Consider the following 72089-nt stretch of genomic DNA (forward strand, 5'->3'; position numbering starts at 1 on the left):
GATCTCGTGCAAAGTCGTGGGGAAGAAGGTGCGGCTCAGATTGCGCCACGTGTCACTCGCTTTTGACTACAAAAACTAATTATCTTCTAAAATTCGTAACTTTCGCATACAAACTCCGTTTTTTACGTTCTTTATATCCACGTGTAGGTATCGACGGGATCTACAATTTTCGTTTAGCCTCCGTCAACTAATTTTGACTAGAGGTGGCAATGGGTTGACCTGGGTTGGGTTCGGGTTCAACCCATTTAATAATTGGGTTGAAAATTTCAACCCAACCCAACATGTTTATTTAATTGGGTTGATATTTCCAACCCAACCCAACCTTTTAGATAAATGAGTTGTCACCAGGTTGATCTGTTTATGTAGTTCCCGACCCAACCTATTAAATAAATGAGTTAAACTTGGGTTAACCCATTTAAAATCAATTAAATAAATTATATAATTAAATATTATACCACTTAAATTATAAAACGTAAATATAACTTCATAATTATGACTAAAGCACAATCCTAATCATAAATACAAATAAATTGTTCAAATAACATTGAAAATGTTTGGTTTCACAGTGCTTTTGGAGAGTGATCAGTATTATCGGCGCTAAAAAAAGATGAAAATTAGGATTGGCTTTTATTAAACATAGATAATAATAATTCAACATTATAATTTACAAATTAATACTTTGACTAATACATGATAATATTTAAATAATTATTAAATTATATATATATATATATATATATATATATATATATATATATATATATATATATATATATATATATATATATATATATATATATATATATATATATATATAAAGTTAAATGGGTTGACGGGTTAAAAACGAGTTGATAATTTTTATCCAACCCAACCTATTTAATTAAATTGGTTAGACGGGTTGACCCATTTAAATTAAATGGGTTGAAAATATCAACCCAACCCGCTAGTTTTGGGTTGGGTTGGCGGGTTGGGTTGATTTTTGTCAGCTTTAATTTTGACTATATTTTTAAAATTATATTTTAACAGACTAAGACAGTTAAAGTCCGTTAAAAATTTATAACTTTGTCATTTGACGTCCGTTTTTAACTGTCTTTATATCGTTGAGCTCCTATTAAGGAGATCTTCAATTATCGTTTAGGTTGTGTCGGCTAATAATCGATTGGTCTAAAATTCTGGACTGTGTACTGTAATGCTAAATCTTAGAAAAATTATAACTTCCTCTAACGAATTCAGATTTAGACGTTCTTTTTATGTACGTTTTCGGTTTAACGTATACTACGACTTTTGTTTAGATTGCTAAGGCTAAAAAGTAGTTTATCAAAAAATCACTTTTTACGATACGCGACGTTGTGCCGATTTAGTCGCAAAACTTCGACAAGTCATAACTTATTCGTTATAAGTCGGATTTCAGCGTTCCTTATATCTCCGAAATCCATGTTACGACTACTTTAACTTTCTTCAAAGATATTGGGTCTAATTATTATTTTATTTTTGACGCATATTTTCATTATTATTTTATTATATCGTTATAAGCATATATGTTGCACATAAATCACATAAATCATATAATACTCAAATAATTTTTCTTCATTATTTCAAAATAGGTTACAATTATTGATCCTAACTATTACATCATCATAATAATGTTTAGCAGAAACGCGGGCGTTACACATAACATGGAAGGTTTTAAAATTGCTTATTTTGTTCAACTATTGAACAATTATATTTCACCACTTGCACCTTTAATTAATTCTAATTAATTTCAGATTAATTTTGATTAATAATTAATCAGTTCTAATTGATTTCTTATTAATTTATTAACCATATAAATTAACAAATCAATTATTTAACAATTGGTCTCATATTAATTTATTAACCACATAATAAATTAACAAATCAACTGTCTATTTTCATTTAATATATTAATCACATAATATATTAACAAATCATTGTTCCATAATTTCCAATTAGTTTATTAATCCTATAATAATTTAATAAATTATATTTCTCTCTCCTAATATCATTTCTAGCTATTCATGGTCATGAGGGCAATCCAAAAAGGACTTTGCTTCTAATTACAAGAATATACCAATTTAGTTACTAGCTTAGACCCTATTGCATTCTGCCTAAAAATCAGTAATACATAATTAGGGGTTATCAACATTCTTTGACATTTTTTACCCTTTTGTCCATTTTTGAACTTTTAACATCATGCAATAATGTTATCCAATCTTAAGTCAATATTTGTCTATTTCCTTACTTAGGTTCTAATTTGGCGAAGTATGTCCCTTCGTTCCCACGCACATCACCAACATTTTGCAGACATCTTTTCTTCATCAATTATAACATCGGTATTTGTAAGTGTTTTGCAAGAGATGATGAGTTAGTTATTCCTTTATAAAATCAAGCATGAGGTTAGCTCTTTGATGAAATTCTTGGAAATCACAGTCAAAAGACCCAACACAAAAGCCATTGGCAGAAAGAATTTTAAGATTTGAAGTGTTTTATAAAATATATATATTTTTCTATGTCACCATTATATTACACAAATGCTTATCCTATGTGAACACGATGATATAACATTACACTATATTTAACTAACTTGTCATGTGATGTCATTATAATTCAAATAAATAGGTTAACGTACATAGATTTTTTAAAAGTCAAATATTGGTGATGCCTCAATGCATTTCAGGTAGAACCAACAGGCAACAACTGATATTTTATAATCACATTTAATATGTTAATTATCTAAATAAAAAGAAAAGAACAGTAAAGTGATAGCAGGCTAACCCAATACCCAATCCAACTAGACGATTAATGATTAATCAACTTAAAAAATGTAATCTTTCAACAAATGAAGAGAAAGAAAAGCTAATCTAATGACTAATGCTCTCCACTCCTAAAAACGAAAAGATGAAACATAATTTTGGTAAAATTTTGAATCAAGCTCATGCATGTAAACTTACAGAAACGAAGGTAAGGTGTCTGCACAAATCACAATCGGTGATGTCTTTAATTAATTAGATACACGAACCTCTTCAATCATTTTAACAACTTCATCCATGGAGGGTCGGGAATCCGGGGTTTGCACAACACAAGCCATACCGATCTGCAACATCTGCACCATCTCTTCCTCGATGTTTTGAAATTTCATAAGCTCGACATCAAACACCTCAGCAGTCCATTCTTCCCTCACCACAGACTGGACCCACTTTGGGAGATCCACCATGTCTTCTCCTCCTACTCTTCCCGGAGATTGGAGTGGTTGTTTTCCAGTGAGTGTCTCGAGGAGGAGGACGCCGAAGCTGTAGACATCAGATTTATGGGAGTGTTTTCGGATTTCCAGGACTTCAGGAGCTTTGTAGCCGATGGTGTGGCGGGATGTGGTGGGTGGGTGTTGCTTTATGAGTGGGGATAAACCGGTGTCCGAGATGCAGCCTTCTCCGTCGGGGGTAATTAGGACATTTGACGATTTTATGTTTCCGTGAACGAATTTTGGGCCGCCGATAGCGTGGATATGTGCAAGGCCTCGTGCAGCTCCGAGTGTCACTTTTACTCTTGTTTCCCAGTCTATTGGAGTTCTACCGCCTCCTCTGTTTCCTGCCATGTCATTCAAATTTTTAAGTAGCATATAACAGGACTAGTCTTAAGGTAGTGTATGCTGGAATATAGACAACATTTTATCTAAACAGCAGTTAATGTAAGAAAAAGAAACATGAGATGAAAGTAGCATACCATGTAAGAGTGTCAACAGGCTACCACTTGAGAGATAATCATAGACAAGTAGCTTCTCATCCTTGGAGTAATAATAAGCACGAAGTGGGACAACATTCGGATGCGGTTCAACTCTCCCTATCATCTCCATTTGCTGTTCAAACTCTTTCTTCCCTGCCACCACATCTTTCAGCCTTTTCACAACCACGGTTACCGACTCCTCTAAAGTTGCCTTATATGTTGTTCCAAAACTACCCTTTCCAAGAACCTCAGCAGAAGCACACAATAAATCCTCAAGATCAAAATTACTAGAACAGCCTTCAAAGAAAACCATCTTGTTATTTTCAGCCTCTTGTACTTCACTACCAAATTCTTCCCTAGGCTTCTCACTCCTTCCACCAACAGAAGAAGACTTTGCTCTTCGTACACTGCTCACATTCCCATTCCCATTCCCATTCTCATTCATATTCCTTTTCTTTTTCTTGAAACAGCAGAAATATAAAATGATCATCAAAAGTATAACTGCAACACCTCCTCCAAACGCTATGGCAATAACAGCCCATAAAGGAAACTTCTTTGAGCTTTTTTCCTGACGACCGCCTGTAGGTGGTGGTGGTGTATGAGCAGGCGGAGGTGGCAGTGGAGGTGAACAGGGATTCAGAGGTAGTCCACACAGGAAAGAGTTCCCAATATATGATGAATTTGGGAAAGTCTTGAGGGATGATGGAATAGAACCATTGAGATGATTGTAGCTTATGTTGAGATTTTTGAGCTTTGAGAATGTGATATTGGGGATAGAACCAGAGAGGGAGTTATTTTGGAGGTTTAATTTGGTTAGGCGTGCCAAATTCTGGAGAGATTCCGGGATTTTTCCGGTGAAGGAATTGAAAGAGAGGTCTAATACATTCATGTGGGAAGGAAATGAAGCCGGAATGTTACCTGCGAAGTTGTTATGTTGAAGGAAGAGATGATGGAGGGAAGGAAGAGAGAGGACATCAGAAGGTATACTTCCAGTGAGGCTATTCAATCTGAGGCTGAGAACTTCCAAAGCTTCCAGTTTTCCAAGAGTGTTGGAAGGAATGGGGCCCGTGAGTCCAAGGCTAGGAAGTCGAAGAGCGGAAACACGGGTCCCATTGGAATCACAGGTGATGCCTATCCAAGAAGTGCAAATCTGAGTAGTGTTGCTCCAGTTGAGCTTTGGGGCATGGGGTACTGCTTCAGCAAATGCAAGAAGAGCTTGTTTATCTGAGTTTAAGTCAGCAAACAGTGGAGATACAAGGGAAAGTATGATGAGGATGGATTGAAGCAGGTGAGGAGAGCAGAGTTTCATGAGGAAATAAATGTTCACATATACGACTTTGATGGTTGATGATTTATGTTGGATGATTTCCCTGGTTCGAATAAACAACAGAAAAAAATTTAGAAGATCTGCATATCAAGCCTTACATATTAACTAAATTGAAAAACAAATACATTGTCAGAAAACAAATAAGGTAGCGCACAACAGAAAGCATCTCTAAACATACAATGCTAAGAGTGCCACATTCTTTTACTAGTTCAACTTACTTTGCGGACTCAATTAACCTTGTCAGTGGCCAATAAACACATACTCTCTATATCACCATAGCTACAATTTACCTGATTCTGTACAAGGAAAGATTCATAAATACTCAAGAACCAAAACCCCAACTACTACTTCTCCAACAATATTCCTCTTATAAGTGCAAGTTTACACAACCACTCACGCCATCGTGATTAATTGCTCTAACGTATGACTCCTTAACTTTCAGCTACGAACTTTCCCCTCTATTCAACTCGGTCCCAACTAGAACAGTAAATGAACACAACAAATACCAAATTTTAAGCTAAAAGCATCCAGATAGTAAGACAGATGTGCAGATTCAACTGGTGGATCATATCCTGTGTAGCCTCGCTACATCCAGAATTAGCCAGACCTAAACGTTGAGTCGCAAGCAATTGCTTTTAGGACGATAGATTCATATCATGTAATTATTTGCACTTCTATTTTGAAACCAATTGGCAATAAGACGAATCAACTTGGATATCTTAAACTGTCAATTTGCTTAGTTGTTACCCGATATAGCTAAAATATATTGCATATAAGTAAATGAATTTATCGTCAAACAAAATCACAAACTTGCTATAACTTAACATACCTAAATTGTAAATTGCATTCAGTAAATGAATATTTCACCTCATAAAATCGCCACATACCTTTCAACCTAACATATAAAATGCAAGAAGTAAATGAACTTCCATCGAAAAAAAACTACATTACCCGCACCTTCGTCCTTCGAAAACTACCACAACATTTTCCGTTGTAGCTTCGGCTGCGTCATCAACAGCTTCAAACTAATTAAAATTTTCTTCAAAATTCTCCGGCCGAATTTTCTTCACGAAGAAACGAAACAATAATAAATCTTAATCGGAGAGAAAAACGGAAATCACTCAGCTGAAAAGCTCTCGCCTTCAATCCGCTATCGTTTTTTCCTCTCTTTTCAGATGAATTTGTATGGACGAACAGGAATTCAATTTGAATTCTGAATTTCAGAAGAAATCGAGTGAAATTTTCGAGCGCAGCGAAGAACACACAGTTTTTATGTGATGTGTGTGTGAGAGAGAGTCACTCGACAGCTCCTAGTAATGAGTATGATCCCTTTTTGAGCGGGGTTTTTAACTATAATTAAGGCCAGGCCTTTGAAGGAGTAATGTTGTGATAGTTGTACAGATTTTGATGCAAAAGATACAACTTGTTGTTTAAATATTTTTCCACATATGATTTATCTAGCATTAAAGTTTAAACTTAAACCCATTTTGCGATTTCTTAGTTTTCAGATTGGACATTACTCGCTTATGTAATTACATTTCACCCTTTCGGAAAAAAAAAAGTGTGATATAGACCAAAACTAAAAAAAATTCTATTAGTTTGATTTGCTTAAGAGTAAATTATGTTGAGTTAAATAATAATTAATAATTGTTTAGTATAGCCATGTATTTTATTTTGCGAAATATCACCCCTAAATTTAGTTTTTTATTGGACGTGCAATTGTGTGCAATTTTCAATCATATTCTTATGTCTTATTAGTAAGTTTTGTGCTAAATAAATGGATAGTATTAAGTCAACTCATCACATCAGATTGAATCTTGAACATCATCATTGATTATAGACAAATATCACTGTCAGATTCCTTTTAAAGAATTTGACGTGGTTGATCATCATGATTTTTACGAATAAATGAACGAAACTCAAAATATCAATTTTATTCAAATAAAAAATAATAAATTACTACTAAGTTGATGTGGACTTAATTGTTGAGCAAACTAAATATGTTTTTTCATGAAAATATAAACTATCTTTGAACATCTTAATGGAGGTTCTCTTAATGGTCTGTAATATAAAATCAATTTTAGAACATCTATAAGAGGAGAGTTTTTCTTTAGTTTTTTATGAAAAAACTTAGAATAAAAAAAAAATTCAATGTATCCCAAGAAAAGCTTTTTCAATTTGATTATTTACGTTTTTTCGTATATTTACCTATTGGAAGTTGATTGAAAATCAATGGGATCCACCATATTATTGAAAAGCTCAAGAAAATACCTTCTTAATTAACAATATATTTGAAAAAACTTTACATTGAAAAAAAAACATCAAATACTTTTTCCATTTTTTAAAGAGATTTTTGGGATCACATCTTTTTATAGGGTATTCCCACTTAAAGTAGGCTCCCCCGGACATGTATACATAATTTTCAAATTATTGTTATGCCATCCTAACGATTGATTGTAAATTCTAAACTGTGCATGTCATCAATATAATGTAATATAATTATTTTCAATGATTTGTTTACATGATTCCATAAAACAAATTGATTTGATTATTACAAAACACTTACTACTATATATTGAGGAACTCAAATTTTCTTGCAGCTAAACAAAATATTTTTAGAAAATTGAGATCTCAAAACATGTTTTTTCATAACAATAAATATTTAAGAAATTGATCTTTATGTTAATTCTCATAGCAACTTGACATTTCGTCAAACAATTGGTGTGCAAGGCAACCTACAAGAACACGCTCAACTAAACTCTAAACAGTAAACAAACTCACCATCTCTTTGGTAAAAGGTAAGAGTAAACACGATCACAAATCATGATTAACGATTAAATGTTGGTTAAATTTAAATGTTGAGATTTTGTGGAATGGTGTCAGATCAGATGAATGAGAACTTACAGTACTGGAGCCAAGGGCGGAGCCACCCTAGAACCAGGGTAGGCCCAGGCCCACCCTCAAATTTTCAATTTTTTTTTTTGTATTTCAAAATAAAATAATATTTGGGTGTAAGTAATTCAGAAAACATATGTAGTTGAGTTGGCAAGGCACATAATATCAAATCCTTAAAGACTATGGGATCCATTCCATGGCTTTACATTTTGGCATGTTTTTTTTAAATAATTCATTTTTAAAGTTAGCTCCTCATATTTAGAAATTCAATTTCTATAATAAGTTAGTTTTTAAAATTTACATATTTCATACCTTAAATTTTATAAATTTGCACAATTCCATTCTTAGATAAGTTTATTTATTTTTTAGTTTTTCTTTTTCAGATTTAATTTACTTATATATAAAAAATTGTATTTAAGGGGTTATTTTACACCTTCAAAATCAACGCTCAAATGACCCCTTCTCACAATGAAAATGTATATAATCCTATTCCGGTCTGGTCCGGTATAAAATGAACTTACAATCATAGAATCGACTCGATCATCAGATTATAGATTATAAGTTCATAACCCAAGCCCATTAACATTTTGGGCCGGCCCTATATATATATATATATATATATATATATATATATATATATATATATATATATATATATATATATATATAACACCCTAAAAAAAAAATTTGACTCCGCCCCTGAGCCCCATGCCAATGGCAAAAACTGTCAGAACTTGTGCTATCTACTTATCTGTAATCCATTGAGAGTTGAGACTGGGGAGGAGGTGGGTACAGAAGAAGTAGTTGGCATTAAATCCAGTGGACGACTGTATTAATTTCTCCTTCAGTATCACGGATTTTGTGATTTAATTTCTGATTCAACAAGTACAAGTACATTTTTCAAACTCGGTTAGGTGTCGGAGGACTTGCAGGTGGTTCACAAGTTGAGTGCTAGTGCTATTATGCGAAGAAGCCTTTGATGTGACTTTTGACTTTTGTATTAGGTATTAACACTGACTAATTGCTAAACACTAATGGGCGAATAAAATGATACACATACTTGAATATGAGTTACGGATTCTCAAACAAACAGGTTAATGTTTTTGATTTTAGTTTCATCGAGCAGTTTAGTGTGATCATGATTAATTAGAGACATGTTGCACTCGGTTTATGCTATATTGTGTGAATTACACGCTGGCATAAGTTGATTTGATCTCAAGGACACGAGGGCCTGGTGTATCCATAGTTTACCGGGGATATCCGTTTGTGAAGATCAATTTTTCCCTTATGTTTTTTTTGCAAAAAAAAAATCTCTAAAAACATAGAACAAGTACCCTATGTTTGTCTCTTCTATTTTTGCCTGAATATCGAGAGTGGTTTCATGGATTATCCCAGTTTTAACCTCATGCAAAGTGTAAATATTTTTATCAAATCATACAACAAAATAGATTTTTTTTATTACTTTAAGCAACAATATCTTAATTTGTTACCAACATTTCATCTATGCATGCATATGCATAAGCTGGGAAAAACCAAATATGTTATAAACTGGTAAAATTTTGATAACGAATCAAAACATAAGTTATATGAAACCCATTTCATTACATAATTTAGTAAACATTTACAACTTGCTAGCAAAAATAAGAAATTAGCCTTTAGAACAATGTGAGAATCAATTGTGGCCCTCCCTTCACTTTGCTAAATTTGGAAGCGGCAACTAAATCTGACATGGTTGTGTTTCAGTAGACCAATTAATACAATACTTTTTTTAGCATCGTATTTGCATCTTATTCAGATAAAGAATTATTTTCAAGGAACTGTAGAAAAAAAAAAAAAAAAAGACATGTCTCTTTGAAAAGTTGATCGTTTTCACTTTCACCAAGTGCAACTTACCCACAGTTTTTAAGCTAATAGCTATATCTCCAATAGAAGGGAAAAAAACAAATACAAACTTCAAAATCAATAATTTTATTAAGTTGGGTTAAGTCGAATTGACCAGGAACTTTTGTCTAAATCTTTATTTTAAAATATAGAAGCAATTAATGGTAACGATGGGATGCTCTACAGGCTCTTGTGGTGCCGGTTACCCCCGTGGTTTTGGTCTGTATCTCGGGTTGGCGATTTTTCTAGTGGCTTATGTGCGTGACTATACGGATGAAAAGTGGTTACTTTTGAGTTGTTCTCCTGCTGGATGGATCCGGCTAGTCCCTATCAATGTTGATATTTTTGTTTGGTGTCAGGCTTTGGATAGATAGGGCTCCCAGCTAAAGCCAATCTTGATAGTCGTGGTATGGACGTTCCCTCTAATTTGTGCCCTCTTTGTGATGGGAGTGTCGGGAGGACACTGACGACTAGGCATTTGTTTTTCTATTGTCATATGGCTTCTGCGGTTTTAGTTCAAGTGGTGAGGTGGTAGCTTGACGATACCCACTCTCCTTTCATATGTTGATTGGTTGACATGGTTCTCTACTCAGCGTCAAAGTAGTGAAGAATTATTTTGAGGGTGTCATATTTGGATTTTCAAGAATATTCAGTTGTTTGATTTTAACAAACCGAAAGTTGCGGGCATCTTTTATAAGATTGTTACTCGGCCTTTTTTTATGGTGTAAATTGTAATGATATCAATAAAAAAAACTTTAAATTGAGTTAAGGCAGCTTCAAGACCCAAAACTTGGTATTTCTTGATTTGTTGGTTTTGGCTAGCTTTTTGCTAGTCCTTTTAATAAGAGTTTGTCGTTAAAAAAATGTACAATCGCAACAATAATCCACTTATTTAATAGAATAATTAGGAAAATATGTAGAAAGAGTACACTTCGGAATTTGTACCGTTACTATTTTCGACTTCCTTTTTAGCTACTTCTTTTTTATTTAAAACATTTGATATGTTTAACAGAAACATAAACCAAATCAATTTTTTCATAAATAAATGGGTCGAAATTGCAATATTTATACTTGATCTGTGTGTGTTAACCACCCCTTAGGCCCTTATATATTATTCACAAACCCAAAAAGAAAGAAGTTTGATATCTAATGGACTGTTTCTTTTCAATTTAACGGGTTAAACACTTAATCTAGACAGACAATTATACATTGATATTTTTTAATTAAATATGAACAAAATGAGTTATTAGGTTAAGCCAAAAATTATGGCTTAATTTATTGACAATAACCCTTGAGCTATTTGTCTTTCTTCTTTTTCTTCTCAGGTTATAATCGAGGTTATAATCGATGAATATTGTGAAATTTGTTTTGTTGCAATTTAAGGTAAAATGTTTATTTTAGTGTAGAAAAAATAAAAAATAAAAACAAAGCTTATATGTATATAACAATTCATTACCCATTCAGCCACTTGAACTCATAACAGATTTTCATGAAAGCAAAATATAAGGTAATTAGGTAACACAAACAATAAGAATATTGATTTGAAGCCAAATTAGAGATTCGTTGAACATGCATGAATAAGAAGCAGCAAAGGTAAAGGGGCAGTGACAGAAAGTATGGGATTACTTGTAGAAATCAAAGTCAGTGTCAGGCTTCTTTACATTGGTTCTGTAACCCTTCTCGAAGTCCTTGGGAAGAATAACATATCTGTTCTTGCGGACTGCATGCATCCCTGCTTCTTGACAAATAGCCGTAATCTGTACAAAACCAGGATGAGGATGAGAAGAGCATTTTTGCAGAATTAAAGAACAACTTATTGCTTATTACTAGTAGTGTTACCTCAGCAGCACTAATCTTGTCAGGGCGAGAAACATAATCTTCCAAGTCAACTTCATCACTCAAGTTCATTTTAGCCGTGCAAACCTACGTATTTATTACATTTTTTATTATCTCAAGTAAACAGACAAATAATGATAAATTAGAAAAAAAAAAAAAAAAACAAAGTGGGGGTGGGGTTAGACCTGAAAAACGAGGCGTTTTTGTCGCCTATCAGGCAAAGGAAACTCAATCTTGCGGTCAAGCCTACCAGGACGAAGAAGTGCAGGGTCTAATGTATCGGCTCTGTTAGTTGCCATAATAACCTTCACATTCACCGTTTGGTCAAACCCATCCATCTGCACCCACTCATAAATAAATCATTAATCATCTTTCCCTGGCCTTTAATATATATATTTATTATGTCCAAAATAAACAGTCATAGTCATAGGTTACCTGATTTAGAAGTTCCATGAGAATTCGCTGCACTTCTCTGTCGGCTCCAGTCTGAGCATCAAATCTGGCGGTAGCAATTGCGTCCACCTCATCGATAAATATGATAGCAGGGGCATTCTCTTTCGCAAGCCGAAACACATCACGAACCATTCTAGGACCCTACAACAACAACAACCATAACTAATTAATTAGTATACCACAACACAATCATAGCATATATTAACAAATCAAGGCTTAATAATAGTTGGTACTTAGTACTGGTGAATGAATGATAGAAAATGACAAAGTAAGGCTACAAGCATTGATTCTTAAAGGATAAGCTAAACTAGAAGCATGAGGTGTCATAGTCACTCACATCCCATGGTCATGGATACCATAAGAAACAAGGAAAGCAATGCAAACAAACTACCTATAAATACCAAGTGAATTTTAGTAGTTTTATTCTCCATTCCAAAGTCAAATTAAACACCCTCAAAAGATTACTAGCAAATCAAGAAGATTAAGAAGAAGCTTAGGAGTTCTACACCAAGGTGAGTATGTAATATGTTATGTGATTTACTTGGTACATCCCATGCCCATGATATATAAATGTTATATGCATGAAGATAAATTTATCATAAACAAATTGTCATGCTTCTTTGCACAAAATCACAATACAATCAAATAGCAAAGACATATGTTACGGCATTGGCATAATATGGTATTAGCATGTAGTCATTTACTTTACACATCACACATGCTATATGAAAGTTTTATACATGTCAAGTATGGCAATTTAAATATGCAACATACAGGACATGGACTGAAGGAACGTCTTGTAAGCACACCTTATGGGACAGAGACAGACTTATATGAATCCTAAGGTTGGCCTACTTATAAGTAGTTATGAGATTTCAAAAAAAAAAAAAATTGTGCATGGTGGATGTTTACAAAAAAGAAAGAATGCATTAGTTTTTATTCTTGCAATATATTTGATTTAAATGTTTATGCTACATCGTAGAACAACATGAATTATATACTAATCTAATCAACTATCAACATATTCTTCGTTGTGTTATAAATTATGGAGATAGAACTTTATGAATTTTAGTTTACAAAATTTTGTGGTATTAAACTATGATGTAATGAAAATAATTTGTTTTAGTTTGTATACGAACTGCCACATACTGGGAAAGATAGATGACGGCACCTGCAGAATCAAGGTATCACAGAGTGCAAGAAATAGCAACATACTATGATTATTTTTTATTTTTTATAGCACCCTACTTTTATTTCTTCCTATTACAACATTTTACTTCAAAAAATCTAACCAATATTAGCAATGTCATACATTACAAGGCGATCTTAACTGCAATAAGTTGGTAGATTTTTTAAAGTATAATGTCTTAATAAAAAAAGACTGGAAATACAATGTTATAATTGGGTAGATTTTCAAAGCACGGTGCCTAAACAAGAAAGGTGAAAGTACAATGTTGTAATAGAAAGAAGAAGAAGTAAGATGCTATAATACACAAACAAAAGAAAGTGTGTTGCTATTTCTTGAGTCCTTGAATTATTCCTATTAGGTATTACTTATGACAAAAAAAAAAAAACACCCATATATAGCCCTTTCATTTCATTTCTTCATTAAAACAAAAAGAAACACACGTAACTAGCTTACCAGGATTAGGTCAAGTCCTCATTAAGTCAAAAAGAAACAACATGTCTCTTATAAAAAAGAGGCAGACTAAAAGCATACCTCACCCAAATACTTCTGAACAAATTCTGAACCAACTACTCGAATAAAGGCTGCTGTGGTATGATTTGCAACAGCTTTGGCAAGCATGGTTTTACCAGTGCCAGGTGGACCATATAACAAAACACCACGAGGAGGATCTATGCCTATTTGCTTGTACAATTCATGATGAGTCAAAGGCAACTCCACAGCCTCACGTATTTCCTGCTTTTGAATGTCACAACCTCCAATATCCTAGCAATTTACGCAACCAAGGTAAAAATCAAATTATAGAACAAACTGATCTCCGTAATGCATATAGCATATGGTGAAAGAAAGACAATCTCTTTGTAATCAGAGTTGATAATAACAATAGCACAGATGCAAAACAAATAGCATGATTTACAGCTCTATAAAGAAAGGGTCCACAGTGTAATAGTAGAGACAAACTCTACGGATGTGAAATATTATATGATATGAATGATGCAGAAAGAAATTTGCTCATAAGCTAACTACCTCTAACTTTGCATCCTTCTTGTGAAGCAAACTACACCCACCCGGTTATAAAATCTAATAATCCATGACTTGCCAATCATCAACGGATAAACTTACAATCATGACTTTGAGCATATACAATTATAACTATAACATTCTATCTACTAACTACTATCATATTAGCATCCAACTTATGACAGCAATATACTAAAACATGATTAATACAAATGGATTTTGGACTTTAAGATGCTAGCATAATTAATTCATCAAAACCCTATTAGCACACTTCAAAAATCAAGACTTCTATGACAATATACTCACACTATAGGTGACGTCAGGTTTCTCCGACTGGCTAAGCAGAGATATACTAGAGTCAGCCTCAGGTGGCAACACGTCAACAAGCGCATTTGAGTGACGGTGCAAAGCAACGGACGCCGAGGGTTTCAATTGCTCGCGATTAATCGTACTAAGAATCCTAACATAGTAATTAGATCCTGTAGTTGACCCTACGATACCGTTATTTTGATCGATCATCTCCATGAACTGACCAATCACAAGCGGAACCGATTGGATCCGCTTCACTTCTTCTTGAGACCTAAGGAGTTCGCGCTTGAGATTCTTTTGTTCGTCTTTGACGTACTCTTCTTGGATTTCAATAAACTCGATTTGACGCTCTAATGACTTTAAGCGAGTGTAGAGGTCGTCTTCGTTGTCGAAGAGGGGCGAGTCCATGGTGGTGGAGGCATTGGGGCGAGTCGGTGGTGTTTTACATTCAATGAGCATGGTCGATTCCATTGTTGCGGTGGCAGTGGCGATACCGGTGTCGGCGGCTGAGGCGGTGGTTGTGGCAGGGACGGACGAAAGAGGCTACTGCCGAAAATGGAACAGCGAAGACGGTGGGGGGAGGCAAGAAGAGGAACGATTTCTTGTGGAGTAATTTAGCAGGTAACAGACATTTTATTTTTCACGGTTTGGCCACGAAACTTTTAGTATTTACATATTAACAAGACAAGAAGCAAGAAGAGGAACGATTTCTTGTGGAGTAATTTAGGTTGTGTTTGTTTTTAAAAAACAAAGCTCTTCCAGCACACGCGCAGCATTTTTAGGTTCGCAGCAATTTGTTTTTCTGCAGACTTCGGGCTCAAAAACCTCTTCCCGTCCTCTTCCCCACACAGCAGTGGACTTAACTCTTCTAACCACTTCTAACCTCATCTAAAAAAACACCCTATGCCCTAAACAAAAAAAACGCCGTTGCTCATCTCGTTCGTTCTCCTTCTTCTTCTCAACATCCTTCCCAACGATCGATCCAGAGGTGGTCTGACTCCAGCCTCCGCTGCCACCCCATCGCCGATCGCCGTTCCCCTCAATCGCCGGTCGCCGCTGCTGCTTGCTGCTGCCATCTTGCTGCCCTCGAGCTTCAACAAGTAACTTTTTTTTCTGATTTCTTATTGATTTGAGTACCGATTGTATGAATTTGCGTACCAATTTTCTGATTTCTTATGCATTTGAGTACCGATTGTATGAATTTGAGTACCAAATTTCTGATTTCTTGCTGCCCTCGGTTTCAAGATCAGGTAAGTTTTTTTTTTCTGATTTCTTATGCATTTGAGTACCTATTGTATGAATTTGAGTATCAATTTTCTGATTTCTTATGCATTTGAGTACCAATTGTATGAATTTGAGTACCATTTGTTTTTATTTGAGTTAGGATTTTGCTGCTGAGATGTTACAACCTTTGTTAAAATCTTTGTTGAATGTAAAATTTATGATATAATTGTTCTTTAAACAGATTTTCTGCTGAAATTTATATTTGTTGAATGTTGAATGTTGATTTATGCTGAAATCATAAACTTATATGCAAGTTTACATGTTGAAATCATAAATCTTTGTTGAATTGGTCCACCTCTTTGCTGAAATGGTTTTTTTTAACTTAATTATTGAATTGTTATCACTTGTATTTCTTGAATGGAGATCAAGTTTATGTTTATATGCAAGTTTGTGCTTAAATTGTTAAACTTATTTGTTGATTGTGTCGTATAATCTTTGCTTATATGGTTTTTTTTGTTCATTCATGATGTATTGTTGTTGAATATGCTAAACTTATTTGCTGATTATGTTGAAATATGATTAATCTTTGTAGCTAAAGTATGTATTCTATATTTTTTTTTGTTATTAGCAATGGGAGATAAACATACATGGACCAATGAGCAAACAAAATGCTTATTGCAAACTTGTATTGAAGAAGTGCAAACAGTGGGTAGAAAAGGTTTGAGTTTGCACAAACAATCATGACACAAGTTAGGAACAACTATTAAGGAAAAGTATGGCGTGGATTTGAATCAACGACAATTAAAAAACGCCTATGATAACCTTAAAGCCAAATACACAGGATGGTTACACTTAAAAAAAACAAAACTGGAAACCTTTACAATCCACAAACAAATACTTTTAACTTAACAAATGAGGAGTGGGAGGACTTTAAAAAGGTATACATATATATACACACACACATATTTATATGTATTTTGTTTATATAGTTGCCATTTATTTACTTTTGTTACATTGATTGCGTTTAGGGACATCCGAAAGTCGCTTCTTTGAAAACCGTCCCATTATTGTTTCCAGAGCTTTGTGCAGAACTCTTTGATGGAAACAGTGCATCTGGTAATCTCAGCTATGCCACATCCCAAACACCATCGGGACATGGATCATCTTCTTTCCATGGCGCACCACTACAGCTTTTGGACGCCCCTTCCATTAACATAGATGAGGATGATTTATTTTCCAATCATACTAGTGAACATTTTACTCAGCCTCTACCTTCTGCTGCTTCACCTTCTACTGATTCACCTTCTGCTGCTTCACCTTCTGGTAACCCCAGCAAAAGGGCTAAACCCTCAACTCCTATACCTCGAGCTCCTAGTGCCTCACCTGATCCACCTTCTTGTGCATCGCCTAAAGCTTCTATTACTGCTGATGATTTAGCACTGGAGATGCAAAAAGCTCTACGTCATTTGACTCAAGGGCCAACAATTCCCCAGTGTTTAGAGAAGCTTGAGTTGCTCGAGTTAGACCCAGTAGACCCTCTACGATTTGCTGCGTATCACATTTTTGGAGGGACCATGAATATTAGAGATGATCCACAAATATTAAGAGGATGGATCGAGATGACAGCTACAAGTTTAGGAGTTTTAAAGGATGGAAAGATTGTTAGTTAAGTTTATATGTTTGAGTTGTTTAGGTTTTAATTGCATGTTTTGGAACTATATGGTTATTTGCTACTTGAATGTTATTTGTAGTATTTGGTACTTGAATGTTATTTGGTTATTTGCTACTTGAATGTTATTTGTAGTATTTGGTACTTGAATGTTATTTGGTTATTTGCTACTTGGGATTTATGATATGTTTTTTGGTACTTGAAATTTATTGTATGTTTTTTTTGGTACTTGAGATTTATGTTATTATCTTATGTTATATGATTATCTTATGTTATTATTATTATCTTATGTTATTATCTTATGTTATATTATTATCTTATGTTATTATATGTTTTCTTGATTAATAGGTTTGTAATGGATCACGACAAAAAGATACTACTCATAATTCTTATGTACTTGTACGTCCGCTACTTTTGGAAGAGGGGTGTCAAACGAGTGCGGGACAACGATTCGGAAATGACGGGACATGAATTTATGTTAGAGTTACTTCACCGTAATCCTCTACAATGTCTTGAAGTGCTACGCATGTCCCGTGAATCATTTGTCCGGCTATATGCTCATTTTAGAGTAAACTACGCTTTAAAGGATATCAAACATGTGTCGGTTGAGGAGAAGATGGCTATGTTTTTTATAATGATCGGTCATAACCAACGTTATGTGATTATCAAGCGGAGATTTCAACACTCAAAGCAAACAATTCATAAGTTTTTTCATGAAGTGTTGGACAAAATGTTGCTTTTCGCACATGACATTATAGTACCAACTTCTTTTAATCCGAATCCAAACATTCCGGGACATAATAGGAGGCTACGGCGGGTGTTCAAGGGAGCAGTTGGTGCACTTGATGGCACTTTGATACATGTTGTTGTCCCTGCAAACAAACGGGATTTATATAGAAGTAGGGGAAAAGGCGATTGTTACAAAAACGTATTGGCAATATGTGACTTCAACATGATGTTTACGTTTGTTGTTGCCGGTTGGGAAGGGATAGCACACGATTCTAGAATATTATCAGAAGCATTAGCAAATCCACATGCACCATTCCCGCTTCCACCTCCAGGTAAATTTATGGTTATTTAAATAGTTTTATCTTTATTTGAAAAATAAATGACTTTTTTTTTGTTTTTTTTTACAGATAAATATTATCTTTGTGATGCCGCCTATGCAAACATTCGAGGTTTTATGGCACCGTACCGTAATGTTAGGTATTGGCTTGGAGATTTCCGTCGAAGACGTGCATTAACGAATAAAGAAAAATTTAACCATGGACACGCAAAACTTCGGAATGTCATTGAGCGTGCTTTTGGTGTCTTGAAAGCACGATTCCCTATATTGAAGAGGATGGCACCATTCTCGTTGGTTACACAACGAAACATTACCTTAGCATGTTTTGCGCTTCATAATTTTATAAGAAGAGAGGGACTACGTGATGAGTTTTTTGCACGATATGATGAACCAAATGTCTCGGTTCGGAATAACAATGCAGTCGTTGATAATGATGAAGATGAGATTCCAACACATGGTACTGCAGCGGACCGTGAATATATGAGCCAATTACGGGATGAAATTGCCGAACAATTGATGCAAAATATGGAATGAAAATTATTAAAGTTTGGTTGTATGAATTTTATTTAAAAATGTTATTGTAAGACTAATTTCGTTGTTTGAATTTTATTTCAATGTTTTAAGACTACAATTATTAAATTTTTGGTATTAACAAACTATTTTCGGTTTATTAAATTACTTTATTTTAAATTTTTTAATATCTACAGTAGTCTGCAGACGTTAAAAAAACAAACATGCTTCTCATTACATTCTGCAGCACTTTGGTCCACCTCTTCTGCTGCAGAGGGCTGCAGAGGTGGTCCGCAGACTTCAGACAGTTTCACTTCGGAGAAACAAACAGCACCTTACTAATTTAGCAGGTAATGGACATTTTATTTTTCATGGTTTGGCCACAAAACTTTTAGTATTTACATATTAATAACAAAAGGAGAATGTCACTATAGCATACAATAAAGTTAGATATTTGGTCCAATTTGATTTTTTTTTGCAATAAGCCATGTAAGGTACATTGTTCATTTCAATTATGTCACTATGACCCTTTTAAAAGGTTTAGCCGGTGAAGAAGCATATGTGCATTATATTTTCAGTTGAAAATGTTAATGAGGTGTCAAATTAATCCATGTCACATAAATGATTTAAATAATCGTACTCTTTCTCACTAAATATGTCTCCTTTGTCGAGCCATAATCCTAAGTGTGTTGGGTTTTGAGCATTCTAACACTCTTGTGGTGTACATGCAACCCTATAAACCTTGCATCTATGTTTTCTCTATTATACATGCAAATATTAACTATTCCAAGGTTTCATCCTAACTAGCATATTATGAAGCACCTATACTACAAAGTTCTAGTTAGATGGCATACCTTTTGATGTGGCTTGATGTCTTCAAGCTTTAAGAGCTTAGCCCCAATAGTGTGGAAGCCTCAAATGGAATCACAAATCACCAAAACACCTTGGAAGAACTTGAGAGAATATGTATGCACACTAAAATCGGCCCACTCTTATTTTCACACACTTGTGTTAATTTTGTGAGCCAAGGACCCCTTTATATATTATGGAGGATTAGGGTTACATCCATGTAAACCCTAATACCCATGACCTTTCATTTACATAGGATCCATGGGTTAAAAATGATGGGTTTTAGGTACAATAAATAAACTAGAAAACAATTCCTAAGTTCACATGCAACCTACTTTGGATCTATGTTTTAACTATTGAACATACAACTTTGAATTGCAAAACAAGAACCCTAGAGGAGAGAGGCTAATTTCGAAATTAACAAACTAGGGTTTAGGGTTTACATACCTTTCAATTGTTATAGCAAACAATTGATATTCCCTTGATCTTGATCTTCTTGGAAGCTTTAGCACCACAAGTGTAATGCCTCTAATGGAATCACACCCAAACTAGCAAGAAGGAAAGTAGAAGAGAGAGGGGAGAGGGAGTATGCAAAATCTCGGCCTTAGGATTTCTTCAAAAGAAAGAGTGACCAAAAACATGAACCAGGAGGCTCCTTATATAGCTGAGGGATCTAGGGTTTAAGGGAAACCCTAGTTATCCTTTGCTTAGGGCCTAAGCAAACCCAAGGGCCTTATCCAAGCCCCTATGGACGAAATTATTAGGGTTTCCCCTAAAGATTTCGTCCACGCTCTTCCAAGGGGTTTCTAGAGCCTTCCACTCAACTATTAGATAATTGCAAACTAGTCCCTGCACCTTATAATTAATTCTTTTAACCCCAAAATCAATTCTGATTAATTTCTGGCTAACAATTAATTAAACATAATGATTTCTAATTAATATGTTAATCCATTAACATATTAATAAATCATTTATATATATATTAATTTATTAACCTTATAAATTAATATCTCTCCTTTCATAATTTCCTTGTCCAGTTGCTAGGTTGAGGGCAACCCAAAAGGACTGTGCTGCTATCAATTCAAGTACATACCAATTATAGTTATGGGCTTAGACACCTAATCCAACAGTCTCCCACTTGGATAAGTCTGTAACTATAATTGCTAGTATGCCTTCTAAATTTGACCAGCAAATTGTAGCTTCCAAAAAGCTGCTGCCGAACTCTGACCCAGTCAGTTACGTGTCCTAAGATAAGTGATCATATAACCCTTCGTTCTGCTTGATATCCCCAGACAAAAGACATGGAATGTAATCAATCTGTTTGTCCAGAATCTATGTTTCCCGATTCCTGATTTGTGATGATGTAGGACTTCTAATCGAACACATCAATTTAGTCCTGGCTGGGCCCAGCACATAAGTCAACACCAAATCATTGAGGGGCCCACATATATCGCTTTTCCTGTTAGGGCAAAAGGAACGAATAAACGTTGACTCATATGCTTGTATCTTTTACTCATCAAATTATGCATGCCAATACGTTTTATAACACCAAGTTACTGATGCGTTTTCGTATCACCAATGCACAACCGACTTGTAAATTACAACTCATATATCTTCGTTTCAAGATTATAAGATATTATCGTCTCAGTATTACTCGTGATGAATTCCATGAAGTAATACTCTGAGCGAGGGTTTATCCAATACTCAAATCTCAATTTCTGAGTACTCATGAACGTTGCAGCAATTCTATTGCCATGTCTATCCTTAGACAATCTGCAATCCAATTCATGACAGTCTTAATTCACTACTTACTTCCAAGAGTACGAGCGACTGTGGAGTTTGAATAATCTCATTATTCAGGAAGTAAAACATGCAAAATATGAAACACAATAATAAACAATTGACAAAAGGTAGTAGCCAAACTTATAAATAATACTTTATTATTTAATCACCAAAAGTCAATTACATTTACTTTGTTACAAGTTTCAAAAACTAATCTAACTACTAAAACTAATATCATCTTTCAGTCCTATGCTCCGAGCATGCTGAATATGCTTAGCCCTACTCAGACCCTTTGTGAGGGGATCTGCTGGGTTATCTTCAGATGACACCCTCTTTACTATAAGATGGCCTTCTTCAACTCTATGTCTAATGAAATGGTACTTTCTGTCGATATGTCTGGTCTTACCATGATCTCTCAGTTCCTTTGTCAAGGCAACCGCTCCTTCATTATCGCAGAACAGTTCCATAGGCTCCTGGATGGTTGGAACAACTCCGAGATCCCCGATGAAGTTCCTCAACCAAGCTGCTTCTTTAGACGCTTCACTTGCTGCAATGTACTCTGATTCACAAGTAGAATCAGCCACCGTATTTTGCTTGGAACTCTTCCAAGTAACTGCTCCTCCATTCAGTAAAAATACCCAGCCCGACTGAGAACGGAAGTTATCTCTATCCGTCTGAAAGCTGGCATCACTGTAACCATCTACTCTCAAAGTATCACTGCCACCAAGCACAAGAACCCAGTCCTTTGTCCTTCGCAAATACTTGAGTATATTCTTAACTGCTATCCAATGAGCTCTACCTGGGTTTCCCTGATAGCGACTGACCATGCTCAAAGCAAATGCCACATCAGGGCGAGTACATGTCATAGCGTACATGATCGATCCGACAGCGGAAGCATAAGGTACACGACTCATGTCATCTATTTCAACATCTGTACTCGGGCATTGAGTCTTACTCAATTTGGTATTGCTCTGGATAGGTAGCTCTCCCTTCTTGGAATTTTCCATACTAAACCTCTTTAGTACCTTATCCAAGTATGTGCTCTAACTAAGTCCAATTAGTCTCTTCTTTCTATCTCTCAATATTCTAATCCCAAGAATATAGGCAGCTTCTCCAAGGTCTTTCATGGCAAAACACTTTCCAAGCCAAGACTTAACTTCTTTCAAGGTTGGAACGTCGTTACCAATGAGTAATATGTCATCGACATACAACACCAGAAAAGTTACTATACTCCCACTAGCCTTGATATACACACAGAACTCATCTTCACTTCTAGAGAAACCAAACTCTTTGACTTTCTCATGGAAGCAAAGATTCCAACTGCGAGATGCTTGTTTCAATCCATAAATGGATTTCTCAAGCTTGCACACTCTATTGGGGAACTTTGCATCAACAAAACCCTCTGGCTGACTCATGTAAACATCTTCAGCCAACTTCCCATTAAGGAAAGCAGTTTTGACATCCATCTGCCAGATTTCATAATCATGAAAGGCAGCTATGGCGAGCAATATCCTAATAGATTTAATCTTAGCCACTGGCGAGAAGGTCTCATCATAGTCAACCCCTGGGGTTTGAGTGAAACCTTTTGCAACCAGTCGAGCCTTGAGTGTGTGCACATTTCCATCCATGTCTGTCTTCTTCTTGAAGATCCATTTGCACCCAACTGTCTTACGACCTGGTGCACTATCAACCAAATTCCAAACTTGGTTGTCATACATGGACTTAATCTCGCTGTTCATTGCCTCTTTCCACTTGGAAGCCTCTGGGCCTGCCATTGCTTCCTTATAAGTTACTGGTTCATCTAAGTTTACCAGTGTTCTGTCACTTATGAATGTGTCACCATCTGAAGTAATATGAAAACCATACAACTCAGGTGGCACACTCACCCTAGTGGATCTTCTAAGAGGTAATGAGTTATCGATTGGTTCAACAGGAACTGTTTCCTCTGGTTGAGTGCTAGTGTCATCTAAGGTTCCTTCATTGGCTGAATCTTGAATTTCTTCAAGGTCAATAGTGCTCCCACTGTCCTCTTTGAATATGAGCTCTCTTTCAAGAAAGACTCCTCTTCGTGCTACAAAGACCACGTTTTCACTAGGCCTGTAGAACAAATATCCAAAAGACTGCTTTGGGTAACCAATGAAAACACATTTCTCACTTCTAGCTGCTAGCTTGTCGTGAGTCTCTCGTCTTACGAAAGCTTCACAACCCCAGACTTTAATATGTGCTAACGAGGGAACTTTCCCTGTCCACATTTCGTGAGGTGTTTTGGCAACCTTCTTTGTAGGGACAAGATTGAGGATGTGGGCGGCTGTCTCTAAGGCATACCCCCAGAAGTGAATAGGAAGCGAAGCCCGACTCATCATAGAACGAACCATGTCTAACAAGGTTCGATTGCGCCTCTCAGCTACACCATTTAACTGTGGTGTCCTAGGAGGAGTCAATTGTGAGACTATCCCACATTCTTTCAGATAGTCGTTAAACTCGATACTAAGATACTCCCCGCCTCTATCGGATCTAAGTATCTTTATCTTTCTGCCCAATTGATTTTCGACTTCATGCTTAAACTCTTTGAACTTTTCAAAAGTTTTTGACTTATGCTTGATCAAGTAGATATATCCATATCTGCTATAATCGTCAGTGAAAGTCACATAGAATCGATTAGCATCTCTTGTAGTTGATCTGAAGGGCCCACACACATCTGTGTGTATGAGATCCAACAGACCTTCACCTCTTTCACAAGACCCTGTGAATGGTGATTTTGTCATCTTTCCCAAAAGACAAGATTCACACATATCATCTGACTTTAGGTCAAATGATTCCAACACTCCATCCTTTTGGAGTTGGGCTATGCGTTTCTTGTTAATGTGTCCAAGACGACAATGCCACAAGCATGCCTTGTCTACACTATTAGACAAGTTAATATTAAGTACACTATTTCCTAAGCTATCAACACAAGTCACTGTTTCATACACACCATTACAAGGCAAAGCTTCAAACATAAAAACACCATTCTTATAAACAGAAATTGAACCATTCAAATCATTAAAAGAATATGTAAAACCTTGTCTGAACAATGCATGAAATGAAATAATGTTTCTCGTCATCTCAGACGAATAGCAACAATTTATTAAATCTAATCTAACATCATTACTAAGCAGAAGCTGATAAACTCCGATCTTGGTTACTGGTGAAGACTTTATGTTTCCCATGATCAGGTTTATCCTTCCTCGCTCTATATCCTCACTTTCCTTTAGACCCTGCAAATCAGAACAGATATGAAAACCACATCCTGTATCAAGGACCCATGAACGAGAAGATAATGAGTTATTAGCAGAAATAGTGTAAATACCTGCCGAAGATGGCTTCACTTTGCCATCCTTGATATCTTGCAGATATTGTGGGCAAGATCTCTTCCAATGCCCCTTTTGGTTGCAGTAAAAGCAAACTGCCTCTTTTGGATCAGAAACTTGGGGAGTGGAACCATTGGGCTTAGCCTTTGGGCCATTACTAGATGACCCAGCTTGAGCCTTGCTCTTCCAGTTTTGCTTGGGAGGACCTTTCCTCTTTTTCCCCTTTCCCTGTCCAATAGCCAAAACAGGGGCACTCGTAGGTGTGGAGGGTATACTTTTACCCTTCATCCCTGCCTCAGCTGTCTGCAACAAGTTGTGCAATTGGGCCAAGGTCTGCTCAGTATTGTTCAAATGGTAAGTTAGAATAAACTGACCATAACATTCAGGAAGTGAGTTCAAGACCATGTCAATGGCCAATTCCTCATCAAAGTGAATATTGAGCTTGACCAAACGCTCTATGTAGCGTTGCATTCTTTGCACATGTGACACAACCGACTCCCCATCTTTCATCTTGCAAGCCATGAGTGACTTGACTACTTCGAACTTTTCTTGACGAGCTCGCTTATGGTACTTTTCCATAAGGTCCTTGTTCATCTCGAAAGGCCAGTAGTCCTCATAGTACCTCTGCAGTTCTGGGGACATAGTTGCCACCATGATGCATGCCACTTTGGTAGCATCATCGTAATGTTTCTTGTAGGCAGCAAGATCTTCAGGAGTAGCTTCATTCTCATCAAGCTCTTTGAGCTCCTTTTCAAGAACATATTCTTTGTTCTCGAAACAAAGAGCCATCTTGATGTTGCGCATCCAATCGTTATAGTTTGAGCCATCCATAACGACTTTGGAGCATATATTGAGCAAGGAGAAGTTCTGGTTGGAGGAGGATGAAGTAGAAGTGTTTCCAGGAGTAGACATCTGAAAAGAAAGAAAGTTTTAGTTAGATTTCAAGATACCTTAATAGAATAACCCAAAGATATAATATCAAGGTTAGGATCCAACTATCAAGATTCACAACTTAGAAATGGGATGCCGAGATCCAAGTGCAAACTTCATAAAGGTAGGCGAATGACGATTCACCAATTCCACCATTAGACGAAACAAACGAAGTGAAATTCCTAATTCTTTTGAGATACATTGAAACTATTCAATGGCATGTTTTAATCTCAGATTATGCTCTTCTGTTTGTGACTGGGATGTCGAGGATCACAAACAAGATGTGAATAACCATGCAAATGTGCTTGGTAACCTCATTGTCTTTATCATTCACTATTGATGTGCTGGTAAACCACACACGCTCCATCAAAATGACAATTATGAGATACCCATTACTACTCTTTATTAGTGCCTTTTAGTGTGCTGGTTAACCACACACGCTCCACTAACGACCAATAAAGTATAATGTGCAATTTCATGGATTAGCATACTTTTCACATTTTTCCTAAAGTAACTAGAGTTGGGATTTTTGAAAATAATGTTCTAGTACTTTTAATATCATTATACTTTTAATGAGAAGTGGTTGTCCTATCAAATCCGTTCTGCTAACGACCCTCCACTAATCAAGGAAGCGGTGGGTGAGAGTGGACACCCATTCAACTACCATTTTATAGGCAGTTTCCTTATACCCCCCTTATAGATTAGCTTCGTGAATGAGGCATACTAGCGATTTGACTGACCATATTCTTATACATATAATATTAAACCTTTAATTATAATATATATATAAGGTGTGTTTTAAAACTTTTTAAAACTTCAAGGGTTTATATAAATTTCGAAATTTAAGCTATTAAATTCAAATTTAAATAAACCAATTAACTAGATTTAATATTTATCTATTAATTAACTATTAATCAAATTATTAAATCTTGTGAGGATTATATAATTAAATTAATCAATTAATTTAATCCTAATCCTTATCCCTCTAATTTCGAAAAATAGGGTAAGGATAATTATCCAATTAATCTAATCAAGTAACAATTATCCAAAAACAAGAAACCCTAGTTATCCTCTTAGCATATTTCGAAATTCATAAGGGAGGAGGCTAGGGTTTTCAAAACCCTAACCCTAATTTCGATTAGGGTTCTTTGGAGGCTAGGGTTTTCGAAAAAACCCTTTGATCCAAAACCCTAGAAATCGAAAAATTGGCCTTTAGGGTTTAATAGCTATAAACCCTAATTTGCAATTCAACAATTGTAGCAATTCAATTTAAAACAACAATGGCTCTGATACCACTGATGGGTTTTAGGTACAATAAATAAACTAGAAAACAATTCCTAAGTTCACATGCAACCTACTTTGGATCTATGTTTTAACTATTGAACATACAACTTTGAATTGCAAAACAAGAACCCTAGAGGAGAGAGGCTAATTTCGAAATTAACAAACTAGGGTTTAGGGTTTACATACCTTTCAATTGTTATAGCAAACAATTGATATTCCCTTGATCTTGATCTTCTTGGAAGCTTTAGCACCACAAGTGTAATGCCTCTAATGGAATCACACCCAAACTAGCAAGAAGGAAAGTAGAAGAGAGAGGGGAGAGGGAGTATGCAAAATCTCGGCCTTAGGATTTCTTCAAAAGAAAGAGTGACCAAAAACATGAACCAGGAGGCTCCTTATATAGCTGAGGGATCTAGGGTTTAAGGGAAACCCTAGTTATCCTTTGCTTAGGGCCTAAGCAAACCCAAGGGCCTTATCCAAGCCCCTATGGACGAAATTATTAGGGTTTCCCCTAAAGATTTCGTCCACCCTCTTCCAAGGGGTTTCTAGAGCCTTCCACTCAACTATTAGATAATTGCAAACTAGTCCCTGCACCTTATAATTAATTCTTTTAACCCCAAAATCAATTCTGATTAATTTCTGGCTAACAATTAATTAAACATAATGATTTCTAATTAATATGTTAATCCATTAACATATTAATAAATCATTTATATATATATTAATTTATTAACCTTATAAATTAATATCTCTCCTTTCATAATTTCCTTGTCCAGTTGCTAGGTTGAGGGCAACCCAAAAGGACTGTGCTGCTATCAATTCAAGTACATACCAATTATAGTTATGGGCTTAGACACCTAATCCAACAAAAAGCTCCATGGACCATCCATGAAAGCTTAGCCCAACCTAAATGAACTTGGCCCATTCCATATATATAAGAGTCCATATTTAATTAGTTCTTTTTGATCACTTAATTAATTCTAAATTAATTCTTGATCAATACTAATTAAATAATATGATTCCATATTAATATATTAGAACTTATAATATATTAATATAAATCATAAATATACTATTCTCAAAAGACTATCCATATAAATTGTGCCGGTGAAGTGCAACCCAAATGGACCATGCCGGGTCGGGTCAAGTACATACCAAATATAGTTATGGACTTAGACATTAATCCAACAGTCTCCCACTTGGATAAGTCTAAAACTATTATTGAGTATGACTTCAAAACCTAACTGGCAATCGTAGCTCTTAAAGCCGTTGTCGAACTCTGACCTTGTCAATGACTTGTCCATTAGATAAGGGATCATATATTCCTCCATTCTAGATATCATATGGACTGAGACATGGATTATAATCATTCTCTCTGTCCATTTGTTGTTTCCCGATTTTCGATTTATGATGACTGACTGATTGAACAAATCAAATCAGTCCTGGCTTGGCCAAGCACTCACATGTGTCATCGCTAAATCATCGAGGGACCCACAGATATCGCTTTTATCCCGAAGGTAAAAGGAATGGATAAACTTCGACTCATATGGCTTGTTCTACTACTTGTTGAATCATACACAAAGGCACGTTTTTTAACATCGAGTTACCGAATGCGTTTTCGTGTAATCAATGTACAACCAACTCATAGTAACAACTCATATCTCTAGGTTTGAAGAATATAAGATATTATCGTCTCATGATCACTCGTGATAAAATCCATGAAGTGATTCAAATGAGCGCGGGTTGAATCCAGTACTCAGAACTTATGAGCATTCATGAGTGTTGTAGCACAACTTTGTCCACCAACTTGGAACTCTACAAGCCAACCCATGACTGTCTTGATTCATATCTACTTCCAACATATGACCGACTGTGGATGGTTTGAATAACTTAATCATTCAGGAAGAGCGACTTAGTTATTCTGGAAGTCAAAACATGCAAAGTGAAACACAAGAATAAATGAATCAAATATGGTATCAAACCCTATGAATATAAATAAACACTTTTATTTATCACCATACTGATTACTCATTATTCATTGTTTCGGTTTTATCAACTTTATACTTGAATTAAAAACACTAGTTGTCCCATGCTCCAAGCATGTACACTATGTTTTTCTTAAACAATAGCTTTGCCATACACCAAGTATGCACTCTATGTTTGTCTATGATCCTTACTTTGTGAAATAAACCAATTGAACATAATTTCAATGATTCTAATTTCACACTCCCAAATCCTTATCGAAAAATGTGAGAATTTCAAATTCCTATCATTTATCGAAATCTGTTTAGATTTTAAACTTATATGCACTGACCCTCCTGTAATGAATATGTACAAAGTCACAAAGACTTGTCAACAGTCATTATAAGGTATTCCAATGGAGATCAACTCCATGGAAACTAAGTCTCATATTCAAAGTACATTGCTTTGGACATGCTTCTTGAATTAAGTTTTCTAATCTTACACAGATAACTTCCACCTATGGAGACAACTCCATATTCTCATTTTGACTATCACTTCTGAATAAGAGATGCCTCTTTTCAGAATATGTCAATATGGTCCTTCCAAAATTAGCACTATACTTCCAACTGTCCCTGAGCAACCAATCTTTGGTAAACCTCAGATTGTCCTCGACAATTGCTTAATCATTTTAGTCATATCCAATTATAGACCTTTTCCCTTCTTAATGCCTCTGGGCATTTGGAAAAATTTAGAAATGACAAATATTATAGCACATGCAATCGATCCTATACGCAAAGCAAATGGTACACGATTCATGATGTCTCACATAAAGACATGATTCTAGACCAGTCTTTTGCTACAATATTTTTATTTGCCATGTTTTCAAAATTTGACTATGAAGAGGGATGCCGTAATCATAATCGAATTTTGAGAACGCAATATATAGAATTTCCTTAAGTTGAACTAATCCGACATGAAATTCATATATATATTCTTGACTAAAGATGATTAAGGTCTCAATCTAAGCCTTTAGAACTGAAATAAAGTATATCCTCTCCCTTAATTATAGCAAAACAACTTTTTCAATCCCTGCAGCCTCACGAATTGAAACTTTTGTTTTCTATAATTAACATTGCTAACTTGCAACACTAACAATAATTATCATGCTCCCACTAACATGATGATTATTAGCATAACACTTATGCTCCCACTAACTTTGACATGTACTCAGAAATCAGCTGGACTTCTAGAAATCAATACTTTATTGACTTTCTTACCAAAGTTCAGATTTCTGATACGAGATGCTTTGATAAAACTTTATCAAAATCATACACCTTTCCTTAGATAGCATGCATGTGTGTCTAAACAATTTCAGAACTATGAAAAGGGATGCCGTAATCATAGTCTCAATTGTTTAGACATTTTGACATCTGCTTCAAATCTACTTGGTGGAAGTGTTTCCTCACCATCATTTTCATGAATCGGAGAGAAACCTTATGACCCTTAGATTTTATGGTGTATGTGTTCTTATCCATGTGAATCGTCAAAACCATAGTCACAAGACAAGGATAATGACAAATCCAAACTCATATGGACTGAACTTATGCAATCTTAACTTCTTGCCACCTGGCAGTACAAGGCCTGCCATTGCTTCCAAGTTGTTATGCAACCAATTGAGAATTTTCAGAACTCCTATGCAAAGCCAACTTTAACTGGAATGGGCACAGAATATGTCAACACGATAGGTTATAAACCTCAAGTCGTGTGCTAGTGAAGAACCTCAGGTTTTATTCTTGATTAGTTCTTGAAATTCTTTTTAGGATCTTTAAGACTCCCACTGTCCTCTTGACATATAAGACTATCTTGCCAAATATTCAAGAGATAGTGCAGATTCTTTATCAAGACAAACACTTCACACAATTGGCCTTAGTTGGTCTTTGTTTTATCCAAAACATCACAACTTACCAATTTCAAATGTACAAGAGTAGGACACTTTTACTCTTACATTTGACAAGTGTTTTAAACCTTTCTTTAACCATTTCTCGAGTGTCACTCAAGTTACAATCTTGGAGTATGACTCTAAGAATTGTTTTGGAACGAAGTATAACTCATCTTCCTGATCTAACCATTTCAACAATTCATGACTCCTCTTCTTAGTCATAAGAATGCACTAAGATGACCTTTAGAGGACTAATTGCAATATGATTTCTAAATCATTAAGATGATCACAAACATGATACTAAAGTACTCTCCCATCTTTTCATATTTGAGAAACTTTTATCTTTCTGCCTAATTTGATTCTTCCCATTCGTTCTGCCATACATTGAGACTTTTCTAATGTTTCAGAATTATACTTAAACTTGTAAGTTATAAAATAGTTTGTTGGGTCCTAGCCTTAATATTGTTGGGTTATGAGCATTCTAACACTCCTATGGTGTACATGCAACCCTATAAACCTTGGATCTATGTTTTCTCTATTATACATGCAAATATTAACTATTCCAAGGTTTCATCCTAACTAGCATATTATGAAGCACCTATACTACAAAGTTTTAGTTAGATGACATACCTTTTGATGTAACTTGATGTCTTCAAGCTTTAAGAGCTTAGCCCCAATAGTGTGGAAGCCTCAAATGGAATCACAAATCACCAAAACACCTTGGAAGAACTTGAGAGAATATGTATGCACACTAAAATCGGCCCACTCTTATTTTCACACACTTGTGTCAATTTTGTGAGCCAATGACCCCTTTATATATTATGGAGGATTAGGGTTACATCCATGTAAACCCTAATACCCATGAACTTTCATTTACATAGGATCCATGGGTTAAAAGCTCCATGGACCATCCATGAAAGCTTAGCCCAACCTAAATGAACTTGGCCCATTCCATATATATAAGAGTCCATATTTAATTAGTTCTTTTTGATCACTTAATTAATTCTAAATTAATTTTTGATCAATACTAATTAAATAATATGATTCCATATTAATATATTAGAACTTATAATATATTAATATAAATCATAAATATACTATTCTCAAAAGACTATCCATATAAATTGTGCTGGTGAAGTGCAACCCAAATGGACCATGCCGGGTCGGGTCAAGTACATACCAAATATAGTTATGGACTTAGACATTAATCCAACAAAGTGTAGTAAGTAAACACAAGTCAACATTAGGGTTTTCATAGTTGCTTGCGATCGAGGAATCAATGCTTACGGTTGACTTCAAGAACCAAGCTAGTAGCATAAATGACATAATTGAACGTTGATGATGGGTTGTCAACGATGCTATAGCATTGATGGTGGGGTTGTTTACGATGCTATAACTCAATTACCAAGGTGTATCTACTCGTAATCCTTCTCTTGCTTGAGGGGAGGGGGGTTGAAAAGCACCTTCAGTGATGTAGATCTTTCTGCTAGGACATATTATGAGTATGTCGCTTACCTGAAACGTTTCATGCATGAAGAAATTATAAACGTTTACTATTGTGAACCATAAAAAACTCTATGTGATGGCATTCGACCTATTTCAGATGATGTAGATTATGTTGGTTTTATTTTTTATGCTTATGGTACAAATGGCATAATTTCTATTTATATGGACCATGTTGGGATGGAATCGAGGGGTGGTTTGGTGATGAACATAATGAAGATGATAAAAGTAATTCTTGTGTTGATGTGTGGAAATGGTGATAATCTTAGGGATGTTGATGCGGAAAATGATGAAAATGTTATCCCTATGAACATAACAACCAAAGATCCTTTATTGAGTAAATTGTGTGTTGAGATGGTGGAGGATGAGTGAAATAACTTTTTAGATGATAACGATGGGATGGAAGTTCAACATACCATACATGTCATTCCATTTTTAATGAGTCCTTACACAAGAAAAAATAAAAGCTCATAACTAGGATGAAATTTAAGGATCCAAAGCAGTTGAAAACCATGTTGTGCAAATATGGAATGATTAATGGGTACCAATTATGTTTTCAAAAGAATGACAAACATAGACTTTTTGTGAAGTGTTGTAAGGGTGCTTATACATTTAGATTACGGACCTCTTGGATTTGTAAGGGGAGTTGTTTGTGTTATTGGTAAGGATGCAAATGACAAATTTTTTTCCTATTGCATGGACAGTGATGTGCGTGTGGAGAACAAGCGAAATTGAAAGTGTCTAGTTAACATATATTTTTGCCAAATATTGATCATCACTCTTACTTGAGTGTTGGTGACTATTTCTGCAGAATGGTGCACAATATTGGCATGATGTTTGGGATAAATTTTTTGCTATATTGTAAAATTCATAGAAATTTGTAAAAAAATCGTTAAAATGAGTTCTTTATATACCCAAAAAACTTGTAGAGAGTACTTACACATTATCTAATTTTCATTGTATATGTTTTGCTTCCCGCTAACTGTAAGAATATATTAGATGACTAGTGCATTGGACTTGAAAATATGTACTTTTGATATTTATGATAACATATTTTTAGTATGTCTAATGAGACACTTTGGGTAGTCTTTAATAGTACCAAGGATAATTTCAACAAATACTTAGTGGGTAATTACTGGGTGAATACTTTAAAGTTTCAAAGATTATTTCAACAAGGGAAAATGACTTAAAATGACAATCAATAGCATACAATTTATTCTTTAGGTCACTAAATTTTTAATTATATCTAATAAGGAAACCAACTTTTTATTTTGGTTTTAAAATACCAACGATTACAATTTTTTATCGATTAAAATGAAAACAAACATTGTCATTGCGTTTGTCACATCTAACTAAAAGCTTCTAGTAATCGTTTTTTTTCAAACCGCAACTAATAACGATTAGTAACGTCACATTGTTTTGTGACCTTGCCATTTTAATCGGTAAAAATCTATGTAGTTAAAGTTGTGGTTTTAGAAAAAGGAATACAATAGGTTATTAATTAGACGTGGCAAGGGCAATGAAGGTGTTCATTGTCATTTTTACCGATAAAGATCATAATCGATGGTATTCTAAAACAAAAATAAAACGTTGGTTTGTTTATTGGATATAATTGAAATTTTAGTGACTTAAAGAGCAAATTTTTGGTTATTTGTTTCCATTTTGAGTCATTTTCCCTTTCAAAAAATACTGTGAAAGTTTGAAAGTCCATAGATTATGAGCAATTAGTGGACGACAACCCACCACGTGTAGTTGAAGATTAATTTTTCCGATAATTCACCATAAGTAATGGTCGTGACATGACCAATCCTGCCACACTTGTAGCAACCCATACCCCTAGATCGACAAACCCCATCGTGATGCTTTCCGCACGTGTTGTATTGACCCCGACGCTGATGGCCCCTCAACCGTTGGTCTGAAGTCTTGAGTTTCTTCACAGAACCCCCATCTGTCTGCACCTGCTCTAGCTTCCTCTTCCCCAGGTGCTCCAAATCAATCTCCCGTTCCCGGGCTCTAGCAATCATATCATTCAGGGTCCCTTCACGCTGACATACTCATAAACTCCCTGATGTCATCCCTCAACATACCATGATACACTGCCTTCCTCATTTCCTCCTCTGATGCATATTGTGGAACCAACAAACCCCTCTCTCGGAACTTGGTAGTGATCTTTGTCACAGTCTCAGTAGTCTGACGAAGGTGCTGAAACTCCCTCGCAAACTGTTGCACCTCAATAGCTAGTGCAAATTCTGCCCTAAACCGGGTCACAATCTCATCCCAAGTCATCGTCTCCAGGGCCTCGTCTCCCAAGGCGAAGTCTACCTCCTCCCACCAATCTCGAGCTCTATCTTTCAGAAGACAGGAAGAAAATTTGACCTTCGACCCCTCGGGGAAGAAACTCGTCCGGAAAGCGTTCACCATATTCGTTGACCACCTCCTACTAGCAATATGGTTCTTCTCCCCAAAGAACTCGGGAGCTCCACAAGCACGGAACTTGCGGAAGGAAGGAGTACGAGATTCCACAATCGCCATAACCCAGTGCGGAACGCGCCCAGACGCTCATCCAAAATCTCCATAATCCCCCCATTGACCGTTCGCGGGTAATCTCCAACGAGATGAACTCTCGCATCCGCTCATCAATCGACTCAGTGTTTGCACCTGAGCCTGAACCAGATCTTGAACCTAATTCATGCGTGCTCATCGTCATTCTGAAAAGCAAACATGCAAATGATCAAAACTTACCCATGAATCCTCAACCCATAGGCTTCCTAGATTCTCCGTGACTCTCCTCGATTCGAGTATGGATCTTGTGCTTTCAGTAGTACGGACCCAATACTACCTTCCACACATATCCATACTTTCCTCAAGAATCATCATGAATCCTCTAAGTCACCTTCTCAGACTGATACTCTAGATACCCGCTAAGCAGCGCAACCAATCCACTACAACACATCTTAGGCTCTCCTAGGTTCCCGACCTCACCCTGTCATCAGCTGCTGAAGAACTCCCAATAATGTTAGTTAACTACATCATGAGTACAATCACATGTAACAAAGCTTAGATAATCCTTCGAGTAAAAGACCCGTCCCTACAACGGTTAGACTCTAACTTGAGTTGCGCGGTAGGGTCAAATCCGTCACTCTAAGATTATTTAACATATGCAACATGTGACTCAACATTTTCACTTGATAGTTAACTCACATCATCAAGAGTCCCACAAAACACAAAGCAAGCAATATTCGTGCAGTAACACTCCAAGCCATAGAATAACCAAAGAACATTCGAGCTCACATACTACAACTCATGCTAGGAACTTCCACTCTCACTGTCAGTTGCCTTATGCATGCAAATTATACACAATACAGAATCAAATAGATTGTCAAATAAAATACTCTACCCTAGGACCACAACCAAATGAGGAACAATAAATAAGGTAAAGTCAATTATTCTAAGGCTATATGGTCCTAACCGCATATAATTTTTAAGGCGTACACTTAACAATTAATTCTACAAATACAGATTTCCAAATCGAGCATGCAATTCCATAAGCTCAAACAATCAGGCATCTCTCCTAACATGAAATTCTGAGCAGATCCTTAGCCATAATCTAGTATGCAATTCTCATAGCATATAATCCTAACAAACATGTATGGGTATTTTGGGAATCACTTGCTTGAGCTCGGTTGACTGCACGCACCACCCCTTTCTTTTATTAGAAAATCCTTTATGAAAGCATTTATTTTATGAAAATTTTACCAAACCCTCTGTTTAAGTTCAGACACACCCGAGAGTATGCCCGAGTCCCTCAAACCAAGGCTCTGATACCAACTTGTAACGTCCCAAAAATTATGAGGTAAAAAATTTCACTTTTGATTCAACCAAAACACCAATTATCTTTTATTCAAACATTCAAAGTGTAACATAATAAAACAGTCATTAGAGTACAATCCCAAAATCATCATATTGCGGAAACATGGGTGGATGCGCTGCGATCAAGTCGGTCCCTTCCCTTTCGAACCGGAAATACTTGAAACCATAACCATAAAAAAAATGTAAGCACAAATGTGACGCCCGCAGATTCGGGCTAGTCAATTTAGAGATAATCAGCGTTAAAATGACTTTTTGATAGAAGATTATTTAGAATAAATAATCTTAACCAAAGTTATAGTATATGTCGCAAAGATTCCGTACATATAAAGAACGTTAAAATCCGACTTATAAGGAATAAGTTATGACCCGTTGAAATTTCGCGACTAAACCGGCATGACGCTTCATATCGTAAAAAGTGAATTTTTGATAAAATATTTTTTAGCATTAGCAATCTGAACGAAAGTCGTAGTATACATTAAACATAGAACGTGCATAAAAAGAACGTCTAAATTTGACTTCGTTAGATAAAGTTATGATTTTTCTAGGATTTTGCATAGCAGTATACAGCCCGGAAATCAAATTTTAGATCGATCGATTTTTAGCCGACACAACCTAAACGAGAATTGAAGATCTCGTTAATAGTAGCCCAACGATATAAAGACAGTCGAAATCGGATGTCGGATGACAAAGTTATGAATTTTTAACGAACTTTAACTGTCTAAGTCTGTTAAAATATAACTTTAAAAATAAAGTTAAAATTAGCCGACGGAGTCTAAACAAAAATTATAGATCACATCGCTACCTATGTGTATACATAAAGAACGTAAAAAACGTAGCTCGTATGTGAAAGTTACGGATTTTAGAAGATAATTAATTTTCCTATTAAGTTCCGGACACGTGGCAAGATCTGGGCCACACCTTCCTCCCCACGACTTGGAACAAGATTGCGACATCTGGACAGAGTACGCCCATCGTAAATCGAAGTACGCCTAACGTACTGCTATTTTGGCCATTACGCCCAACGTACTCTTGCGTACGCCCAGTGTACGTAAGTGCTGGCAGCCTATAAATAAAAAGCGTTTTCACTCATTTTTCTCACATCTTTCTATCCAACTCTCTCCCAAACACCCCCAAACCCTCTATTTCTTTCCCTAGCACCTCCTAGTGTTAGCAGCGAGTCCCAAAGTGCCAGAAGGCTCCGAGAAGAATAGTTTTCGGCTCAGAAGTTCTGCCTGCGCAGAGCCCGGTTCCTCGCTAAACCCCCTTGTAAGTGAGTTATGGTTACCCTACTTTAAGTTAACTTATGTTTAAATTCATTATCGTTATTATGAACCTATAACAAGATTTATCAGTGATTCCAAGTCGTTATACTGATTGATCTACTTACGGGGATGATGTCTAGGTTGTGATTTAGTGAGGTGTTTAAAGTGAGATTTCCAAATAGTATACTTCGTATACCAAACGGACCCTACCTCCGATATGATCCTACATGGTTGTTCCTTACTTGATAGATCATGAAAGTAGACTTTGAGTTAATGATGAATCTAGACGAATAATTAATCACAATAAATATTAAACTAAAACTTAATGATAATAATACTAGGTTTCGTCAAAGGAAAAGACAATTGTTATAAGCGAAGTGCTGCCCGAATATCGAGTCGTCACTTACACAATTGAGTGCATAGTTACTTTCATCTTAAACATAGATATGAAGTATTTAATATAAATTATGTGCTATGTGTGCATATTATCTGTGTTCTTGATATCAATGCTAGATGAACGATTTATACATGTTTTACTTGATTTAAACGGTATATGCATTTTATACTTATAAGTATATTGGGTAAAGATGGGTAGATGAAAGATGATATATATGATGAGAGATGAAAGATGATATATACGATGATAGGTTAAAGATGATGAGAAGCCTTGGCCCAAGCGATGGCCCAGTCATCTAGCAGAGTATAGATAACAACCACAGACTATTTTAGACAGCCCACTGGAACGCTAGCAGGCTCGCAACCTGTAGGTGTTGAGAACGACGTGCTCACCAGATGTACTCTAAAACCCCTGACAGTTATGGATTTAATGCCCTATAGATGAACATTGGCAGCTATGGACTTAGTGCCTAATAGATAACATCAGCAGCTATGGACTTAGTGCATGTTGGATAAACCCTGACAGTGATGGACTTCGTGCCTATTCCTTAGGACAATCCTTAGGAATGAATGAATGAAGAACATATGATTCTTAGGGTAGATCCTTAAGAATAAAGAAGATAATAGGTATGGGAAGTTGGGTTAATTGTTTGATGATTAAACATAATAATTATATTATTGTGTGTTTAAAATCCTATGTACTCACCAAGTTTCTCAACCTGACCCACTCAGTTTATTTGTATCACAGGTGTCGATACAAAGATGCATTACACTGAGAGATTAAAGGAGATGTAAATCATTAGTGTAAATGAATGTAAGGTCTGTTTATGTATTGATGATGACATCCTAATGTTTTAATATAAACAAAATACATTTCTTCGGAAATGATTTGATAATATCTTTATCATGTTTTCTGGGAACAAATTCCGCAATATTATACTTTAAAAATGGACACTCTGATTTTTTTAAATAAGAATAAATAAAATTTTTAAAATGACCGTGAATTTAGGGATGTCACAACAAAGCTTAGCGAGTTCCCCAAAATACCACATATCATACATACAATAGAGAATGCTATGTGCCAACCACAGTTTTTCCATTATATCACGAGCCATATCATGGTCTTTCCTTGCCAGGCCGGGGCCAAAACCCTAGGTATTACAGACAAGTGCCAAGAGCCACCTCCTGGTCTTCCATGCAAGTATCACAAAGACAACTAGCATACTATCTACACACACACATACATACACACACACACACACACATATATATATATATATATATATATATATATATATATATATATATCACCCTATCTGCTAGGGTCCGATCCCTGGTCTTGCATATAATTTGTTGGGAGCCACCTCCAGGTCTTTCATACAAATGCCAAGGGTTACCCCCTGGTCTTCCTATATAACATAAGCCAATGGGCCGACATTGGTGCCTTCAACCCGTAGTACAGTGAGGAGACTCACCTCAATCTGTTGAATATCTCAGATAAAAGCTTGGACTGCTAATCCGGAAAATTCCCGCACTAGCATCACCAAATAATACCGAATTAATAATTAGTCCACAACCCATAGCTGGAATCCTAATCCCATTGTCCAACACTCAGGGTAAATTTCCATTTTACCCTTTCCTCACTTGGCCTAAAATTTGTAGCCCAAACCACTAGCACCAAAATTCCCAATATGGCCAAACTTCCCAATTGGGCCCAAAACCCATCATAGGCCTAATCCAAGAAGGCTCAAAGACAGAAAAATAGGGCCCAACAAAGCCCAAAAGCCCAAAATCACATCTTACGTCGTGACCAGTCCTTAGTCACATCGTGAGAGCTCACTCGATCTGATCCCAACTCATCACGAATCAACCTAGCCAACTTAGTCAAGGAATGACACCTAAGCTGACCTCACGATGTGGGCAGCCCTTCCTCACATCGTGAGCCCCAATAAGCTCATCGGAAATGGGATCAACCGATCCTCACGTCGTGAGACCTTGTGTCTCATGTCGTGAGAGCAGTCTGAGGCCAAAAATCTAACTCTTAAGTCCTTATTCCATTAAGCCTTGAACCCTAACTTTCCATAAGGTATTATAACCTTTTAAAACACTAGAAAGTCGATGCTTTTAAGACATATATGTCCAATACATGTCTAGATCTCATTTAGGTCCAAAGTTGAAGAAAATGTGTCCAACTTTCATGCAAGGTTCCAAAACTCAACCATTCTCTAGATCTGAACTCCAAGACATCCCTAAGGCCCTCATAACCCATAAAGTTGCCAACTTTATGGTTTCTATTCATTCAAACATGCACATCCAATAAAAAAATGCAACCAAACTTAGATCTAGCCTTATATAGCTATAAAGGTAGGAGCTTTATCACTTACAATGGTCCATAAACAATGTAAGGTGATGCTGATGATGATTCGTTGCAAGCCACCACACAAGACCACATTCTTCTTCTTCTTCTCTCCTTCTTCCAATCTAAGAAAAGCTCAAAAACCACCAAAGATCAAGAAAAGATGGTCATCATGGTTTTTATGAGGTGAAAGAGGGGTTGGGGCTGATAAGAAACCCTAAAATGAGGTTAGAGATGCTTAAATACGAAGGGAACCCTAAAAGATCATGGGCTTAGGTTGCATCGCTCCTCATGTCGTGAGCTCTTATTGCTTACGTCGTGAGCTCGGTCCCGGACAAAATCTGCATGCAACCCATCTCACGTTGTGAGCCTCTATGTATCATGTCGTGAGGATCCTTTTTCTCCAAAATCCAACCTTTTGACTCCTTGAAACCCTAATTCGATTCGTCCTGAAAAAACGGGTGTTACACAACTTCTCCGCATAGATGGTCTCCTAAATCGGAATGAAATGCGCGCTCTTGGTCAATCGATCCATGATGACCCATATCGAATCCACTATGCATGCTATCCAAGACAATTTTGTGATGAAATCCATGGTAATCTCTTCTCATTTCCAAACGGGAATGTCTAACGGTTGTATCTTGTTGTGAGGTCGTTGATGCTCGGCCTTGACTTTCCTGCAAGTCAGGCACCTCTCCACATACCAAGCTATATCCCTCTTCATGCATGGCCACCAATAAATAGGACGGAGATCTCTTTAAATCTTTTTCGCTCCAAGATGAATAGAGAACCTCGACTTGTGCGTCTTCTCCATCAGAACCTGTCGCGCACCTCCCCAATAAGGAACCCACACCATCCGATGGAGAGTCAATAACACTTGGCTATCATAATCAAAGGAAGCCACCTGACCCACAATGCGCTCACTCTTTCGGTTCTCTTCCTTCATAGCCTCAACCTAAGCCTCTCGGATCTGCTCCACTAGTGGAGTAATCTTTGTAATCTTCAAACATAAATACCAGATCGGAGCCACAACTGCCTTGCGGATGAGAGCATCGACCACCACATTGGCCTTCCCCGGATGGTAAAGGATATCATAATCATAATCCTTCAGCACATCCAACCACCTACGCTGCTGCATGTTCAGGTTCGACTGTTCCATCAAATACCTCAGGCTCTTGTGATCCGTGTAGATCGTACAACAGACCCCATAGAGGCAATGCCGCCAAATCTTGAGGGAAAACACCACCGCCTCTAGCTCCAAATCATGCGTAGGATAGTTCGCCTCATGAGGCTTCAGCTGACTTGAAGCGTAAGCAATAACACGACCCCTCTGCATCAGAACTGCATCCAAACCCATGATTGATGCATCATAATAAACCACAAAATCCTCAACAATCTCATGCAGGGTCAAAATCGAAGCCTCACATAATCGCTGCCTCAAAGTTTCAAAGGCTACCTGCTGCTCAGGCCCCCAACGAAACGTGACAACCGCTATCTTGGAGAAATCCTGAATGAATATCCGACAGTAACCTGCCAAACCAATGAAACTCTGAATCTCAGATGGATACCTCAGAACTTTCCACCTCATCACCGCCGTGACCTTGGTTGGATCGACCAGGATACCGTTCTGGTTGACAAGGTGCCCCATAAACTGCACCTCGCGCAACCAAAACTCATACTTGGAGAACTTCGCATACAACCTCTCCATCCTCAAGATCCCCAGCACCTCCCTAAAATGCTCCTCATCTAGCTATTGGGTCTTGGAATACACCAGGATGTCATCAATAAACACAATCACAGACCGATCCAACATAGGCCTGTATACGCGATTCATGAGATCCATGAATGTGGTTAGGGCATTGGTGAGCCTGAAGGGCATCACCACGAACTCTTAATGACCATAATGAGTCTGGAAGGCCGTCTTCTGCATATCATCCTCTCTGAACCTCATCTGATGATATCCCGAACACAGATCGATCTTGGAAAACCAAGATGCACCCTAAAGTTGGTCTAACAAATCGTCAATCCTCGGGAGTGGATAACAGTTCTTCATCGTTACATTATTTAGCTCCCGGTAATCGATACACATCGGATGTGACCCATCCTTTCTTCTTCACAAACAAGATCAGTACTCGACCGTATGAAACCTTTGCCTAACAGCTCATACAGATCTGTAGACAACTCCTGCATCTCTGGAGTTGCTAGCCGATAAGGTGCTTTGGCTATTGGAGTCATGCTGGGAACTAGGTCGATCTACAACTCCACTTGCCTCGCCGGAGACACTCCAGGAAAATCATCCCGGAACACATCCGGATATTCCCGAACAACCGACACATCATCCACAGTCGCCTTACTCTTCTCCCGGGTATCCATAACATAGGCGACAAATCTAGAACAACCTTGCTGAAGATAGCGCCTGACCCTAGCTGTTGAACATAAACCGGCCCGCGCTGAACACCCTCTCCCTGAATCACCAACTCTCCCCCATTTGGGGTTCGGGTACGCACTAGCTGTTGCTCACAGTCAATCATTACCCCATTGGGGCTCAACCAATCCATCCCCATAATAACCTTGCTCTCACACGGGGGAATATGAATAAAATAGTTTGAATACCGCTCATTGAACAACTCTAGGACACAACCCTGATGAACCCTATATACTCGCACAGGACGATCATCAGCAATCTCAACCTCTAATGGACAATCCAGCTCCCTTGGAGCATCGGCAAATCTCTTGCTGAGCGCAGGAGATACAAAAGATCGGGTAGCCTCTAAATCAAACAATACCAAGGCAGATATATCATTCACAAGGAGCGATCCTAAAACAAAACACATAAATATAAGAATAAAATCAACATAATTAAAGAGATAAGGAGAAGATACATACTCGTCACCACATCTGGTGTTGCACGAGCCTCTTCAGCTGTCAACTGAAAAGCTCTGCTCCTCACAACAGGCGCATCCGCCTTGCCCTGTCGGCCATCTGTGATCCTCAAAGTCGCCGAAGTGGGAGCTGAAACCGGTCTTGCCGCTGCTAGACTTGGACAATCAGTATTTATATGGCCCCACTGATTGCAATGGAATCAAATCAGGCTCGATCCCTGGGTAGTGGTTGTGCAATCCCGACTAAAATGCCCAGTATTGCCGCACTTATAGCAGTCTGAACCACTACCACCCATGCAAGATCCATCATGCGTCTTACCGCACTTGCCACAACGGCCCCAGACTTGCTGGCCTCTCGATCTCGAATCAAACACCTTGGGCCTCTTTCCCGAACCCTCTGAACCCTGAACCTGATACGACTTCCTCTTCCTCTCCATATTTGTGTCAATCTTCCTCTCCCTGGAACGCGCTATCATATCCTCCAGTGTCTTGCAACTGGATCGGCTCACAAACTGTCGGATATCGCTCCTTAACATCTCATGGTACCTTGTCTTCTTCATCTCCTCGTCCTCTATATACTGCAGAACCAATAACGCTCTCTCACGGAACATAGTAATCATCTCCGCCACCGTCTCAGTGGTCTGGTGAAGGTCCTGAAACTCCCTCGCCAACTGTTGGACCTCAATCATAGGTGCAAACCCGACCCGAAACCTCATCACAAAATCCTCCCAAGTCATGGACTTAATCGCCTCGCATCCTAAGGCGTACCCAACCTCCTCTCACCAGTCTCGAGCTCTGTCTTTCAGAAGACAGGATGCAAGTCTGACCTTCGCCTCCTCAAGACAAAGACTAGATCGGAAGGCATTCCTGACATTTTCCAACCAACGCCTGCTCGCAATCGGGTCCTTCTTCCCGAAGAACTATGGATCCCTACATACCCGGAACTCGCAGAAAGTCAAAGAGCAGGCTCCCACCATCGCCATCATCTCATAATAAAAACCGCCCAAGCGCTCATCTAAAATCTCTAGAATACCCTCCTTGACCGCACCGAAGATCACAAGTGTCTGCTCAAGAATGTTGTAGGTAATCTCTGATGAAATGAACTCCCGCATTTGATCATCCATATGTTCGGCCCCAGATCCCAAACCCTCATCAACACCAGTACCACTACCAGATCTTCCTCGTATGACCACCATACTGAAAATAGACCATTCGAACACATAAATACATATACACCGGGGAATTCCATACTCTACACGCTTCCTGGGATCATCACGACTTTCTTTGACTCGAGTACGAATCCTTTGCTTCCAGTAGTACGGGTCCATACTACCTTCCACATCTATCTGTACTTTCCTCAAGGATCGCCGTGAGTCCTGCAGGTCACTTCCTTATTAACCCAAAAATTCTCAATATGACAAGAATTTCAGCACTAAATCACCTCCTATGTCTTCTTAAGGCAATCCCCATACTACTCCCCGCCATCAGTTGCAGAAGGAACTCCCCCTAACACACTCTGACTAGATTACGAATACAATTACGTATTACCGACACCAGATAATTCTTCGAATGAAAGGTCTCACGCTACAACGGTTGAACTCAAACAAGAGTTGCACAATATAGTTAAAACCTAACTTTCTAAAATCATCTAGTCTCAATAATATGTAACTTAACATATTCTCTTACTAGTTAGTTGAAGTTAATGGGAACTCCTAATGTGACAACCCGAAACTTTTATCTCGCACACTTAGTCAATTCAATCAAAGTTAAACATGTTTTGTTGACTTCTGGCACTGTTTGAGGGTTCGTTTAAGTGATTATAAGCTTGAGTGTGACCAAGGTTGAGTCTAGGAATAAGCCAGCAAGTCGTATACTGTTAAAACGAGGCCATACACACCTTTAGAGGGAGTGTACGGCTGTACACATGGGTGTGCGGCCGCACACACACCTCCTGACAGCACACCCACCCTATATAAAGGATAGACCCCTTTCCTTTCGTTCCTTTAACACCTTGGCAGCAGACAACACCTTTTCTCTCAAGACTCTTCAACCGCAAACCCTCCCAAGGCTTCAAAAACATGAGTAATCCATCCATTAGCTTGTTGTACTTGAAGAACCACTTAACCTAAGCCTTGATTCATCAAGTTTCATCATGTTCTTCATCTCTTTGAAGGAGTGCGACAGCACACTCATGTGTGCGGCAGCACACTCCTGTGTGCGGCAGCACACTCCTGTGTACGGCCACACACTCCTATGTGCGACAGCACACTCCTGTGTGAGGTAGCACACTCCCTTGTGCAGCAGCACACACATTTGTGCGACCATACACACACACCATAGGACCACAAACCCATTTCTAAGACCCTAAACTTGTACTACAACCAAGTATGGGCCTATGACACTTCATGGATGCAAGTATGGACCTTGAAAACACCTCAAAGGCACCTTCCATCATGAGTGTATGGCCGCACACCCATTGGGCCGCACAACCATGGCCGTACACACCTTTAAGGTGGCCATACACCTCCCTCATGCAATCCTTTGAGGTCCTAACACTTAGTGCAAGTAGTCCTAAGTTCTTAGAGTGGTTCTTCATCACATCTAGTGGTGAAATACCATCATTTGACTCCTTTATGTGTCATTACTTGTTGATTAGGATCAAATCGTGTTCAAGGTTTCACTTGAACATCCCGCATTTCGTATCGATCCTTCATTCAAATCACCCGAGGTGAGTTCATACCCCTACATTTTCCGTGTTTTTAATGTTTTCAGGGGGGAATACAAGCCAAACTCAAAGTATTTTATTAAGTTTTAAACTTACTAATACAGTTAATGATTTCCATGTTTAATAACATATTCAGATATTTTATCTCTTTTTGTAATATGTTGAAGGGAAACTCTTAATTTGGAAATCTAACTTCATCGCTTTCAGAAAGGTTCTTACAAAGCATTTTCTATATCAACTCTAATAAACTATAATGGGTATAGTTTGGGATAACCCTCTAGGCAGTCTCTACTTAATCAGATTTCATAAATGAACATATATAAACTATGGCAGATGTAGTTTATGTTATTTATTTTCTCGAGAGTATAAAGTACTATTATTTAAGGATAATTATTGATTTACACTGTTTCTCGCTAGTAAACTAGATTATACAGAATTATGAGGCTCTACTTCAATACTGTGCACTTAGGTGTATAGTGATAAATCCTTTTAGTATAACCAGAGTCTCCTGGAGGGAGAGCATGAGATTTGTGAATAGATCTATTCGGGACTGACAATCCCACACCAGAACTGCTAGCTACAGTTAGGTGGGCACGCCTGTGGTGAACAAATGTCATTTAGCTTAACGCCTGAAGAACGTTATAAAGGTCTCTCGGTCATATCAAGTATGGTTATACGACTCGCAAATAAGTATAAACTAACTTTGTTTACGGACTCTATTCTTCATTTGTATTATTTTAACTAATAAAACTACTTTTATATATGCTGATAGTAATCAAGGACTTCTAAACTGGCATCTCTACCTCTAGGACGGATAACATGTTTTCTAAAACTGATGGTTTATTTTCTACTAATAGACACTCTTTCAAGACCGCTTTTCATAAGAAAATACAGGATTTTCTTGAAGAACACTTTTCAAATGGATTCAAAGAACATTTTCTCACTAAAACTAAATGTTTATGAACTCACCAGCTTTATGCTGATATTCTTTCAAAACTGCTTGTATTCTCAGGGAATTAGTAAACAGGTACTTCCAGGAGTTCGGAGAAGACGAAGCGTTAGAGTCGCGTCTGTCTATTTTACTTTTGATATGATTAAAACTATGTATTAAACAATGCAAACCTTTTTCATATATGTATTCAATGTCTGGTTGTGTTTACTATGCTTGCTATGATACAATTGTTGTGATACTACGCATGACGTCCTCCACCCCGGAACGATTCCGCCATCACGGTTTCGGGGTGTGACACCTAAAAGCACAAAGCAAGCAACATTCAGGCATCGGATAATCGGAACAAGCATAACCTAAACAGGTCATCCTATCACTGACTGATGAGTACTAACATGCAAGTGTTTAAGCTCAAACAACAGGCATACACAGGCATCTCTACAAAACATTTTATCATGTAATCCTGAGCAGATCCCTAACGCTAATCTAGAATGCAATTCACAGATCCACAAATCAAAGCATGTATGGGTATTTTGGGAAAACTTACTCGAGCTCGGTCGATTGCATGCACCACACTCCTTTCTTTTATTATTAAACCCTTTTTATAAAACATTTCATTTTTGAAAAATCTACCGAATCCTCAGTTTGAGTTCAGACACACCCGAGAGTATTCCCGAATCCCTCAAACCAAGGATCTGATACCAACTTGTAACGTCCTAAAATTTAAGACTAAAAATTTCATTTTTTATAATAATAAAACCATCATCCAAAACGTTTTCATAAAACCATAATTAAATCAGAGTATGTCAAAATCATCCAAATACATCACAGTCGAATAAAATGCGGAACAATATGGTGTGTGTGATGCGATCATCCTGAGCTCTTCCCCTTCGATCCGGAAGTACCTAAAACATAAAATGAAACTCGTAAGCACGAAGCTTAATGTGTTCCCCAAAATATCACATACCATACATATTTGCCGGCTCGAGGCTATACCGGGTCTATTTCACCCCGAGCCTATTTCACCCTGAGTCTATTTCAACTCATGTGTCGGCCCAAGCCGTACCGGGTGTATTTTACCCCCGGGTCTATTTCACCCCCGAGTTTATTTCAACTCATATGTCAGCACAAAGCTGTATCGGGTCTATTTCAACCCACATACATATAGCAAATAGGCACACATGCATATAACACATACAACAGGAGTCACAGAGACTACAACCACATAACATATCCTAGTGTCCTACAGTATAGTAAGCAAACTCACCTCAGTCTATTGACAGTCAAACAAATGTTCGGGCTGCTGAATCGGTAACTCCACTAAATCACAAGTAAAGAACACCTAATTAGAAATTAGGTCAATAATCCAAACCATGAGTCCAAACCCTAAATCCTAGCCTTAAGGGAAAAGTTACTTATTCTTTGCCATATTGGGCCTAACCCATCAAGGTCCAAATGCTACTAGCCACGAATCCCAAAAGATAATTTATGTCCAAAATGTTTTTAAGCCCAAAAGATAATCAATGTCCTGAAATGGGCCTAAGCCTAAAAGCCCATCACAGAAAGCTTACGGCCCAACAAGGGCCCAAAGTCAAGTCCCACACATGGCCCGAAACAAGCCTAAGGCCACTCTGATGAGTATGCTCAACGTACCAACCAACACGCCTGACGTACTCGCAACCCTCGCATCGACGAGACTTCATATGCGTACGCGCAACGTACCCCAAGGTACGCCCGACGTACGCTGCAGCTGGCCAAAACCTTATTCTATGGTCTTAATCAGTTAAGACCCAATGTCCCATTTTAGATTTTGGATTATTAAAGTGCACTAAGCCATAAAGTTGCCAACTTTATGCTTTTGCATATCTTAATGGGGTCAAATCTTGGATTTAATCACATTATCTTCATGAAACCACCTTCAAACCTTGAATGATTGAACTTTTAATCCATCAAGACTCCATTTTTATACTCAAGGGACATTAAAAACACTAGGATCTAGCATTAAAACCTTCTGGAGTAGCTCATACTCTCAAGAATACCTTAGAGGACCATTTTATGAAGAAATAAGCACCAATGCTTCTCCACAACTCTTCTTCTTCTTCTTCTATAAGCACCACACACACACATACAAGCTCAAACTTAGGAAAAAAGGATTAGGGTTTCAAGATATGACTCAAGGGGAAAAGGAGGCTGATAATGTGATGAACTTGAAGGACTCAATGAGCTTGAATAGGGTGAAAACCTAAATATTAGGGTTTGCCCATGGCTTGAGTATGCCCTGCGTACGCATGGGTACGCTGTAACGCCCGTAGATTCGGGCTAGTCAATTTAGAGACGATAAGTGTCAAAAATGACTTTTTAATAGAAGATTATTTAGAATGAATAATCTTAACCAAGTCATAATATATGTTACAAGGGTTCCGTACATATAAAGAACGTCGAAATCCGAGTTATAACGAAGAAGTTATGGTCCGTCGAAGTTTTACGGCAAAACCGGCACGACACCGGGATACGTAAATAGTGAATTTACGATAGAAGACTTTTTAGCCTTAGTGATCTAAACAAAATTTGTAGTATACGTTAAACCGAGAACATACAAAAAAAATAGAACGTCAAAATCTGACTTCGTATGAGGAAGTTATGATTTTTCTAAGATTTGGCATAACAGTGCACAACCCGAAATTCGAATTTTAGATCGATCGATTTTTGGCCAACGCAACCTAAATGAGAATTGAAGATCTCATTAATAGTAGCGCAACGGTAAAAAGACAGACGAAAACGGACGTCGGATGAAGAAGTTATGAATTTTTAACAGACTTTTCCTGTCCCGGCCTGTTAAAAATATAACTTAAAAAATAAAGTCAAAATTAGCCGACGGAGTCTAAATGAAACTTGTAGACTACGTCTCCACCTACGTGTGGATATAAAGATCGTCAAAAACGGAGTTCGTATGAACAAATTATAAATTATAATAGCATATTTACGCATTAAAATAAAGTATAAATCATATATATATATATATATATATATACACACACAAATGTGTATATCATTAGAAATGTATCGACGATGCGGTCATTATAAGGCTAGTGTTGAGTACTTTCGACATTAGTTTAGTACAAATATCGTTAAATCTATTTAAAATAGTATTATGAATGGGTGTTTAGTCGTTTATATAACTATAAGGTCATTAAGTAATTATGGAGGGTAGTTTTTGTAAATTCAATTACTATAAATAAGAGCGTTAGGCTCTCATATTTATTGCACCATTCTCTTGATTCAAGAGTCTTTCTCTTCTGATCCCCCAAGCATTTTGGTCCCTCGTGATTCGAATTCTCTTTCTGTAGTTTTAGTATAGTAAGGTGAGCGCTGAAGCGCTGCATGAATCTTTCCTAGAAAGATTCAGCGACGAAGTTCTGCCCCTGCAGAGTCCGACTCCTAGCTAAAACCCCATTGTAAGTAAGTTATGTTTACCCTAATTTAATATAGCTTATATTTAAAATTAGTATTGTTATTATGAACTTATAATAAATATTTGGGCTATTATTATGACTTATATAAGCGTCGTTATAATATCTTTTTAACTACTCGCGGTACGGGGAATCTGGTTTAAAGGGCCGCATAGGGTTGTTGGATTTCAGAAGTGCTATATGTCAAAATGGTCCTACCCTCCGGTGTTTTATGTCTGGCCCCTGTCTGTACATAGTGGTTGGAAAATATTGTTTAAACGCTTATATAATAATAATAACAATAATAATAATAATAATAATAATAATAATAATAATAATAATAATAATAATAAGACTAATAATTAGTCACAGTAAATATTAGACTAAAATCTAGTGGTAATAATACTAGGTTTCGTCGAAGGAAATTATTTTTAAGAAATGAAGCGCTGTCTGAGTTCAGAATCACCAAAAACAAGTAATTATCTTAAAATTTGACAAACGTCATGTTTTTTTTTTCTTTTTTTTCCAACTTTGAAAATAAAACATTTGCATCAATATAACAGAAAACAACCCATGGCTCTGATACCACTGTTGGGTTATGAGCATTCTAACACTCCTATGGTGTACATGCAACCCTATAAACCTTGGATCTATGTTTTCTCTATTATACATGCAAATATTAACTATTCCAAGGTTTCATCCTAACTAGCATATTATGAAGCACCTATACTACAAAGTTTTAGTTAGATGACATACCTTTTGATGTAACTTGATGTCTTCAAGCTTTAAGAGCTTAGCCCCAATAGTGTGGAAGCCTCAAATGGAATCACAAATCACCAAAACACCTTGGAAGAACTTGAGAGAATATGTATGCACACTAAAATCGGCCCACTCTTATTTTCACACACTTGTGTCAATTTTGTGAGCCAATGACCCCTTTATATATTATGGAGGATTAGGGTTACATCCATGTAAACCCTAATACCCATGAACTTTCATTTACATAGGATCCATGGGTTAAAAGCTCCATGGACCATCCATGAAAGCTTAGCCCAACCTAAATGAACTTGGCCCATTCCATATATATAAGAGTCCATATTTAATTAGTTCTTTTTGATCACTTAATTAATTCTAAATTAATTTTTGATCAATACTAATTAAATAATATGATTCCATATTAATATATTAGAACTTATAATATATTAATATAAATCATAAATATACTATTCTCAAAAGACTATCCATATAAATTGTGCTGGTGAAGTGCAACCCAAATGGACCATGCCGGGTCGGGTCAAGTACATACCAAATATAGTTATGGACTTAGACATTAATCCAACAAAGTGTAGTAAGTAAACACAAGTCAACATTAGGGTTTTCATAGTTGCTTGCGATCGAGGAATCAATGCTTACGGTTGACTTCAAGAACCAAGCTAGTAGCATAAATGACATAATTGAACGTTGATGATGGGTTGTCAACGATGCTATAGCATTGATGGTGGGGTTGTTTACGATGCTATAACTCAATTACCAAGGTGTATCTACTCGTAATCCTTCTCTTGCTTGAGGGGAGGGGGGTTGAAAAGCACCTTCAGTGATGTAGATCTTTCTGCTAGGACATATTATGAGTATGTCGCTTACCTGAAACGTTTCATGCATGAAGAAATTATAAACGTTTACTATTGTGAACCATAAAAAACTCTATGTGATGGCATTCGACCTATTTCAGATGATGTAGATTATGTTGGTTTTATTTTTTATGCTTATGGTACAAATGGCATAATTTCTATTTATATGGACCATGTTGGGATGGAATCGAGGGGTGGTTTGGTGATGAACATAATGAAGATGATAAAAGTAATTCTTGTGTTGATGTGTGGAAATGGTGATAATCTTAGGGATGTTGATGCGGAAAATGATGAAAATGTTATCCCTATGAACATAACAACCAAAGATCCTTTATTGAGTAAATTGTGTGTTGAGATGGTGGAGGATGAGTGAAATAACTTTTTAGATGATAACGATGGGATGGAAGTTCAACATACCATACATGTCATTCCATTTTTAATGAGTCCTTACACAAGAAAAAATAAAAGCTCATAACTAGGATGAAATTTAAGGATCCAAAGCAGTTGAAAACCATGTTGTGCAAATATGGAATGATTAATGGGTACCAATTATGTTTTCAAAAGAATGACAAACATAGACTTTTTGTGAAGTGTTGTAAGGGTGCTTATACATTTAGATTACGGACCTCTTGGATTTGTAAGGGGAGTTGTTTGTGTTATTGGTAAGGATGCAAATGACAAATTTTTTTCCTATTGCATGGACAGTGATGTGCGTGTGGAGAACAAGCGAAATTGAAAGTGTCTAGTTAACATATATTTTTGCCAAATATTGATCATCACTCTTACTTGAGTGTTGGTGACTATTTCTGCAGAATGGTGCACAATATTGGCATGATGTTTGGGATAAATTTTTTGCTATATTGTAAAATTCATAGAAATTTGTAAAAAAATCGTTAAAATGAGTTCTTTATATACCCAAAAAACTTGTAGAGAGTACTTACACATTATCTAATTTTCATTGTATATGTTTTGCTTCCCGCTAACTGTAAGAATATATTAGATGACTAGTGCATTGGACTTGAAAATATGTACTTTTGATATTTATGATAACATATTTTTAGTATGTCTAATGAGACACTTTGGGTAGTCTTTAATAGTACCAAGGATAATTTCAACAAATACTTAGTGGGTAATTACTGGGTGAATACTTTAAAGTTTCAAAGATTATTTCAACAAGGGAAAATGACTTAAAATGACAATCAATAGCATACAATTTATTCTTTAGGTCACTAAATTTTTAATTATATCTAATAAGGAAACCAACTTTTTATTTTGGTTTTAAAATACCAACGATTACAATTTTTTATCGATTAAAATGAAAACAAACATTGTCATTGCGTTTGTCACATCTAACTAAAAGCTTCTAGTAATCGTTTTTTTTCAAACCGCAACTAATAACGATTAGTAACGTCACATTGTTTTGTGACCTTGCCATTTTAATCGGTAAAAATCTATGTAGTTAAAGTTGTGGTTTTAGAAAAAGGAATACAATAGGTTATTAATTAGACGTGGCAAGGGCAATGAAGGTGTTCATTGTCATTTTTACCGATAAAGATCATAATCGATGGTATTCTAAAACAAAAATAAAACGTTGGTTTGTTTATTGGATATAATTGAAATTTTAGTGACTTAAAGAGCAAATTTTTGGTTATTTGTTTCCATTTTGAGTCATTTTCCCTTTCAAAAAATACTGTGAAAGTTTGAAAGTCCATAGATTATGAGCAATTAGTGGACGACAACCCACCACGTGTAGTTGAAGATTAATTTTTCCGATAATTCACCATAAGTAATGGTCGTGACATGACCAATCCTGCCACACTTGTAGCAACCCATACCCCTAGATCGACAAACCCCATCGTGATGCTTTCCGCACGTGTTGTATTGACCCTGACGCTGATGGCCCCTCAACCGTTGGTCTGAAGTCTTGAGTTTCTTCACAGAACCCCCATCTGTCTGCACCTGCTCTAGCTTCCTCTTCCCCAGGTGCTCCAAATCAATCTCCCGTTCCCGGGCTCTAGCAATCATATCATTCAGGGTCCCTTCACGCTGACATACTCATAAACTCCCTGATGTCATCCCTCAACATACCATGATACACTGCCTTCCTCATTTCCTCCTCTGATGCATATTGTGGAACCAACAAACCCCTCTCTCGGAACTTGGTAGTGATCTTTGTCACAGTCTCAGTAGTCTGACGAAGGTGCTGAAACTCCCTCGCAAACTGTTGCACCTCAATAGCTAGTGCAAATTCTGCCCTAAACCGGGTCACAATCTCATCCCAAGTCATCGTCTCCAGGGCCTCGTCTCCCAAGGCGAAGTCTACCTCCTCCCACCAATCTCGAGCTCTATCTTTCAGAAGACAGGAAGAAAATTTGACCTTCGACCCCTCGGGGAAGAAACTCGTCCGGAAAGCGTTCACCATATTCGTTGACCACCTCCTACTAGCAATATGGTTCTTCTCCCCAAAGAACTCGGGAGCTCCACAAGCACGGAACTTGCGGAAGGAAGGAGTACGAGATTCCACAATCGCCATAACCCAGTGCGGAACGCGCCCAGACGCTCATCCAAAATCTCCATAATCCCCCCATTGACCGTTCGCGGGTAATCTCCAACGAGATGAACTCTCGCATCCGCTCATCAATCGACTCAGTGTTTGCACCTGAGCCTGAACCAGATCTTGAACCTAATTCATGCGTGCTCATCGTCATTCTGAAAAGCAAACATGCAAATGATCAAAACTTACCCATGAATCCTCAACCCATAGGCTTCCTAGATTCTCCGTGACTCTCCTCGATTCGAGTATGGATCTTGTGCTTTCAGTAGTACGGACCCAATACTACCTTCCACACATATCCATACTTTCCTCAAGAATCATCATGAATCCTCTAAGTCACCTTCTCAGACTGATACTCTAGATACCCGCTAAGCAGCGCAACCAATCCACTACAACACATCTTAGGCTCTCCTAGGTTCCCGACCTCACCCTGTCATCAGCTGCTGAAGAACTCCCAATAATGTTAGTTAACTACATCATGAGTACAATCACATGTAACAAAGCTTAGATAATCCTTCGAGTAAAAGACCCGTCCCTACAACGGTTAGACTCTAACTTGAGTTGCGCGGTAGGGTCAAATCCGTCACTCTAAGATTATTTAACATATGCAACATGTGACTCAACATTTTCACTTGATAGTTAACTCACATCATCAAGAGTCCCACAAAACACAAATCAAGCAATATTCGTGCAGTAACACTCCAAGCCATAGAATAACCAAAGAACATTCGAGCTCACATACTACAACTCATGCTAGGAACTTCCACTCTCACTGTCAGTTGCCTTATGCATGCAAATTATACACAATACAGAATCAAATAGATTGTCAAATAAAATACTCTACCCTAGGACCACAACCAAATGAGGAACAATAAATAAGGTAAAGTCAATTATTCTAAGGCTATATGGTCCTAACCGCATATAATTTTTAAGGCGTACACTTAACAATTAATTCTACAAATACAGATTTCCAAATCGAGCATGCAATTCCATAAGCTCAAACAATCAGGCATCTCTCCTAACATGAAATTCTGAGCAGATCCTTAGCCATAATCTAGTATGCAATTCTCATAGCATATAATCCTAACAAACATGTATGGGTATTTTGGGAATCACTTGCTTGAGCTCGGTTGACTGCACGCACCACCCCTTTCTTTTATTAGAAAATCCTTTATGAAAGCATTTATTTTATGAAAATTTTACCAAACCCTCTGTTTAAGTTCAGACACACCCGAGAGTATGCCCGAGTCCCTCAAACCAAGGCTCTGATACCAACTTGTAACGTCCCAAAAATTATGAGGTAAAAAATTTCACTTTTGATTCAACCAAAACACCAATTATCTTTTATTCAAACATTCAAAGTGTAACATAATAAAACAGTCATTAGAGTACAATCCCAAAATCATCATATTGCGGAAACATGGGTGGATGCGCTGCGATCAAGTCGGTCCCTTCCCTTTCGAACCGGAAATACTTGAAACCATAACCATAAAAAAAATGTAAGCACAAATGTGACGCCCGCAGATTCGGGCTAGTCAATTTAGAGATAATCAGCGTTAAAATGACTTTTTGATAGAAGATTATTTAGAATAAATAATCTTAACCAAAGTTATAGTATATGTCGCAAAGATTCCGTACATATAAAGAACGTTAAAATCCGACTTATAAGGAATAAGTTATGACCCGTTGAAATTTCGCGACTAAACCGGCATGACGCTTCATATCGTAAAAAGTGAATTTTTGATAAAATATTTTTTAGCATTAGCAATCTGAACGAAAGTCGTAGTATACATTAAACATAGAACGTGCATAAAAAGAACGTCTAAATTTGACTTCGTTAGATAAAGTTATGATTTTTCTAGGATTTTGCATAGCAATATACAGCCCGGAAATCAAATTTTAGATCGATCGATTTTTAGCCGACACAACCTAAACGAGAATTGAAGATCTCGTTAATAGTAGCCCAACGATATAAAGACAGTCGAAATCGGATGTCGGATGACAAAGTTATGAATTTTTAACGAACTTTAACTGTCTAAGTCTGTTAAAATATAACTTTAAAAATAAAGTTAAAATTAGCCGACGGAGTCTAAACAAAAATTATAGATCACATCGCTACCTATGTGTATACATAAAGAACGTAAAAAACGTAGCTCGTATGTGAAAGTTACGGATTTTAGAAGATAATTAATTTTCCTATTAAGTTCCGGACACGTGGCAAGATCTGGGCCACACCTTCCTCCCCACGACTTGGAACAAGATTGCGACATCTGGACAGAGTACGCCCATCGTAAATCGAAGTACGCCTAACGTACTGCTATTTTGGCCATTACGCCCAACGTACTCTTGCGTACGCCCAGTGTACGTAAGTGCTGGCAGCCTATAAATAAAAAGCGTTTTCACTCATTTTTCTCACATCTTTCTATCCAACTCTCTCCCAAACACCCCCAAACCCTCTATTTCTTTCCCTAGCACCTCCTAGTGTTAGCAGCGAGTCCCAAAGTGCCAGAAGGCTCCGAGAAGAATAGTTTTCGGCTCAGAAGTTCTGCCTGCGCAGAGCCCGGTTCCTCGCTAAACCCCCTTGTAAGTGAGTTATGGTTACCCTACTTTAAGTTAACTTATGTTTAAATTCATTATCGTTATTATGAACCTATAACAAGATTTATCAGTGATTCCAAGTCGTTATACTGATTGATCTACTTACGGGGATGATGTCTAGGTTGTGATTTAGTGAGGTGTTTAAAGTGAGATTTCCAAATAGTATACTTCGTATACCAAACGGACCCTACCTCCGATATGATCCTACATGGTTGTTCCTTACTTGATAGATCATGAAAGTAGACTTTGAGTTAATGATGAATCTAGACGAATAATTAATCACAATAAATATTAAACTAAAACTTAATGATAATAATACTAGGTTTCGTCAAAGGAAAAGACAATTGTTATAAGCGAAGTGCTGCCCGAATATCGAGTCGTCACTTACACAATTGAGTGCATAGTTACTTTCATCTTAAACATAGATATGAAGTATTTAATATAAATTATGTGCTATGTGTGCATATTATCTGTGTTCTTGATATCAATGCTAGATGAACGATTTATACATGTTTTACTTGATTTAAACGGTATATGCATTTTATACTTATAAGTATATTGGGTAAAGATGGGTAGATGAAAGATGATATATATGATGAGAGATGAAAGATGATATATACGATGATAGGTTAAAGATGATGAGAAGCCTTGGCCCAAGCGATGGCCCAGTCATCTAGCAGAGTATAGATAACAACCACATACTATTTTAGACAGCCCACTGGAACGCTAGCAGGCTCGCAACCTGTAGGTGTTGAGAACGACGTGCTCACCAGATGTACTCTAAAACCCCTGACAGTTATGGATTTAATGCCCTATAGATGAACATTAGCAGCTATGGACTTAGTGCCTAATAGATAACATCAGCAGCTATGGACTTAGTGCATGTTGGATAAACCCTGACAGTGATGGACTTCGTGCCTATTCCTTAGGACAATCCTTAGGAATGAATGAATGAAGAACATATGATTCTTAGGGTAGATCCTTAAGAATAAAGAAGATAATAGGTATGGGAAGTTGGGTTAATTGTTTGATGATTAAACATAATAATTATATTATTGTGTGTTTAAAATCCTATGTACTCACCAAGTTTCTCAACCTGACCCACTCAGTTTATTTGTATCACAGGTGTCGATACAAAGATGCATTACACTGAGAGATTAAAGGAGATGTAAATCATTAGTGTAAATGAATGTAAGGTCTGTTTATGTATTGATGATGACATCCTAATGTTTTAATATAAACAAAATACATTTCTTCGGAAATGATTTGATAATATCTTTATCATGTTTTCTGGGAACAAATTCCGCAATATTATACTTTAAAAATGGACACTCTGATTTTTTTAAATAAGAATAAATAAAATTTTTAAAATGACCGTGAATTTAGGGATGTCACAACAAAGCTTAGCGAGTTCCCCAAAATACCACATATCATACATACAATAGAGAATGCTATGTGCCAACCACAGTTTTTCCATTATATCACGAGCCATATCATGGTCTTTCCTTGCCAGGCCGGGGCCAAAACCCTAGGTATTACAGACAAGTGCCAAGAGCCACCTCCTGGTCTTCCATGCAAGTATCACAAAGACAACTAGCATACTATCTACACACACACATACATACACACACACACATATATATATATATATATATATATATATATATATATATATATATATATATATATATATATCACCCTATCTGCTAGGGTCCGATCCCTGGTCTTGCATATAATTTGTTGGGAGCCACCTCCAGGTCTTTCATACAAATGCCAAGGGTTACCCCATGGTCTTCCTATATAACATAAGCCAATGGGCCGACATTGGTGCCTTCAACCCGTAGTACAGTGAGGAGACTCACCTCAATCTGTTGAATATCTCAGATAAAAGCTTGGACTGCTAATCCGGAAAATTCCCGCACTAGCATCACCAAATAATACCGAATTAATAATTAGTCCACAACCCATAGCTGGAATCCTAATCCCATTGTCCAACACTCAGGGTAAATTTCCATTTTACCCTTTCCTCACTTGGCCTAAAATTTGTAGCCCAAACCACTAGCACCAAAATTCCCAATATGGCCAAACTTCCCAATTGGGCCCAAAACCCATCATAGGCCTAATCCAAGAAGGCTCAAAGACAGAAAAATAGGGCCCAACAAAGCCCAAAAGCCCAAAATCACATCTTACGTCGTGACCAGTCCTTGGTCACATCGTGAGAGCTCACTCGATCTGATCCCAACTCATCACGAATCAACCTAGCCAACTTAGTCAAGGAATGACACCTAAGCTGACCTCACGATGTGGGCAGCCCTTCCTCACATCGTGAGCCCCAATAAGCTCATCGGAAATGGGATCAACCGATCCTCACGTCGTGAGACCTTGTGTCTCATGTCGTGAGAGCAGTCTGAGGCCAAAAATCTAACTCTTAAGTCCTTATTCCATTAAGCCTTGAACCCTAACTTTCCATAAGGTATTATAACCTTTTAAAACACTAGAAAGTCGATGCTTTTAAGACATATATGTCCAATACATGTCTAGATCTCATTTAGGTCCAAAGTTGAAGAAAATGTGTCCAACTTTCATGCAAGGTTCCAAAACTCAACCATTCTCTAGATCTGAACTCCAAGACATCCCTAAGGCCCTCATAACCCATAAAGTTGCCAACTTTATGGTTTCTATTCATTCAAACATGCACATCCAATAAAAAAATGCAACCAAACTTAGATCTAGCCTTATATAGCTATAAAGGTAGGAGCTTTATCACTTACAATGGTCCATAAACAATGTAAGGTGATGCTGATGATGATTCGTTGCAAGCCACCACACAAGACCACATTCTTCTTCTTCTTCTCTCCTTCTTCCAATCTAAGAAAAGCTCAAAAACCACCAAAGATCAAGAAAAGATGGTCATCATGGTTTTTATGAGGTGAAAGAGGGGTTGGGGCTGATAAGAAACCCTAAAATGAGGTTAGAGATGCTTAAATACGAAGGGAACCCTAAAAGATCATGGGCTTAGGTTGCATCGCTCCTCATGTCGTGAGCTCTTATTGCTTACGTCGTGAGCTCGGTCCCGGACAAAATCTGCATGCAACCCATCTCACGTTGTGAGCCTCTATGTATCATGTCGTGAGGATCCTTTTTCTCCAAAATCCAACCTTTTGACTCCTTGAAACCCTAATTCGATTCGTCCTGAAAAAACGGGTGTTACACAACTTCTCCGTATAGATGGTCTCCTAAATCGGAATGAAATGCGCGCTCTTGGTCAATCGATCCATGATGACCCATATCGAATCCACTATGCATGCTATCCAAGACAATTTTGTGATGAAATCCATGGTAATCTCTTCTCATTTCCAAACGGGAATGTCTAACGGTTGTATCTTGTTGTGAGGTCGTTGATGCTCGGCCTTGACTTTCCTGCAAGTCAGGCACCTCTCCACATACCAAGCTATATCCCTCTTCATGCATGGCCACCAATAAATAGGACGGAGATCTCTTTAAATCTTTTTCGCTCCAAGATGAATAGAGAACCTCGACTTGTGCGTCTTCTCCATCAGAACCTGTCGCGCACCTCCCCAATAAGGAACCCACACCATCCGATGGAGAGTCAATAACACTTGGCTATCATAATCAAAGGAAGCCACCTGACCCACAATGCGCTCACTCTTTCGGTTCTCTTCCTTCATAGCCTCAACCTAAGCCTCTCGGATCTGCTCCACTAGTGGAGTAATCTTTGTAATCTTCAAACATAAATACCAGATCGGAGCCACAACTGCCTTGCGGATGAGAGCATCGACCACCACATTGGCCTTCCCCGGATGGTAAAGGATATCATAATCATAATCCTTCAGCACATCCAACCACCTACGCTGCTGCATGTTCAGGTTCGACTGTTCCATCAAATACCTCAGGCTCTTGTGATCCGTGTAGATCGTACAACAGACCCCATAGAGGCAATGCCGCCAAATCTTGAGGGAAAACACCACCGCCTCTAGCTCCAAATCATGCGTAGGATAGTTCGCCTCATGAGGCTTCAGCTGACTTGAAGCGTAAGCAATAACACGACCCCTCTGCATCAGAACTGCATCCAAACCCATGATTGATGCATCATAATAAACCACAAAATCCTCAACAATCTCATGCAGGGTCAAAATCGAAGCCTCACATAATCGCTGCCTCAAAGTTTCAAAGGCTACCTGCTGCTCAGGCCCCCAACGAAACGTGACAACCGCTATCTTGGAGAAATCCTGAATGAATATCCGACAGTAACCTGCCAAACCAATGAAACTCTGAATCTCAGATGGATACCTCAGAACTTTCCACCTCATCACCGCCGTGACCTTGGTTGGATCGACCAGGATACCGTTCTGGTTGACAAGGTGCCCCATAAACTGCACCTCGCGCAACCAAAACTCATACTTGGAGAACTTCGCATACAACCTCTCCATCCTCAAGATCCCCAGCACCTCCCTAAAATGCTCCTCATCTAGCTATTGGGTCTTGGAATACACCAGGATGTCATCAATAAACACAATCACAGACCGATCCAACATAGGCCTGTATACGCGATTCATGAGATCCATGAATGTGGTTAGGGCATTGGTGAGCCTGAAGGGCATCACCACGAACTCTTAATGACCATAATGAGTCTGGAAGGCCGTCTTCTGCATATCATCCTCTCTGAACCTCATCTGATGATATCCCGAACACAGATCGATCTTGGAAAACCAAGATGCACCCTAAAGTTGGTCTAACAAATCGTCAATCCTCGGGAGTGGATAACAGTTCTTCATCGTTACATTATTTAGCTCCCGGTAATCGATACACATCGGATGTGACCCATCCTTTCTTCTTCACAAACAAGATCAGTACTCGACCGTATGAAACCTTTGCCTAACAGCTCATACAGATCTGTAGACAACTCCTGCATCTCTGGAGTTGCTAGCCGATAAGGTGCTTTGGCTATTGGAGTCATGCTGGGAACTAGGTCGATCTACAACTCCACTTGCCTCGCCGGAGACACTCCAGGAAAATCATCCCGGAACACATCCGGATATTCCCGAACAACCGACACATCATCCACAGTCGCCTTACTCTTCTCCCGGGTATCCATAACATAGGCGACAAATCTAGAACAACCTTGCTGAAGATAGCGCCTGACCCTAGCTGTTGAACATAAACCGGCCCGCGCTGAACACCCTCTCCCTGAATCACCAACTCTCCCCCATTTGGGGTTCGGGTACGCACTAGCTGTTGCTCACAGTCAATCATTACCCCATTGGGGCTCAACCAATCCATCCCCATAATAACCTTGCTCTCACACGGGGGAATATGAATAAAATAGTTTGAATACCGCTCATTGAACAACTCTAGGACACAACCCTGATGAACCCTATATACTCGCACAGGACGATCATCAGCAATCTCAACCTCTAATGGACAATCCAGCTCCCTTGGAGCATCGGCAAATCTCTTGCTGAGCGCAGGAGATACAAAAGATCGGGTAGCCTCCGAATCAAACAATACCAAGGCAGATATATCATTCACAAGGAGCGATCCTAAAACAAAACACATAAATATAAGAATAAAATCAACATAATTAAAGAGATAAGGAGAAGATACATACTCGTCACCACATCTGGTGTTGCACGAGCCTCTTCAGCTGTCAACTGAAAAGCTCTGCTCCTCACAACAGGCGCATCCGCCTTGCCCTGTCGGCCATCTGTGATCCTCAAAGTCGCCGAAGTGGGAGCTGAAACCGGTCTTGCCGCTGCTAGACTTGGACAATCAGTATTTATATGGCCCCACTGATTGCAATGGAATCAAATCAGGCTCGATCCCTGGGTAGTGGTTGTGCAATCCCGACTAAAATGCCCAGTATTGCCGCACTTATAGCAGTCTGAACCACTACCACCCATGCAAGATCCATCATGCGTCTTACCGCACTTGCCACAACGGCCCCAGACTTGCTGGCCTCTCGATCTCGAATCAAACACCTTGGGCCTCTTTCCCGAACCCTCTGAACCCTGAACCTGATACGACTTCCTCTTCCTCTCCATATTTGTGTCAATCTTCCTCTCCCTGGAACGCGCTATCATATCCTCCAGTGTCTTGCAACTGGATCGGCTCACAAACTGTCGGATATCGCTCCTTAACATCTCATGGTACCTTGTCTTCTTCATCTCCTCGTCCTCTATATACTGCAGAACCAATAACGCTCTCTCACGGAACATAGTAATCATCTCCGCCACCGTCTCAGTGGTCTGGTGAAGGTCCTGAAACTCCCTCGCCAACTGTTGGACCTCAATCATAGGTGCAAACCCGACCCGAAACCTCATCACAAAATCCTCCCAAGTCATGGACTTAATCGCCTCGCATCCTAAGGCGTACCCAACCTCCTCTCACCAGTCTCGAGCTCTGTCTTTCAGAAGACAGGATGCAAGTCTGACCTTCGCCTCCTCAAGACAAAGACTAGATCGGAAGGCATTCCTGACATTTTCCAACCAACGCCTGCTCGCAATCGGGTCCTTCTTCCCGAAGAACTATGGATCCCTACATACCCGGAACTCGCAGAAAGTCAAAGAGCAGGCTCCCACCATCGCCATCATCTCATAATAAAAACCGCCCAAGCGCTCATCTAAAATCTCTAGAATACCCTCCTTGACCGCACCGAAGATCACAAGTGTCTGCTCAAGAATGTTGTAGGTAATCTCTGATGAAATGAACTCCCGCATTTGATCATCCATATGTTCGGCCCCAGATCCCAAACCCTCATCAACACCAGTACCACTACCAGATCTTCCTCGTATGACCACCATACTGAAAATAGACCATTCGAACACATAAATACATATACACCGGGGAATTCCATACTCTACACGCTTCCTGGGATCATCACGACTTTCTTTGACTCGAGTACGAATCCTTTGCTTCCAGTAGTACGGGTCCATACTACCTTCCACATCTATCTGTACTTTCCTCAAGGATCGCCGTGAGTCCTGCAGGTCACTTCCTTATTAACCCAAAAATTCTCAATATGACAAGAATTTCAGCACTAAATCACCTCCTATGTCTTCTTAAGGCAATCCCCATACTACTCCCCGCCATCAGTTGCAGAAGGAACTCCCCCTAACACACTCTGACTAGATTACGAATACAATTACGTATTACCGACACCAGATAATTCTTCGAATGAAAGGTCTCACGCTACAACGGTTGAACTCAAACAAGAGTTGCACAATATAGTTAAAACCTAACTTTCTAAAATCATCTAGTCTCAATAATATGTAACTTAACATATTCTTTTACTAGTTAGTTGAAGTTAATGGGAACTCCTAATGTGACAACCCGAAACTTTTATCTCGCACACTTAGTCAATTCAATCAAAGTTAAACATGTTTTGTTGACTTCTGGCACTGTTTGAGGGTTCGTTTAAGTGATTATAAGCTTGAGTGTGACCAAGGTTGAGTCTAGGAATAAGCCAGCAAGTCGTATACTGTTAAAACGAGGCCATACACACCTTTAGAGGGAGTGTACGGCTGTACACATGGGTGTGCGGCCGCACACACACCTCCTGACAGCACACCCACCCTATATAAAGGATAGACCCCTTTCCTTTCGTTCCTTTAACACCTTGGCAGCAGACAACACCTTTTCTCTCAAGACTCTTCAACCGCAAACCCTCCCAAGGCTTCAAAAACATGAGTAATCCATCCATTAGCTTGTTGTACTTGAAGAACCACTTAACCTAAGCCTTGATTCATCAAGTTTCATCATGTTCTTCATCTCTTTGAAGGAGTGCGACAGCACACTCATGTGTGCGGCAGCACACTCCTGTGTGCGGCAGCACACTCCTGTGTACGGCCACACACTCCTGTGTGCGACAGCACACTCCTGTGTGAGGTAGCACACTCCCTTGTGCAGCAGCACACACATTTGTGCGACCATACACACACACCATAGGACCACAAACCCATTTCTAAGACCCTAAACTTGTACTACAACCAAGTATGGGCCTATGACACTTCATGGATGCAAGTATGGACCTTGAAAACACCTCAAAGGCACCTTCCATCATGAGTGTATGGCCGCACACCCATTGGGCCGCACAACCATGGCCGTACACACCTTTAAGGTGGCCATACACCTCCCTCATGCAATCCTTTGAGGTCCTAACACTTAGTGCAAGTAGTCCTAAGTTCTTAGAGTGGTTCTTCATCACATCTAGTGGTGAAATACCATCATTTGACTCCTTTATGTGTCATTACTTGTTGATTAGGATCAAATCGTGTTCAAGGTTTCACTTGAACATCCCGCATTTCGTATCGATCCTTCATTCAAATCACCCGAGGTGAGTTCATACCCCTACATTTTCCGTGTTTTTAATGTTTTCAGGGGGGAATACAAGCCAAACTCAAAGTATTTTATTAAGTTTTAAACTTACTAATACAGTTAATGATTTCCATGTTTAATAACATATTCAGATATTTTATCTCTTTTTGTAATATGTTGAAGGGAAACTCTTAATTTGGAAATCTAACTTCATCGCTTTCAGAAAGGTTCTTACAAAGCATTTTCTATATCAACTCTAATAAACTATAATGGGTATAGTTTGGGATAACCCTCTAGGCAGTCTCTACTTAATCAGATTTCATAAATGAACATATATAAACTATGGCAGATGTAGTTTATGTTATTTATTTTCTCGAGAGTATAAAGTACTATTATTTAAGGATAATTATTGATTTACACTGTTTCTCGCTAGTAAACTAGATTATACAGAATTATGAGGCTCTACTTCAATACTGTGCACTTAGGTGTATAGTGATAAATCCTTTTAGTATAACCAGAGTCTCCTGGAGGGAGAGCATGAGATTTGTGAATAGATCTATTCGGGACTGACAATCCCACACCAGAACTGCTAGCTACAGTTAGGTGGGCACGCCTGTGGTGAACAAATGTCATTTAGCTTAACGCCTGAAGAACGTTATAAAGGTCTCTCGGTCATATCAAGTATGGTTATACGACTCGCAAATAAGTATAAACTAACTTTGTTTACGGACTCTATTCTTCATTTGTATTATTTTAACTAATAAAACTACTTTTATATATGCTGATAGTAATCAAGGACTTCTAAACTGGCATCTCTACCTCTAGGACGGATAACATGTTTTCTAAAACTGATGGTTTATTTTCTACTAATAGACACTCTTTCAAGACCGCTTTTCATAAGAAAATACAGGATTTTCTTGAAGAACACTTTTCAAATGGATTCAAAGAACATTTTCTCACTAAAACTAAATGTTTATGAACTCACCAGCTTTATGCTGATATTCTTTCAAAACTGCTTGTATTCTCAGGGAATTAGTAAACAGGTACTTCCAGGAGTTCGGAGAAGACGAAGCGTTAGAGTCGCGTCTGTCTATTTTACTTTTGATATGATTAAAACTATGTATTAAACAATGCAAACCCTTTTCATATATGTATTCAATGTCTGGTTGTGTTTACTATGCTTGCTATGATACAATTGTTGTGATACTACGCATGACGTCCTCCACCCCGGAACGATTCCGCCATCACGGTTTCGGGGTGTGACACCTAAAAGCACAAAGCAAGCAACATTCAGGCATCGGATAATCGGAACAAGCATAACCTAAACAGGTCATCCTATCACTGACTGATGAGTACTAACATGCAAGTGTTTAAGCTCAAACAACAGGCATACACAGGCATCTCTACAAAACATTTTATCATGTAATCCTGAGCAGATCCCTAACGCTAATCTAGAATGCAATTCACAGATCCACAAATCAAAGCATGTATGGGTATTTTGGGAAAACTTACTCGAGCTCGGTCGATTGCATGCACCACACTCCTTTCTTTTATTATTAAACCCTTTTTATAAAACATTTCATTTTTGAAAAATCTACCGAATCCTCAGTTTGAGTTCAGACACACCCGAGAGTATTCCCGAATCCCTCAAACCAAGGATCTGATACCAACTTGTAACGTCCTAAAATTTAAGACTAAAAATTTCATTTTTTATAATAATAAAACCATCATCCAAAACGTTTTCATAAAACCATAATTAAATCAGAGTATGTCAAAATCATCCAAATACATCACAGTCGAATAAAATGCGGAACAATATGGTGTGTGTGATGCGATCATCCTGAGCTCTTCCCCTTCGATCCGGAAGTACCTAAAACATAAAATGAAACTCGTAAGCACGAAGCTTAATGTGTTCCCCAAAATATCACATACCATACATATTTGCCGGCTCGAGGCTATACCGGGTCTATTTCACCCCGAGCCTATTTCACCCTGAGTCTATTTCAACTCATGTGTCGGCCCAAGCCGTACCGGGTGTATTTTACCCCCGGGTCTATTTCACCCCCGAGTTTATTTCAACTCATATGTCAGCACAAAGCTGTATCGGGTCTATTTCAACCCACATACATATAGCAAATAGGCACACATGCATATAACACATACAACAGGAGTCACAGAGACTACAACCACATAACATATCCTAGTGTCCTACAGTATAGTAAGCAAACTCACCTCAGTCTATTGACAGTCAAACAAATGTTCGGGCTGCTGAATCGGTAACTCCACTAAATCACAAGTAAAGAACACCTAATTAGAAATTAGGTCAATAATCCAAACCATGAGTCCAAACCCTAAATCCTAGCCTTAAGGGAAAAGTTACTTATTCTTTGCCATATTGGGCCTAACCCATCAAGGTCCAAATGCTACTAGCCACGAATCCCAAAAGATAATTTATGTCCAAAATGTTTTTAAGCCCAAAAGATAATCAATGTCCTGAAATGGGCCTAAGCCTAAAAGCCCATCACAGAAAGCTTACGGCCCAACAAGGGCCCAAAGTCAAGTCCCACACATGGCCCGAAACAAGCCTAAGGCCACTCTGATGAGTATGCTCAACGTACCAACCAACACGCCTGACGTACTCGCAACCCTCGCATCGACGAGACTTCATATGCGTACGCGCAACGTACCCCAAGGTACGCCCGACGTACGCTGCAGCTGGCCAAAACCTTATTCTATGGTCTTAATCAGTTAAGACCCAATGTCCCATTTTAGATTTTGGATTATTAAAGTGCACTAAGCCATAAAGTTGCCAACTTTATGCTTTTGCATATCTTAATGGGGTCAAATCTTGGATTTAATCACATTATCTTCATGAAACCACCTTCAAACCTTGAATGATTGAACTTTTAATCCATCAAGACTCCATTTTTATACTCAAGGGACATTAAAAACACTAGGATCTAGCATTAAAACCTTCTGGAGTAGCTCATACTCTCAAGAATACCTTAGAGGACCATTTTATGAAGAAATAAGCACCAATGCTTCTCCACAACTCTTCTTCTTCTTCTTCTATAAGCACCACACACACACATACAAGCTCAAACTTAGGAAAAAAGGATTAGGGTTTCAAGATATGACTCAAGGGGAAAAGGAGGCTGATAATGTGATGAACTTGAAGGACTCAATGAGCTTGAATAGGGTGAAAACCTAAATATTAGGGTTTGCCCATGGCTTGAGTATGCCCTGCGTACGCATGGGTACGCTGTAACGCCCGTAGATTCGGGCTAGTCAATTTAGAGACGATAAGTGTCAAAAATGACTTTTTAATAGAAGATTATTTAGAATGAATAATCTTAACCAAGTCATAATATATGTTACAAGGGTTCCGTACATATAAAGAACGTCGAAATCCGAGTTATAACGAAGAAGTTATGGTCCGTCGAAGTTTTACGGCAAAACCGGCACGACACCGGGATACGTAAATAGTGAATTTACGATAGAAGACTTTTTAGCCTTAGTGATCTAAACAAAATTTGTAGTATACGTTAAACCGAGAACATACAAAAAAAATAGAACGTCAAAATCTGACTTCGTATGAGGAAGTTATGATTTTTCTAAGATTTGGCATAACAGTGCACAACCCGAAATTCGAATTTTAGATCGATCGATTTTTGGCCAACACAACCTAAATGAGAATTGAAGATCTCATTAATAGTAGCGCAACGGTAAAAAGACAGACGAAAACGGACGTCGGATGAAGAAGTTATGAATTTTTAACAGACTTTTCCTGTCCCGGCCTGTTAAAAATATAACTTAAAAAATAAAGTCAAAATTAGCCGACGGAGTCTAAATGAAACTTGTAGACTACGTCTCCACCTACGTGTGGATATAAAGATCGTCAAAAACGGAGTTCGTATGAACAAATTATAAATTATAATAGCATATTTACGCATTAAAATAAAGTATAAATCATATATATATATATATATATATATATATATATATATATATATATATATATACACACAAATGTGTATATCATTAGAAATGTATCGACGATGCGGTCATTATAAGACTAGTGTTGAGTACTTTCGACATTAGTTTAGTACAAATATCGTTAAATCTATTTAAAATAGTATTATGAATGGGTGTTTAGTCGTTTATATAACTATAAGGTCATTAAGTAATTATGGAGGGTAGTTTTTGTAAATTCAATTACTATAAATAAGAGCGTTAGGCTCTCATATTTATTGCACCATTCTCTTGATTCAAGAGTCTTTCTCTTCTGATCCCCCAAGCATTTTGGTCCCTCGTGATTCGAATTCTCTTTCTGTAGTTTTAGTATAGTAAGGTGAGCGCTGAAGCGCTGCATGAATCTTTCCTAGAAAGATTCAGCGACGAAGTTCTGCCCCTGCAGAGTCCGACTCCTAGCTAAAACCCCATTGTAAGTAAGTTATGTTTACCCTAATTTAATATAGCTTATATTTAAAATTAGTATTGTTATTATGAACTTATAATAAATATTTGGGCTATTATTATGACTTATATAAGCGTCGTTATAATATCTTTTTAACTACTCGCGGTACGGGGAATCTGGTTTAAAGGGCCGCATAGGGTTGTTGGATTTCAGAAGTGCTATATGTCAAAATGGTCCTACCCTCCGGTGTTTTATGTCTGGCCCCTGTCTGTACATAGTGGTTGGAAAATATTGTTTAAACGCTTATATAATAATAATAACAATAATAATAATAATAATAATAATAATAATAATAATAATAATAATAAGACTAATAATTAGTCACAGTAAATATTAGACTAAAATCTAGTGGTAATAATACTAGGTTTCGTCGAAGGAAATTATTTTTAAGAAATGAAGCGCTGTCTGAGTTCAGAATCACCACCTTAACAAGTGAGTGCATAGTTACTTTCATCTTACACATAGATATGAAGTATTTTAATATAAATTACGTGCTATGTGTGCATATTGTCTGAATACTTGTTGTCTATGCTGAATGAAAGATTTTATACATGTTTTAAATGATTTAAACTGTATATGTATTTTATATCTACAAAATATGTTGGGTAAAACATTGGTAGATGAAATATGAATTGAATGTTGAGATAATAGGTGATATAGACCATGAGATAAGGGTGAGAGGTGAACAATGAGAGAAGCCTTTTACCCAAGCGTGGCCCCGTCATCTAGCAGAATATGGATGACAACCACGGACTATTCTAGATAGTCCAGTGGAACACTAGCAGACTCGCAACCTTTAGGTGTTGTGAACGATGTGTTCACCCGGTGTACTCTAAACCTTGGCGATCATGCAGACTTGGTGCCTAAACCTTGGCGATCATGCATACTTGGTGCCTAAACCCTGGCGACCATGCAGACTTGGTGCCTAAACCCTGACGAATATGCAGACTTAGTGCCCGTTGTGTAAACCGTGGCAACGATGGACTTCGTGTCAATTCCTTATGATGATCCTTAGGAATGAATGAACGAGGAATAGCTGATTCTTAGGGTAAATCCTTAAGAATAAAGAAGATAATGGGGATGGGTAATTGGGTTGATTGTTTGATGTTTAAAGATAATAATTATATTATTGTGGGTTGAAAACTCTATGTACTCACCAGGTTTCCCAACCTGACCCACTCAGTTTATTTGTATCACAGGTGTCTATATGAAGTTACATTACACTGAGGGATTAAGGAGATATAATCACTAGTGATAATGAATGTAAGTTCTATTTATGCTTATGTTTATGTATTGACGATGACATCCCAATGTTTTAAAATGAATAAAAATACATTTCTTCAAAAATGCTTTGATAACGTATTTATCATGTTTTTCTCGGATCAAATTCCACAACATTTTTATTAAAAGAGGTGCTCTGATTTTTATAAAGCATAAACAAAACCAGTCTTTTCTGGCCGTGAAAATGGGGATGTCACATACGCCCAACGTACATAGGGGTTATCTGAAACGTGCATACAAAGGGGAGTACGTCGTGCGTACCTTGTGTACGCCCAACGTACTCTCGGCTAGTCCTTGGTTAATTGAAATAATGGTTAAAGTTCATACCTGGCGACTCGGGCGTTATAGGAACTCACTAAGCTTTGTGCTTACCTATTTGTTTATGTTTTTCAGGTTTTATCGGTGATCATGGGAAGACGAAGGTAGGATTGTACACACTCATCAATAGCATTGAGAACTCCGTGTTTCGTATATTACTATGATTTTCAATAAATATATTTTGGAATAAACGGTTTTCTTAATAATGGATTTATAAATGGGAGTTTTACTTTAATAAAAATGAAATTTTTTGGTTGTGAAAATGGGACGTTACATTCGAGAGAAAGAATGCATGGG

At 37.7% G+C, this 72089-nt stretch overlaps 3 protein-coding genes across 4 annotated transcripts; 1 reads left to right on the forward strand and 2 right to left on the reverse strand.

Moving 5' to 3' along the window:
- Positions 1–2797: 2797 nt before the first annotated feature.
- On the reverse strand, positions 2798–6413 carry LOC145113694 (putative inactive receptor kinase At5g58300). Of its 2 annotated transcripts, none has more exons than XM_079049755.1 (3): positions 6023–6413; positions 3739–5108; positions 2798–3603 (listed from the first exon to the last, which is right to left on the reverse strand). In XM_079049755.1, the coding sequence occupies exons 2-3, from the start codon at positions 5045–5047 to the stop codon at positions 3020–3022; spliced, it is 1893 nt and encodes a 630-aa protein (XP_078905881.1). In that variant the 5' UTR covers positions 5048–5108; positions 6023–6413; the 3' UTR covers positions 2798–3019. The 2 variants fall into 2 exon arrangements, with proteins under 2 accessions (XP_078905881.1, XP_078905882.1); XM_079049756.1 differs by having other exon boundaries at positions 6017–6413.
- Positions 6414–11306: 4893 nt separating this feature from the next.
- Positions 11307–15271, reverse strand: LOC145113695 (26S proteasome regulatory subunit 6B homolog). Its single transcript, XM_079049757.1, has 6 exons — positions 14643–15271; positions 13851–14081; positions 12113–12271; positions 11863–12015; positions 11681–11764; positions 11307–11598 (listed from the first exon to the last, which is right to left on the reverse strand). The coding sequence occupies exons 1-6, from the start codon at positions 15114–15116 to the stop codon at positions 11464–11466; spliced, it is 1236 nt and encodes a 411-aa protein (XP_078905883.1). The 5' UTR covers positions 15117–15271; the 3' UTR covers positions 11307–11463.
- A 2724-nt stretch (positions 15272–17995) lies between these two features.
- LOC145114207 (uncharacterized) lies at positions 17996–19138 on the forward strand. The gene is made up of 2 exons (XM_079050198.1): positions 17996–18599; positions 18675–19138. The coding sequence occupies exons 1-2, from the start codon at positions 17996–17998 to the stop codon at positions 19136–19138; spliced, it is 1068 nt and encodes a 355-aa protein (XP_078906324.1).
- Positions 19139–72089: the final 52951 nt, after the last annotated feature.

The sequence above is a fragment of the Lactuca virosa genome, chromosome 5 (genome assembly GCF_052849685.1).
Source record: "Lactuca virosa cultivar CGN04683 chromosome 5, Lactuca_virosa_CGN04683_v6, whole genome shotgun sequence".
In the NCBI taxonomy this organism is placed as follows: Eukaryota; Viridiplantae; Streptophyta; class Magnoliopsida; order Asterales; family Asteraceae; genus Lactuca; species Lactuca virosa.

Bases quoted from the DNA above. Each gene is read 5' to 3' on its own strand.
- LOC145113694 (XM_079049755.1), bottom strand. From the start codon at position 5,047: ATGAAACTCTGCTCTCCTCACCTGCTTCAATCCATCCTCATCATACTT. The intron at 3,604-3,738 runs GTATGCTACTTT...ATGACATGGCAG, and splicing joins CCTGTTGACACTCTTACATG to GAAACAGAGGAGGCGGTAGA.
- LOC145113695 (XM_079049757.1), bottom strand. From the start codon at position 15,116: ATGGAATCGACCATGCTCATTGAATGTAAAACACCACCGACTCGCCCC. The intron at 12,272-13,850 runs GTATGCTTTTAG...TTGTTGTTGTAG, and splicing joins TTCAGAAGTATTTGGGTGAG to GGTCCTAGAATGGTTCGTGA. The intron at 12,016-12,112 runs GTAACCTATGAC...GAGTGGGTGCAG, and splicing joins TCATGGAACTTCTAAATCAG to ATGGATGGGTTTGACCAAAC.
- LOC145114207 (XM_079050198.1), top strand. From the start codon at position 17,996: ATGACGGGACATGAATTTATGTTAGAGTTACTTCACCGTAATCCTCTA. The intron at 18,600-18,674 runs GTAAATTTATGG...TTTTTTTTACAG, and splicing joins ATTCCCGCTTCCACCTCCAG to ATAAATATTATCTTTGTGAT.